Source organism: Artemia sp. Qi Xiang Cuo, chromosome 15, assembly GCF_049724085.1.
Source record: "Artemia sp. Qi Xiang Cuo chromosome 15, ASM4972408v1, whole genome shotgun sequence".
In the NCBI taxonomy this organism is placed as follows: domain Eukaryota; kingdom Metazoa; phylum Arthropoda; class Branchiopoda; order Anostraca; family Artemiidae; genus Artemia; species Artemia sp. Qi Xiang Cuo.
In genome coordinates this window covers 64392420-64453367 of record NC_142808.1, presented here as the reverse complement: position 1 = coordinate 64453367, position 60948 = coordinate 64392420, and the positions used below count along the sequence as shown (strand labels likewise).

The 60948-nt window shown below is 35.6% G+C and overlaps 1 protein-coding gene across 1 annotated transcript; it reads left to right on the top strand.

Annotated features, from left to right (window-relative positions):
• Positions 1 to 1399: 1399 nt before the first annotated feature.
• LOC148943986 (huntingtin-interacting protein K) lies at positions 1400 to 35162 on the top strand. The gene is made up of 4 exons (XM_089101686.1): positions 1400 to 1446; positions 16657 to 16803; positions 25524 to 25631; positions 35007 to 35162. Exons 2-4 carry the CDS (start codon positions 16669 to 16671, stop codon positions 35100 to 35102), a joined length of 339 nt encoding a protein of 112 aa, XP_088957812.1. The 5' UTR covers positions 1400 to 1446; positions 16657 to 16668; the 3' UTR covers positions 35103 to 35162.
• The last annotated feature ends 25786 nt before the right edge of the window (positions 35163 to 60948 follow it).

Sequence of the window (60948 nt, the reverse complement as noted above, 5' to 3'; positions counted from 1 at the left end):
CAGTAAAATTATGTCATCTGCGAAAAGCAACATTGAAAGATTCAAATTTCCAAGACGAAGTGTTGGTGCCCATTGGCGTTGGAAAAATTGCACTATATCATTAATAAATATACAAAATAATTTTGGAGATAAAGTACTTCCCTGTTAAACTCCCTTACTTACAGGAAAAATATATGATCTTTATATGATCTTTGGGCTATTTTTTTAATAAAAGGAGTGTCTCAAAATTTAAACTGGATGTATTTTGGGAGAACACGATGTAAGAGAGTGGTAACTGAACTGAGATCCCTTTGTTCTTAAAAAAGCCACTAGAACTTCTGATAACTAATCCAAAGAGTCCCCTCCTAAGTATATATTAGATGGAAATGTTTGGGAAAATGATGGCTGTTGAAGGGGGGGGGGGGCTGCTATCAAATCAGTCTTGACTCTTAAAACTGCGCTATAGCATCCAATTTCAAATCAAATGAACCCCATCTGAAGTTCATACAACCATCCATTTCGTTAAGACTTTATATGCCTCCAAGACGTAACTTACAACCTTATCACCAGGACAATGGGGGTTTTGTCAACCCTAGAGGCATTTTTATACGTACTTAGGACTATTTTGAACAAAATCATTATCTCACAATCTCAATCATATACGTTTTGTGAAAACCAGTGTGGTCAGGAGAAAGTTGCCCTCCATCACTTTTGACTCTTAAAAGAGAACTAGAAATTTTAATCTTCGACAATATGAGCCTTCTCTAAAGTTTAAGAATCGTCCCTTCCATAAAAATCTTAAATGCATCTGGGGCATAACTCACTATCCTTGCCCCTAAGCTCTGGGGGTTTGTTTCAGCCCCAAAAGCCTTGTTATATGTTATTTGGACTATTTTGAATAAATGGATGTCTCAAAATGTCTATTAGATGCAATTAATGGAAACACGATGTGTTTGTGTGTCTGTGTGTGGTAGGGGGGGGGGTAGCTGCCCTTTGACAACTTAGACTCTTAAAAAGGGCACTAGAACTTCTGATTACCAGTCCAATGACCCCTATTCAAAGTTCACACAACCAGAATTTATAAAAAAAACCTTATATGCCCCAGGAATGGAACTTACAACCCCTTGTCCTGATGGTTGTGGGGGGGGGGTGTCATCCTTAAATACATAATTTCCGGACCTTTCAACTACGCTGAACAAACAGGCTGTCTTAAAGTTTTGGTCAGAACTTCTTGCGGAAATGATGGTCGTGGGATGCTATTTACCCTCCAATCACTTTCGACTATTAAAAAGAGCAGTAGCCCTGTCAATTTATCATTGAATGAGTCCTTTTTGAAGTTTCTACGACAACTTCTTTTATACGAAGTGGGGTTTAACGCCGGCCATCGTTTATTTGTTTCATCATTTTGTTTTGTATAGGATTTGACCTTATGCGCGCCAATTTTAAATATTACAGTTCTTGAATTCAGTAACTTTTTTGTTATCTAACTGTTATTAAGTAAAGTAATAGACGAAGAGCTTAATGGCCTATTTTTGGATAAGTGGGAAATTTTTATGGAAATTAAACTTTTTCAACATGGGCAGCAAGCTCCTGATTTTAGGCACACTGTAGCTGATAGATAATTGGAATGGCTACTAGGCTAGTTAGGCTGCAGGTAGTAGAAATTAGGTTGATACTAGATTGGAAAACTTACTTTTTTCAATATTAATACCTTCATTAGAATCAGAATTAGCCTAGATCCTGAAATGAAATAATAACATTTGATTGCATCAGAAATGGATAGACATCCACCACATGGCTAATATAGGTGTAAAGTTCATTTTTGATGCAAATGGGTGTTTTATATTTAGATTGAGGATGCAATTCTAGATACATATTTGCACATTAGGGGAGTGGGGGTGCATAGTCTGTGAATTTATAGGCTAGGTTCTAACAAATTCATGAATTTTTTAGAAAAACAAGGAAAAAATTGAAGATAAAGGCTCTCCCCCTGCAAAATGTGTTAACTAAAACTATGTTCTTCATAGTTTGGAGTAAGAATTGTCTTCTTAATATGTTTCCTTATATCCAGCTGGACTCCTAGCCTATGCTTAAAATACTGGTTGGCCAGTTGGCTAATTTAAAGATTTGTATATATATATATATATATATATATATATATATATATATATATATATATATATATATATATATATATATATATATATATATATATATATATATATATATATATATATATATATATATATATATATATATATATATATATATATATATATATATATATATATAGTTTAAACTTACCTCTCATTTACATCAGAAATAAAATTACCCCCACCCCCTAATGTGCAAATATATACCCTATATTGGTATATATAGGGGCAGGGGCTAAAATTCAGTTCTGATAAAATGATTATTATATTTGTAAAGAGCATAAAAAAGGGCATTGAGTAGTATATTCACTTTAGTTGTAGCTCAATAATATGAATTGGTAAATATTTACCTTAAACTTACCACTAAATGCCTTTTTTTATGCTCTTTCCAAGTGTAATAATCATTTTTGTCAGAAATGAATTTTACCCCCACCTCTATATATACCAATTCAGGGTATATATTTGCACATTAGGGGGGCCATCCACATTTAAAATGTGGATAGTAGCATAATGAAACATCATAGCCTATTATGATTAATAGAATCAAGCTGCATTTTCTAAAATAAGAATTGGTAAATTTCTTGCAAATCATATTATTGACTTACAAATAAAGTAAAAATACCACTCAATGCCCTTTTTTGTGCTCTTTCCAAATATAATAGCCTAATCATTTTTGTTGGAAATGAATTTTACCCCCACCCCTATATATACCAATTCAGGGTATATATTTGCACATTGGGGGGGTTGGGGTAAAGTTTAAACTTACCTCTCATTTACATCAGAAATAAAATTTATTCTGTGAAAAATTTACCAATTTGTGTAGGATGTGCAATTGTTTTTCCACTATTTTGACAAACTATTTAATCAATTTGAAGAAAATTGACTTATGGGAAATTCAGTGCATAGGCCTATAAGGGCTTATACAATTTATTATGTATATTTTTTGCTTTAAGGGTTTGCAGGTTGGGTAAATAGTAAATAGCCAATTGAGCAGTTCTTATTATTAACCTAAAAATAAAGTGAACATACCACTAGATGCTTTTTTTGTGCTCTTTTTGAATATAATAATCCCTTTTCTTGCAAATTCAATTCTAAGCCTTTTATGACCCTTGAAAATAATAATTTCATTTTACATTTATTGCATATTAAAATGGGTTTAAACATTTGTTTCAAACTTAGTATTTTATTATAAATCCATTTTGTAAAAGTTGTATAATTTACAAACATTGATTTGTCCAGATTAAGTTGAGTAAAAAATGTTCCAAGCAAATCCACCATGTTTTCTTCTTATTTGGTTGTGATGCTTAAAAACTTTTGTTTCACCACAGTTGTTGGTGAAATTTTTCAACCTACACAACTGTTGTTGTGTATGTTGAAAAATATCAAAGCTAACAGATAAAACATGGCAAATAGAAAAATAGAGAAATTGTTTTGAATTTTTTATCCAGCTTAATTACAACAAATCAATGCTTACAGATTATATAACTTTAACAAAATGGAATTTATAATGAAATAGTAAGTTTGACACCAATGTTTTAACTCTTTTTATGCCAAAAAACATAGACAGAAATTATCATTTCACAGGTCCAAGAAAGGGCTTAAAACTGAATTTGCAAGAAAAGCAATTATTATATTCAGAAAGAGAATAAAACATTACATCTAGTGGTATGTTCTATTTATTTGTAGGTCAATAATATGAACTGCTCAATATTTACTGGGTAAATTTTATTTTCCATTGGTCTATGTCTATTTATTAGCTATCTCAGTATTATTTAAATTTGAAAATTTACCCAATATTTGTCCTTTGGCTACATCTCAACCTATTAAGGTTTAGTTATTTGCTTACATGATGTATCCTAGAATTAATTTGAGTAATGCTGCATTTATGCAACTCTTCTCAAGAAATTACTCCAATAATATAAAATTAGTTGGCTAGGACTAGCCTACCATCAGATTCCTTACCCTATTTTATCCTTTTTCAAATGTTTATATTATGGTCAATTTTCTGATAATATATAAAACTTGAAAACAATTTAATTCTTACCTTAAAATTCTTTACCTTAAAACTCTCCTAGACTTAGATTATGCTGATAATCTGAGTAACCTAAGTGAAAATGCTACCATTTTGAATGTTTTTAGAGGTTTGAGGGTTCAGTATGAAAGAATAGGCCTAGGGTTAAAAGTTAATGTCAAGTAGACTATGTTGCTTAGACTAGGAATAAATGAGGCTTAACAGAGGATGTTGGTTAACAAGAAGATTGATCAAATGGGCTACTTTACTTACCTGTTTAGTATCATAGGCAGCACTGCCTAAGTAAAGAATGATGTGGGCACAATGTGTTTTTTTTCTCCATACCCAGGCACTTTGTATCAAAGGAGTTGTCATAGAAACTTCAAAAGGGCTCATTCAATTGGAAAATGAAAGGGCTAGTGCCTTTTTTAATAGTTCAAAGTGATTGGATAATGACTAACACCCCTCTCACGCCCACCATTTTACCAAACACATCCGATCAAAATTTTGAGTTATCCATTTTGTTCAATGCAGTTGAATGTTCCGGAAATTAGGTCTTTTAAGATGATAACCCCCTCAGAGCCCTCACTGCAAGGGCTGTAAGTTATGCCCTGGGGGCCTATAAAGTTTATATAGAAAGTTGTTGTATAAATCATAGGCAGCACAATCACACTGCCTAAGTAAAAAACAGGGACACTCAAGAACAAGACAAGAAATGGGGACTAAGTAAAGAGGAGAACAATCCTCTACAAGCCTCAGGGCAAGGGTTTTAAGTTATGCCCTGGGGGAATATAAAAACAATGTTGGCACAATGTATTATTAAATATATTTTTCCTTTAGAGTTGGGCACTTCTTATCAAAGAAGCTGTTGTAGAAACTTCAAAAAGGGCTCATTCATTTGGAAATTGGAGTGGCTTTTGATGTTTTTAATAGTCGAAAGTGATTGGAAGGCAACTAACACCCCATCCACACCCACCATTTACCAAAACACATCCAATCAAAATTTTGAGATTGCCATTTTGTTCAGCTTAGTTGATTTCCAGATAGAAATTATGTTTTTGAGGACAATCCCCGAGAGCCCTTGCGGCAAGGGTAGTGAGTTATGCCCTGGGAGCATAAAAGGTTTTTTATAGAAGGTGTTGTTGTACGAAATTTAAAAATGGCTCATTCGATTGTAAATTCAAAAGGTCCTTTTTAATAGTCAAAAGTGATTGGAGGGCATCTAACCTGCCTCTCATGCCCACCTTTTCCCCAAACACATCCAATCAAAACTTTGAGATAGCCATTTTATTCAATGTAGTTTTATATTCTGGAAATTAGGTCTTTGAGGATGACAACCCCCCCCCCCACCGCCCTCAGGGAAAGGGTTGTAAATTATGTTGTTGTAGAAACTTCAAAAAGGGTTCATTTGATTGGAAATTGAAATGGCTAGTGCCCTTTTAATAGTCAAAAGTGATTGGAAAGCAACTAACACCGCTTCCACGCCCACCATTTCCCCAAACACATCCAATAAAGATTTTGAGATAACCATTTTGTTCCATGCAGTTCAAAGTTCAGGAAATTATAACTTTGAGCAGGAATCTCCCCCCACAGTCTTCAGGACAAGGGTTATAAGTTATGCCCTGGGGGCATTTAAGGTTTCTATTGAAATCTTTGTTGTAGAAACTTGAAAAAGGGCTCATTCAATTGGATATTCAAAGGGCTAAGCCCTTTTTAATAGTGGAAAGTGATTTGAGGGCAACTATACCCCCTCTCATGCCCATCTTTTCTCCAAACACATCCAATCAGTATTTTAGATAGCAATTTTATTCAACGTAGTTGAAAGTTTTGGAAATTAGGTCTTTAAGGAAGACAACCCTCAGGGCAAGGGTTGTAAGTTATGCCCTGGGGGCATACAAGGTTTTTATTGAAAGCATAGAAACTTCAAAAGGACTCATTCAATTAGAAATTGAAAGGGCTAGTGCCTTTTATAATAGTTGAAAGTGATTGGAGAGCAACTAATGCCCCTCTCATGCCTACCATTTTCCCAAACACATTTAATCAAAATTTTGACATAGCCATTTTGTTCAGCATAGTTGAAAGTTCTGGAAATTATGTATTTAAGGATGACAAACCACCCAGAGCCTCAAGGGCAAAGGTTATAAGTTCTGCCCTGGGGGCATATAAGTTTTTTATTGATAGAGTTGTCGTAGAACAACAAAAGGGGCTCATTCAATTCGAAATTGAGAGGGCTAGTGCCCTTTGTAATAGTCAAAAGTGATTGGAGGGTAACTAACCCCCCTCTCACCCACCACTCCTCCAAATACATCCAATCAAAATCTTCAGATACCCATTTTTTTTAACGGAGTAGAAAGTTCTGGAAATTAGGTATTTGAAAATGACACCCTCCCCCGGCACTCGGGACAAGGGTTGCAAGTTATGCCCTGTGGGCATATAAGATTTTCATTGAAAGTTTTGTTGTAGAAACTTCAAAAGAGCTCATTTCATTGTAAATCGAAAGGGCTAGGGCCATTTTTAATAGTGGAAAGTGATTGGAGAGCAACTACCGCCCCTCACGCCCACCATTTCCCCAAACACATCCAATCAAAATTTTGAGATAGCCATTTGTTTAACATAGTTGAAAGTTCTGGAAATTCGGTTTTAGAGGATGACAACCACCCTAACACCCCTTAGGGTAAGGGTTGTAATTTATGTCCTGAGGGCATATAAGGTGTTTATAGAAAGCGTTGTCGTTTCCAAAAGGGCTCATTCAATTGGAAGTAAAAAGGCCTAGTGCCCTTTTTAATAGTCAAAAGTGATTGGAAGGCTTGACATTTTTATAGTAAAGATTGATGTGGGTATAATGTATTATTTTTTGTTGTTGTTGTTGTTTAGACCAGGGCACTTTGTATCAAAGGAGTTGTCATGGGAACTTCAAAAAGGGCTCATTTGATTGAAAATAGAAAGGGCTGATGCCCTTTTTAATAGTCAAAAGTGATTGGAGAGCAACTAGTCCCCCTACCACGCCAATCCTCCCATTTGTCCATTATATTTAAAAACTAAATGTTGCCTTAAGATTAAATCAAAATGCACACTGATAATGCTAATTCCCAATAAGGCATCTCAGCAGTAGGCCTATCCCAAGAACGACTGAAGGTATTATGTTCAAACTTTTGGGGCTACTTCTGCTCTTAAAATTGAACCAAATCAAAATAGCGTAAGTGTATCCAAGCTATCAAAGAAAGCAAAAAGTTTTTTTTGCGAATGGTATCAAGTTTTCTATTTCAGGTCAACTTGAGGAGGTATGAAACTAAATTAAACAGTACTAATTGTGTCCAGATTTTTAAAAGGGTGTATGTTGTTAAAAATTGCTGAAAAAATTTCTCCAGCATACAAATAGTTGGCCAAACTATAAAGTCTTAAAAAAAGAAAAGATTTAAAGTATCATTTTCTTTTTCCCTGAAAAGACTATGTCAATATAAAACTAACAGAAGTTAATTAAAAAAACTTTTTCCACAAAATAAGTTTTTCAAAGAAAAGTAAAGAACTCCATTAAACAAAAAATGAGCAAAAATAATATCAAATAATATCAAATATTGATAAATAAATGAAACCCAAAACGAACAGAAATTACAATAAATAACTGAGTCAAACTCAAAACGAGCAGAAATTAACATAAGTTGGGTGCAAAACCCCTATGCGTTCCTAAGGCCAGAACACAATTTGCATTTTGCTGAAAAAATACAAATGAATGTGCATTGTCAGTTTTAATATACATATGCTGATATTTAGTAATCAAAATGTTAATATTATTTGATTTATTAAAGTTATAAAAGTAAAAACATTTATATTTTTTCAGTGAAGTGCAAATTTTGTTCTGGCCTTGGGAAGGCATAAGGGTTTTGAGCCCAACTTATGTTAATTTCTGCTCGTTTTGAGTTTCATTTATTTATTGATGCTGATTTGTGGTAGTTTCACGCTTGGTAGACTATTTGATTTTATTTTTGCTCATTTTTGGTTTAATAGAGTTCTTTACTTTTCTTTGAAAAACTTATTTTGTGGAAAAAGTTTTTTTGATTAAGCTAGCAAATGTTGGTGGATGCTCTGAAAATGTTAGCACTAGAATTGTCAAGGCACAATGTATTTTTTTTTCAAACAGTTTGTGTTAACAAACTGTAAGTAAGGAGTGACCCGGCTCAATGGTAATTGAAACTCTAAAAAAGGGAATTTTGATACCAATAGATACATCAAAAGAATCAGATTTTAATTCTGATTTAAAATATATAAGTTTCATCAAGTTTAGTTTTACCCGTCAAAAGTTACGCACCTGAGAAAATTTGCCTGATTTTAGAAAAAAGGAGGAAAGACCCCCTAAAAGTTATAGAACCTTAATGAAAATTACACCATCACATTCAGCGTATCAGAGAACCCTTCTGTAGAGGTTTCAAGCACCTATTTACGAAAATGTGGAATTTTGAATTTTTGGCCAAAAGGAAGATCATGGATGTGTGTTTATTTGTTTTTTTTTTCCCAGGGGTGATTGTATCGACCCATTGGTCCTAGAATATCGTGGAAGGGCTCATTGGAACGGAAATTAAAAGTTCTAGTGCTCTTTTTCAGTGACCCAAAAAATGGAGGGCAACTAGGCTCCCTCCCACGCTCATTTTTTTTGCAAAGTCACCTGATCAAAATTTTGAGATAGCCATTTTGTTCAGCATGGTGGAAAATATGATAACTATGTCTTTTAGGATGACTTAATCCCCCGAAGTCCCCAGGGAGAGGGCTGAAAGTTATGAACTTTACTCAATGTTAACATGTAGTATTCGTTATTGGAAAGTATACAGACGTTTTCAGGGGGGATTTTTTCTGGTAGGTGGGGGGGGGGGTCGGGGGTTATATGGCAGGATCTTTCCATGATGGAAGTTTTCATGGGGGAAGGGACATTGCTATGAAGGGGTTGAAGGATTTCCCAGCATTATTAAAGAAAGAGATCAGAAATTTAATAGAAAAAAAAAGTTTTTCAACTGAAAGTAAAGAGCAACATCAAAACTTAAAACGAACAGAAAATATTACATATATGATTGGGTTCACCCCCTAGTCAATACCTTGCTCTTTGAGCCAAAGATTTTTTAGTAATTTCATAAGAGCTATTTATTCTAATTAACGACCTTTGTGATAAAGGGGTCATTTTTAAAGAATTGGAACAAAATTCGAACTTTAGCTTAAAGATCAAGGTAAGACTAGGAGGCGAAACCTTTAATACATATATTAAAAATCTATAAACATTCAAATTCGATGCTTTATTTAACTCTCCAGTTACGTATATTTGTGACTAATAAAAGCGTCTGTAAATAAGATTTACCAAGTTCTACAGGAGCCATTATACTACATAGACATAGAATTAATAGGCAGCTTTTGTTATAATTATTCATGTACGGCGAGCCAAAATCAAAATCGGCATTAATTCAAAAACGTTCAAAAATTAAATAAAAAAAAAACAAACAAGTTTTTTTTAACTGAAAGTAAGGAACGACGTTAAAACTTAAAACGAACAGAAATTATTCCGTATATGAAAGGGGCTGTCCCCTCCTCAACGCCTCGCTCTTTACGCTAAAGTTTAACTTTCTCACCTCTACTTTTTTAAACAATAACAAACTTTAGCGTAAAGAGCAGTGCATTGAGGAGGCAACAGCCCCTTTCATATACAGAATAATTTCTGTTCGTTTTAAGTTTTAACGTCGTTCCTTACTTTCAGTTAAAAATACTTGTTTTTTGTTTATTTAATTAGTTTAAAAAATCAAGTATATACTCAAACTAAGATTTGAATGTTAGAAGCTAGGATATTTCTTAGACTAGGAATAAATAAAGGTAAAGAGGTGATGTTTAGTAATAAGAAGATTGACTAAGTAGATAACTTTAAATAGCTTTGAAGTCTTATTATTTAAAATGGTAGTAAATGTTCCTGGTGTTTGACTGACCATATTTCAAATATTAAGCTGTAAAAAAAGTTTTGGCTCTATCCTACTTTCTTGGGCTATAATGAGAGATGGGTTATCCTTTTTGGCTATCCATCTAGGACTAAACAAAAAGGAGGTTGTCCCCAAATGGGATGAGAAGAGGTTATAAGAAATTATTAAAAGGAACTTTTAACTTCTTAGGAGGGGTAAAGATGGAAGCTTTGAATGGATTGGAATGGAGAAGGAGCATGAATGGATTGGAATGGAGAAGGAGAAGGAGCTTTTTTGGCATCAGATGACTTGGTGCTGCATTGATCTGTTGGTAGTAGTAGCAGCAGCTGTAGGACTATAAGGCAATGCACCTCTTATAACTATTTTAGTTCTTTTGGCACTATTTTATCAGCATTCAATTAATCACTAGTATGTTAAGCCCTTTTGTTTAGGGTTTTGTCCTATTTCTGGTCAGTCTTACTTTTTTTCCAATTATTTCACTAGGTAGAATGAACCCACCACTTGATGCACTTTTTTCTTTTCTAAATGTGTGGTAATAAGTTCTGCCTTTGCAAATTCCATTTGGAGCCCTTAAATTGATATACCTGTTTATTTTTTCCCTTGAAATAAGATGCAAAAATACCATTACATTCTAAGTATTGTCACTCTGTAGTGGGGACTCAAAACTTCTTGGACTGCTTTGTCAATGAGCTGAGGCCTGGCTTCTTGAATTTGTCCAGTGCCATGCCTTTCATGTCAGCAAACAAATCCTTGTTACTCTTAATTTCCCTTAGGCTAATCAATCTTCTCTGTAAAGATTTTTTAGTCATCAGTGGCAATAAATTGAAACTCAGTACCCATGATGTCTGCTGCTGGTGCTAGTTCAACTCTGGGGCTGATTAAGCATATCCTTTCTACTTGTTCTGTCAAAGTCAGTCTTCTGTATAAAGGACTAGTTTATCCCAAGTTTGAAGTTGGAATGTCTCTAGCCTCTGTATTTAAAAAAAGAGATATAAAGATTTTGGAAGATGTGCCACCAAAGGGTTATCTGGCATTTAGCTTTCTTACCCTGCAAGACTATCTAAGCTGAAACTCCAAACTCTTGTATAGAGGAGAAATAGAGGTGATGCCATTCTAACCTATAAGTTAATGAAGGCTAACACTCTCCAGCATTATTTTCTATTGTTTGTCTTAATGCAAAAACCAGAGGTCATCTGCTGAAATTTGTTAAGCAGTCTACCCTAACCAGAGTCAGGGTGCCACTGAATTCTATTCCTCAAGAATTGTCAATGGTTGGAATAAACTCTCTGAAGACACAGTTCTTGCTGGATCTATTGACATTTTCAAAAAAAGCTAGATGGCGAGTGGCCCTCAAGGGAGTGTAAATTTGACTGGCAAGCAACTGGTCATCCAATTGCACTCGGTCACTAAACAATAATGAGAACAACTTCAATAATCAACTCTGGAGCTTCACAAAAAATCCTTAGATTGCTCCAAGCTGCAATTTGAGGTAAATGTAAAACCAAATTGATATTTTGTAGTTGTGCAATTCTCAGATGTGGATTTATTACAATCAATTCTGATAAACATAGCTATTTATTTCCATTATAATTATGTCAGTATATTAAGCACTTTGTTCTTGTTTGAAAATATATAGCAAATTGTTAAAATTGTAATATTTAAAAATTTGTGAATATTTTGTCAATTTTCCAAAATAAGTTTGGGAAGGCAGTAATTATTATATTTGAAAAGTTTCCCATCCATATATAGGCCAATAGCTGCTCTCTGGCTCAGTATGCACATCCTTCTTGCAACAATCTCAAGTAATGAGTTTATTAAACCCAGGCTCCTGCAACAAAAAACAATATAAGCACAAGCCCAGCACAAGCAATAACAATACTAAAGCAGAAGCAAAGCAATCATAATATAATATCAAACACTACATCTCCCTTCTTTCAACCTTGAACAACATGATTCATGGGTACAATATTTTTTTTTGCCATACCGTGGTAGAGCAAAAATCACTAACAATTTATTTACCACACGAGACGCTGCCAGGCTCCCTTCTCTAATGTGTACTCTAGATACATATAAAAGTTATGCACTAATTAATTCTACTCTCACACTTGCACTCATACTCTTCTTAACAAAATACAACAATGTACTAGGCTCACTTCCCTGGTGTATACTCTGGTATACACAGTGCCTACTTCCACTACACATAACTATTTACAGGTTCAATCTCTTTGGTGGGATGATCACTCTTCCAGATCATGTTCTGGCACCAGCTTGAGAACCAGATGCTGCTTCACACAGCTGAACTGGGGATTCCAATTGGGCGATCTCTGTCCTCAACTATTCTAGTGACAAAGAGCAGAGCAGGGATCTGCGGAGCTGATTAACCAGTGGTGGAGGTGATTTTTGAAGCAGAACAGCCTTGTTTGTGGTAACAAATGGGGTCAAAACCCTTCCAGTTTGACCACCCGTGTCTTTTGTCTCAGAGTAGTTTCCAAGGCGATTTGAGAGATGTATTCTCTTCTGTCTGATGACAGATCCATCCTTTGTCTGGAATATGTGAGACCGCGTTGACTCGGATTGGGCAATTACTCTTGCTGTGCTCCATTTCCCACCTGGAGCCTTCTGCACATAAACTGATTTCCCCACCTTTACTGATGGTAACAGCCTAGACGCTGTGTCGTAATCACGCTTCTGTTGTCTCTGAAGAAATGTATGTTTCTCCATGAACTTACAACTGCTGACCACCTTATTTTTTAAGTGGCCAGTGGTGCATGGGAGAAGAGATCTCAGTTGACGACTTATTAGAAGTTGGGACACTGAGGCTTGTCTGTCTGCAGGTATGTCCCTGTATTCAAGCAGTCCTAAGTATGGGTCTTCATTATTTTCGGAGGCCTTTGTCAAGAGATTCTTTGCTGTCTGGATAGTTTTTTCCACAAGGCTGTTTGACTGGGGGTATGTTTGACTTCATGTTCTGTGAGTGAATCCCCAAGTTTTGGCATAATCTTGAAATTCAATTGAGGAGTACTGTGGGCCATTGTTAGACATTAGTATAGATGGAATGCCATATCTGGCAAAGTGAGATTTGAGTTTAGAGATGATGAGTAGGTTGGATGCAACTTTTTGCCATGGCAAGATTAGTATCTTGTGATTGATCATAGGCTCTTTCTTGTTTGATGACATGTTTCTGGCCCAATTTTGGCAACTCTGGACATAATGCTCTATGTCTGTATTCAGCCCCGGCCAGTAAACCAGCATTTGAGCCCTTTGCTTGGTCTTTTCTATACCAAGGTGTGCAGTGTGGAGTTCTTTCAAGATGTCTGGCTGTAATGCTTTGGGTATGACCAATCTCTCACCTTTGAAAATATTGCCTCTGATTGATGACAGTTCTTGCTGGATATTCCAGAACAGATGTTCCTCTGCCAGGCTCATTTTACCTGCACTTTGGCCAGCCTTCGTGGATTGTTTTTGACAAAATCCTCAGTTGACTGTCTGACATTTTTCTTCCTGGATTTGTAGAATTTTATCATTGCTTATAGGTAGATGTGTAGATATCAGATGTACATACATGTCTATTTCCGTCTCTAGTTTCTCATCAATATCAGGAAGGTGTAGGCGAGAAAGGGCATTGGTGACTGGTATTTCCGAGCCTGGTCGGAACTGCAATGAAGATTGTATGGCTGGAGTTGTAGCATTAACCTTTGCACCCTTGGGGGGGGGGGGCTTGTGGATAGGGTTTCTGACTATTGTCTCAAGAGGGTGGTGATTGGTTATTACGCTTGTGTCTTTCATAGAGGTAGTGCTGGAAATGCTTGCATCTGTATACTATAGCGTGTAACTCCTTTTCAAGTTCAAAGTATTTTTGTTCAGTTTTACTGAGTGCACAGAATGCATAGGCTACTACCTCTCCATCAGAGCAGAGGTGTGCTCCCAAGCCATGGCTGGACGAGTTGACTTTCAGTTCCCCATTCGAGCTGCTGTAGTTGAAAAAGGAAATGCTTGACACAATAGACTGCTTGAGTTCCAACAGTGTTTGGTCATTTTCCGGACTCCAAGAGAACGGCTCCAATTTGAGTATGTCTTGCAGGCTTTTGTTTCTAGTAGATAGATCTGGTATGTATTTTAAAAGATAGTTCAACATTCCAAGGAGAGTAAGTAGCTCTTTGTGGCATTGAGGTCTGGGCATCTCTTTGATTTCTCTCTGTTTTTCTGGGTCTGGTTTGATTCCATTCCAAAATAGCATACACTGCTTTCACTAAAACTGCATTTGTCTTTGTTCAACTTCACACCTTTTTTTTAGTGCTCTTCCCATAACAGCTTTCATTATGTTCTTCTTGACTTGTTCCATATACAACAAAATCATGAATAATAATTGCTACTGCTTCCAGCCGCTCAAAAATTTCTTCCATGCAATGGTGGAATTCATCTTGTGCTGAAAGCAGGCCAAAGGGTTTTCTCAGGAACCGATAGCGCCCATATATCGTGCTGAAGATCGTCGTATCTGATGCAGTTTCGGAGAGCACTAATGACCAATACCCTTGTCAAGCATCCATTTTGCTCTACACAATTGCACCATGCAGCTTGGCTGTAACATCTTCTAAGGTAGGTATGCGGTAGCAAGGGTGCTTTATGCATTTGTATTTGTTGAGATCTACTGGATCTATACACAGTCTCACAGTTCCATTCTTCTTTTTGATCATAACCATTGAGTTGACCCACTCTGTGGGCTCAGTGACTTTTTCAAAAACTCCATCTCTTTCCATTCTGATAAGTTCTTTCTGGAGTTTGTCTTTAATGCCTCTGGTACCCTTCTAGATGGGTAAACGGTAGGTATGGACTCATCTTTTAGATGGATGTTGCATTTGCCCTCCAGTTGGCCAATAACTTCAGAGACGCTTTTGTACTCATCAACTACACTTGTTTCTTCAGAGTTGACATTTAGTACCAATTTGATGAGGTTCAAATCTATACTTGATCAATACCCCACAATTGGAGTTGAATCTGAATCCACCACGTAGAATATGTGAGCTGCCCTAGGATACTGTTTGTGGCTGCAGTTAAGATCACAACTGCCAATGACAGGGATCCTAGCTTCACAGTAGCTGGATAGCCGTTGGTTTGTTAATTGTAGATTTGGTCTTGGGGCCAGCTTGTCAAAAATATTCTTGGGAATAACATTGGCTTGAGCATCTTTGCCACCACCTTTTCCTTGGCATTCAGGAAAACTGTATCTTCATCATCAACTGCAACTCCATGCAACTCTGTTTCTTCATCAATGGTGCTCACGATTTTGTTACTACAACAGACCCTTGGAAAGTGGTTTGGCTTTCTGCATTGGGTCCAAATGTTCCCTTTTGCTGGGCATGCGTAATTTGTGGAGCATGGTCCACCACGAAAATAGCATTCTTTGCCCTTTGGGGGGTTATTGGTAGGAGCTTTCTGATTTCGGGCACTGCTCCAGCTTGTACCATGTATGATTGCATCAACTTCCTGCTTGATGGGTATTGGTTTGCTTCCATTAAATGATTTCAGCTGAGCCTGGTTGTTTCATGGGTTCTACACCTTGACATCTAGGGCTAATGAGTCCCCTTCTGCCAAAAACTTTTCTTGAATGGCTTGATTCCAAATTCCACAGACAATTTGGTCTCAAATGATTTCGTCTTGTTCTGTGTATAGACATGGTTTTGCCAATGTTTTTATTTGTGTGATATGTCTTTCAATAGCTTCGTTTTCTAGCTGGTCCCTCTTTTGAAAGATGTATCTTGCAAACACAGTGTACTTCTTTAGGCTTGCATAATCCTTAAAGTTGATAATGGGTTCAACTTTATTGAGTATATCCTTTTCTAATTCAAAGTATTAAAAATCTCTGTGCCCTTTTCTCCCATCCAAATGAGAAGGTATGCACACTGTGATTTTTCGGTTTTTTCTGCCAGTGGTCCTAAAAGTATCAACCGATTCTATAAGCATCAACCAACTATAAGCATCAAACAACTATAAGCATGGTGTTCAAACTGATTCCATTTGTCTTATAAGGAGGTGACATCCCAGTTGATGGATGACTGTTGGACTTCCATAATAGCATTAGATTACAATGTAAATCCCATTTCTGACACCATGCAACAACCTCAAGTAATGAGTTTATTAAACCCAGGCTCCTACTACAAAAAGTAATATAAGCGCACGCACAGCACAATCAATAACAATACTAAAGCATAACAAAGCAGTCATAATATAATAGCAAACATTACACTTCTCTCTTGTCTATGGCCACTACTTTTCTTAAGTAGCTAATTGCTTCCTTTCTTCACTTTTTTTTGTACATATTTTCTTTTGATAGAAAGAAAAAAAGCTGCACTGACATCTTGAAAACATGTGGCTCTAAGGTAGTGGCTGCTGTTTAGGGACTATGCCAATGTAGCTGCTGAAATCATTGTGATGGCTGTATAATTTTCCAAACACAAGACTGTTTTGTGCCTATATAGCCCACATAAGGTGACTCCCTATGGTTATGGAGGATATTGATCAACATCTCCAGTCCTGTTTAAAAGCATAAGTTACATTCTAATTTTAGATTTCCTAAATAATGTCCACTCCAGAAGAAGAAGCCCAAGACCCTAAGAATCTTAAGAAATCAGCAAAACATGACTCTGGTGCAGCTGATTTAGAAAAAGTTACAGATTATGCTGAAGAGAAAGAGATGGCAGGTGACATTAGAGAGGTTGTATCCTTTTTTTCCCTTTATTTATTTATTAGATAAAAGAACCTAAGTTCTAAATTGCTTTGTTTTCTACATGATCAAAAAAAATAAAAAAAATAATAATATGACACCTTAGGATTGCACTGAGAAACATTAGGGAAAAAAATAAAACAGGAAAAAACATGCATAAAGAAACTAAATTTTATCCCAACACTAAAATTCGATCAATTCAGTGAATACTACAAATTACAAAAAGTCAACCCAGGTGAAAAAACAAAAAACAAAAAGTTAACTAAAGAATTACAGGGTAAAAAGAACAAACATCTACACAATACATAGGCTAGTATAGAGATAAATATAATCTTACTGGTATTGCAGTAAGTACTACTGTTTCCTAAAACAATCATAATATTATACAAAACAGTTTAACAAACGTTGCTAGGTGTCCCCCAGTACAATCCCCCCCTCTTGCAGGAAATACCTCCTGAATAACCCCCCCCCCCCCATATCCTCCCTGGATAATTTTGCTTGCTCATTAGAAGGGAAATTGAAAGTTTTAATCCCCTGTTCAAGTCAGAGGCAATGCTGTAGTGTTCCCTGTAGTAAACAGTCATGAGGGTTCCAATGTTATGTATTATGCTTTTCAGAGGCACTTCATATGGAAATGGTTGTCATAGAAATTTCAGAAGGGGCTCTTTAGATTGGAAATTTAAAGTTCTAGTGTCCCTTTTAGGGATTAAAAATGATTGGAGGGCAACCAGAGCCCACCATGCTGTTTTTCCCCAAAAGTGTCCAATCAAAATTTTGAAATAGCAAAATTTTTGTTCAAAATTGACCAAACGTTGAATAAACTTGTTCCTTGGGTTGACAAGCCCCCTGACAATAGTCTCTGGAGCAATGGCTCTAAGTTGTGCAAGTTGCCCATTGTTAAAACAAGTTTTTTTATGGGAAGGGTGGCTGTATAAACTTGGGAAGGGGCTCATTCATTTGGAAATCAAAAGGAGATTGACATCCGATCAAAATTTTGAGACAGTCGTTTTTGTTCAAAATAGTCCTAAGGTCCAATAACTGTCGCTCCAGGGTTGACATCCCCTTCCCCTTCCACAGCCCCTGGTGCAAGGGCTGTAAGTTATGTAAGTTGCTCAATGTTAACATATTATGTTTTTATTAAGAAAGAGAGCGTGCTTGATCCTGTATCTCCAGAAAAGCTTACAGTATTAAAGTGAAACTTTAAGGAAATATTGAGAGGGAGGCCAAACACAATCAAATTACACTTTGTCCTTGCAGGTTGTGAAAAGGGAATTTCGGCAATGTCTAAGCAACTGATGGCGGTATTAGGTTTAAAGTTTTGATGTATGTTGAGGGGGTGTTGAAGACAGATTGGTGGGCAAGCAGCCCCCCTCTTGTCCTTTTTTGTGCCCTGTCCCCTTGACAATGGCCAACATTTTTTAATTGTTATTTTGTTTAAGCTAGTGAAAAGATCTAATAACTGTGCCTCCTGAGATGCCATGCCCCACCCCCTCCCCCACAGCCCCAGGCAAGGATTTTAAATTATGCAATTTATCCATTTTTTAGATGCAGGGTTTGGAATTAGTAACAGGGGAAAGTTTTACATCTGGGTGCATCCAAAAAGGCCGTGGATATTAAAGTGACACTTAGGAGAATTTTAAAGAGTATCTTCAACTAAAGCAAAAGGCACTATGTGCATCCAGTTTATCAAAAAAGTGAATCTGCAATATCTTAAGAATGGCTGAGAGTACTAGGCTGAAACTTTCAAAACATGAAGGGTATGTTTTAAAGGGGTTGGAGGGTTGCCAGTTTTCCTCCTATGCCCTCTTTAGCTGCCTTCTCTTCAAAAATGTTTGATAAAAATTTTGAAGTAGCCATCTTGTTCAAAGTAATCTAAAAGTCAAATAAATATCCCTGTAGGGATGGCATAACGTTCCACAGCTCTGGAGCGGAATGCCAAACACAATCAAAATATACTAGGTGCATGCTAGTTATCAAAAGGGAGGGTGTATCAGCAATATCTAAGGAATGGTTAAGGTATTAAGTTGAAATTTACACGCTGAGTCGTCAGATAAATATACAATTAGTTCTCAAAGATGGGTGGGGGATGGAGGTAGAAATTAATATGTAATCCCTATTGATTCCCGGGAATAATTCTGGTGTCTGCTGTTATTATGAAAGTGAAGAGTAACATTAAACCCCAAAATGAGCAGAATGTATTCTGTATAGGAGGCAGCTGCCCCTTCCTCATCCCAAGTCCCCTTCATGGTCGTAGAAACTTCAGAGAATACTCATTCGATCGGAAATTGTGAGTTCTAGTCCTTTTTTAAGTCGAAAGTGATTGGAGACCAAATAGCCCATGTCCTAGAACTGTTTTGATATCTGATTATTTTTTATGTCTATAAAGTCATCACACGTCCACGATCTTGTGCAATCCAAAAATATTTAGATTAGAGCTTTAAACCTCTACAGTAGGGTTATCTGATTGTTTTGTCGTTAGGGGGGGGGCAGATGCCTCAAAGGTTGCACTTTCATGACAAAACATTCTAACTCTCATTGAGCCTTCACATAAATACAGAATTAGTTTTGAGAAAGGGGCAGGTTGAGGTAGAAAGTAATATTTAATCCCTCTTTATTTCTGGGAATATTTTTGTTCTACACTGATATTCTGAAAGTAAAGAGTAACATAAAACCCCAGAATGAGCAGAATTTATTCTAAATCAAAGGGGGCTGCCCCTTCTTTATCACCAACAATATTATGATTTTAGAAACTTCGGAGGCTCCTCATTCGATCGAAAATTGAGAATTCTATTCTGTTTTAAAATTTAAAACAATTGGAGTGGGACCAGCCCCTGTCCTAAAATTGTTTTTGATATCTGGTCCTTTTGTCACCCCTAAGTGGATCGGATCGACATTTTAAGGTACCTATTTTGTAAATTCTTTATGGCTGCTCAATTTTGAGTATGGGGAATTTTTGGTATGGGGGAGACACCGGCTCCCTTAACAAACATAAAACACAAAGAGAAAAACAAGAAAAACTCAGGACAAAACAAACAAATTACGAAACCTGATATTAACCGATGATGCCTAAATTTAAGCATAATCTTACCAATAATGCATTAAGTGTTATTGTGCAGGCCAAGAAAAAACTTCAGTAAATAAAACAGTTTAATGTAAGTCAAAAGTTTAACAAAGGTAGTGAACAAAATAAAGTGTAGGTCACTGAAAAATTAAAACTTCAAAATAACTAAATTAATAAACGACTGAACAGTTTGTACAGATAAGCTGATGGTTTTATAGCGATGTCTTTCGAAACCATTTCGTTTTCATTCATCGTGTGTCTTTTATTTTCAAGTAATTGCTTACGTTGTTTCTGTTATTTCTGTCATTGGACAAAGTTCCATTGTTTTTTTTTCTTTTATAAGAAAAAATCTCATTGTTTTTTTTTCTGTCATTAAAAAAAGTGTCAGAATTTTTTCAAGCACTCTCCAAAACTGCCATTGTTTTTTTTTGTAATTGGGAAAACTGCCATTGTTTTGTAATTGAGAAAACTGCCATTGTTTTTTTTTTGTAATTGAAAAAACTGCCATTGTTTTTTCTGTCATTGTTTTTTTCTGTCGTGGGACAGGTCTAATTTTTTTTTCATTGGAAGTCATTGCCCTTTTTTTCTACATTCAGAGAACATTTTATGGTCTCAAAAGTATCTTTATTAATTGCAAATTTTTTCAATGATAGACATGACTGCATGGGATGATAGAAACCATACGGTTGGTTGTTGCAGCAAACACGAAAGTTTAAGTAGCGGAATGTTGAAAAGAAGCAGACAAATCACTGATAATAGGTATTAATAATCACCATATTGAATCATATAAAAGCAGCAATGAAACCACTAATAACTATGCGCCAAAGAATTACACCTAAGGAAGAACGCTGTCAATGAAATGTTCATCGAAACAGGGTAGTTTCAGCTGGGTATCAAAAGGTTGTATTTCCATTTTTGGTGAAACGACTTAGTCGGCTCATCAAATTCTCCTCTCTAAGAGGCATAAGTCAGTCTCATGACAAAAATTCGAGCTTGACTCGAAGAGTTGTCTAGTGACCAAGATCAGAATTACGTCTCTAACTTGGCCGTTTGATCGTGATTCAAGAAGTCATGTCTGGAGATAGGTCTTTTTGAACGGTAAAAAGTGTTCCAAGCACAGAAATACTGCTTTTTGAACCAATATCACTTTGACTTTTTTTCTAGCTGGAGTTTGTTATTTGATCCCTAAAGGCTGGTGTTCTGCATATATTTTGTTAGCAGCTTTTTACTCCATTGTTTAAGTTATATATTGGTAATGAAAAGCACTCAGCACTGATGTTGTTACGGAGGCCCTAGACGGTCAATCATTTTGATCAAAAGCTTCCGTCAGTCGATTGAGTCAAGCATGACTGACTGTCTAGGAACTTGTTTGACGCTTGAGACAAGCGTTCATGGTGGTTGATAGAAAGTTTGAATGACTCAATCATTTTTACCAAAAGCAGTGTGTTACATTAGCTTTGGTCGAGATTGAAGGGTTGGTTGAAGGGTCGATTGAAGGTTTATTGAAGCTTACGTCAATCAATTGACGAAAACTTTTGTTCAAAATGATTGACCGTCTAGGGCCTCCTTTAGATGTTAACATTTGCCTGTTTCAAACTGAAAATATGGAGCGAAATGAAGTATTTAGTCATTATGCCTTCAACTCCATCTTGAATGAATATCGCTTTGTCAAGTTTATTTGTACAGTTATTTTGTGAATGATAAGGGACAAATTATACCTGTAATGAAGGCCTTTGCTGTGAATTGAAGGCCACAGTTGGTAAGTGGAAACTGCCTGAGCGTGATGGAGCTAAACTGAAGCTGATATGTGGCTCGACTATATGTCTGAAGAGCACGATGTTTTACTGTAGAAAATTTAAATAGGAGGAGAGACAAAAACATGTGTAATGGATTTTAGACAATGGATTACAGCCATAAAAAAAGTTCGTTTTTATGGCTGTAATCATGGCTGTAATATGGCTGTAGCAAATTTAAAGAGGAGGAGAGACTAAAACATGTGTAATGGATTTTAGACAATGGATTACAGCCATAAAAAAGCTCGTTTTTATGGCTGTAATCATGGCTGTAATATGGCTGTAGCAAATTTAAAGAGGAGGAGAGACTAAAACATGTGTAATGGATTTTAGACAATGGATTACAGCCATAAAAAAAGTTCGTTTTTATGGCTGTAATCATGGCTGTAATATGGCTGTAGCAAATTTAAAGAGGAGGAGAGACTAAAACATGTGTAATGGATTTTAGACAATGGATTACAGCCATAAAAAAAGTTTACGTGGTCAGCCTTGCCGCTATGAGCAGCGCGAAACGACATTGAAGCCAGAAAGGCAGTTCAAGAAGAAGTTTAACCTTTGAGTAAAGTTTGAAAGATCAGACTGGTGCATTTTTTCGTGTTTGTAAAAAAAAAACTTTTTAAATGTGTATTCGCTCGGAGAGAAACAAATCTACAACTGGATAAAAAATGGACAGGCTGCTCGTGACACCCAGAGATCTCCGAATCTTTATCCAATAGTTTTGGGAAGCAATGGTGGAAAGGAGAAGCTCAACAGCTCTGACAAAGAGTTCCTTGGTACATTCCTTGACAGCTTGTCAAAGCTGCCCAGCCTTATTGCAGGACAAATACTTGAAAACTATATTTTGAACTCTGCTTTAAGTCCAAATCCTAATTATGTATTCTATAAGGAAAGTTGCGTCAAAGAGAAGTAGAAACCACTAAGTGTGAGGCTATTTGATGACATCTTTTATCTGAAAAAAATCTTAATTTTTTCACCCAAGAAGGATTGCTGTGCTACCTGTATTGCGCGCAAAAAAGGAAACTTTACCGACAAAATATAGAAAGAACATGTTACATTGAAAAACAAAGCACGTGATATAAAAAATAAAGACTACAGCTACCAATGTTATTGGTGTCTGCGCACAAATCCAGCAAACTCTGTTATAGCTTCCGAAGAGCAATGATGGAATGATTCACTACTGGAGTAAACTCGACGAGCACAGCTTTACATTCTATGATCTAGTGACGCAAAGCGGCTATTGTTATATTTGGGATGAAGCTCAAGGTGAAATAACTAGCTCCGAGTTTATGAGTATTATTTTGGATTTCATAGAACAAGAGATTCAGATAGGAAGGGAGGTTCTTATCTTGTGGTCCAATGACTGTGGCTTAAAAAATAGGAACTACGCTCTCTAACGCCCTGGCTATGCTTACTGTCAAATATGAAGTTACTATTATCACAAAGGGTATGATTGTGGGACACACACAGATGGAATTTAACTCCATGCTCGCCTTTATAGCCAGGAAAATCTGGAAAGAGGGGCTGTACCTCCTGTATAAGCTTGTGAACTACATCAGGAGAGCCAGGCAAGACAGACCATACGACTGCAAGGTCATTAACCATGAAATGTCAAGGATTACAAGACTCAATTTTATTCACTCGATCAAACCCGGAAGAAAAGTCGGTGAACCTGAGGCACGGGACCTAAGAGGCCTTGGTTATCATAGTGGAAACGTTCAATACATCCTCGACTACGACCATGGATGGCGCCATCTTCCTCAGAGAGTCAGAAAAGCTCAGCCACAAGCTGTTTGACGCATAGACAATGACTGACTGCAGCTGAATCCGCTCAAGAAGAAGGATTTTCTTGAAGTACTCCACAATACGCCTCCTGAGTCATGGTATTTCTATGAGCGCATAGCAGGTAAAGAAGCTGAGTAAATGTGGCGAGCACCAACTGCTTTTTTTCCCTTTTTTGAATATTCTTCTGCATTTATCAGTAAAATTAAATAAAAAACTAAGTTGTTTTTGACTGAAAGTAAGGAGCGACATTAAAACAAACAGAAACTATTTATGAAAGGGGCTGTCCCCTCCTCAAAGCCTTGCTCTTTACGCTAAATTTTGACTGTCTCAAAACTTTATTTTTTAAACAATAAAAAACTTTAGCGTAAAGAGCGAGGCTCTGAGGACGGTACAGCCCCTTTCATATACGGAATAATTTCTGTTCGTTTTAAGTTTTAATGTCGCGCCTTACTTTCAGTTAAAAAAACCTGTTTTTTTAATTTGATTTCTGAGTGTTTTTGAATTAATGCAGCTTTGATTTTGGCTCACCGTACATGAATAATTAAAAAAAATTTTGTATATTAAGTTTACTTTTTTTTGGCTAAATGGCTTTCTCGAAATTTTGTCCCTACGTAACTTACGAATTAACTTACGTAACGAATTTCTATATTCGTATGTTTTTATTACGTATATTAGGGAGTTTGCTCCCTAGTCAATACCTCCCTCTTTACACTAAAGTTCAAATTTTGTTCGAATCACAAGCCCCTGAATCACAAAGTCCAGTTAATTTGAATAGTTAGCTATTTTAAAAGTACTAAAAAAACTTTAGCGTGAAGAGCGAGATGTTGACTAGGGGACGAACCCCCTCATATACTGTCCGTTATAAGTTTTCTGTCCGCTATAAGTTTTAATGTTGCTCCTTACTTTCAGTTGAAAAAACTTATTTTATTTTTTATTTAATTTCTGGTCCATTTTTTAAACAATGCTGGGAAATCCGGCGCCTCTTCATAGAAATGTCACTTCCCCCAAAGAAACATCCTCCATGGAAAGATCGTCCCACGTAACCCCCTCCTCTGACCTTCGACCCACCAGAAAAAATCCCCCATAAAACGTCTGTATACTTCCCAATAATAAATACTATATAAATAATGGGCAAAGTTCATAGCTTGCAGCCCTTCCCCCGGAAATTTTGGGGGATTACGTCATCCTCAAAGACATATTTATTAGATTTTCGACTATGTTGAACAAAATGGCTATCTCAAAATTTTGATTAGGTGACTTTGGGAAAAAATGAGCGTGGGAGAAGGCCACGTTGCCCTCCAATTTTTTTGCTCACTTAAAAAGGGCACTAGAACTTTTAATTTCCTTTCGAATGAGCTCTCTCACGATACTCTAGGACTACTGGATCGATACAATCACCCCTAAAAAAAAACACGCATCCGTGATCTTTCTTCTGGCAAAAAAAGATCCACATTTTTGCAGATAGGAGCTTGAAACATTTACAGTAGGGTTTTCTATTACGCTGAATCTGATGGTTTGATTTTTCATTAAGATTCTATCACTTTTAGGGGAGTTTCCCCCTCTTTTTTGAAAATAAGGTAAATTTTTTCAGGCTCGTAACTTTTGATGGGTTAGACTAAATTATGAAATTATGAAACTTATATATTTGAAATCAGCATAAAAATCCGATTATTTTGATGTATCTACTGGTATGAAATTCCGTTTTTTAGAGTTTGGTTATTATTGAGCCAGGTCGCTCCTAATTTACAATTCGTTACCACTAACTGTTTGAAAACGCTGAAAAAGCAGAAGATCCATGGGTAAAAAGTGGACAGCGTGGTTCAAATTAGTTAATGTTTTACTTGACTGAAACCCATAGCGAATTGAATTTCAAATGCACTTGTTTAATCTGAAGCCGATTCATTGGAAGGCTGAAAATCATTCTATGCTAATAAACTCAATTGTTTGCTACAGAAAGATTTTACTAAGAATGATCTATATAGCAATCCTGTATAATGACGGGAATGACAAGGACTACTGAGTATTTCGTAATACTACGCTCCATCCTTTTTGTAATTCGTTTCTAATTGCTCTAGGCATTGTGTGCGATAGGAGTGAGACGAAACAAGGAAGCTGCCGAGAGACAAGCCAAGGAAAGAGAACTGGCAAAAGTTGGTATTAGAAAAGAAGATGTTGAATTGATTGTAAGTTTTTCATTCTTTTCTGTTTCCTCAGTTTTCTATAATGGATAATTATAAATCAAAGAACATTTAGTTGTATTAATTAGTTTACGGTAAATTATTTGAAAGATTGTTCAGTAGGCTTTTATAGTCTCCAGTTATTTCTTTTAAAGATTTTGCAACTCACCAGCTGTTTTTTGATATAATGGCGTTTAGAAAAATTTAGTGTAAGGTTTTGGGCGAATAAAACAAATTGTGTGTAGATGGGGGAAAGGACCTTTTGCTCTTTGTCTAATTTTAAGGTTTAAACTGCAGTGAAAAGAACGAGATGCTAGAAATCTTAACAAGTACACTTGGTAAGTCACAAGTATCACTTACCTATTTTAAAGTAGCATTTTGCAGTCTTTCAGTATTGTTTTCCCTAAAATAATTATTGACATCACCACTAGCAAAATACAAAAAAAATCTGTTGTATTTAGGACAATTTTGTTGCACATGGATTGTTTCAGGTAAGGGAGACGTCTCCAAAGGTCTCCAACCTTGCATGCCTACCATAATAGACATCATTAGCAAAATAGCAAGGGATTTTTTTGTATTTCAGGCCAATTTTGCATTACTTGTGTTGTTTCAGGAGGGTGCCCCCAAGGCTTCTTGCTTGTCCCTGTTCAGTAAGAATAAGCAATAAGGGGTTTAATCCTTAGGGGAATACTAGAGGTTTTTTGGTAGATGGGGTTGGGATAGACTCAAAATGGTTAGTTTATTTATATATAGATCAAATGTTTTAAAAAAAGTAAAATTAAATTTTTGTTTTGAAGTATGTGTCTGAACTCTTTTGCTGTAGATTCTTTTTTTTTAAGAAACCTTGCCCGTAAGAAAATGAAATGACATTCTGCTTAGATTTCTTTTTATTTCTTTTTTTTTTCAGTTCATTAGTAACGCATGGTATTATATTCTCTGATAAGGGAGCCTCCATTCTATTGCCCTTATTTTAGTAACTTTTTGCAAGAGGCGCTCAATATTCTTTGGACTCTATGTTTAAGCCCACCTAAATTCAAAGGTTGTCTATTCTTTTCTTTTTGACAACTCGCTCAAAGAACTTGCGTTATTTGAGGATGGATGGAAAGTTAATTAGTATTTTATAAAGCAGCTTTACTGATCAAATTAGTTTCTGGAACAACAGAATGAGATCTGAATGTCTTTGGGTCTAATGGCTCTAATTGGGTCTCAATTGGATAATCTATTATAGAAATCCATTATAGAAAAACAATCTAATAATCTAATTGGGTCTAATTTGGGATAAAATTAACAAACTGTGAATATCGATTTTTGTAGTTTGTAAGTAAAGCTCTACCTGCTTAGAACCTTTTCTTTTCATATGCTTAGAACCTATGCTTAGAAAATATGCTTAGAACCATATTTTTTATTTACTTAATTTATCACTGTCAGAGAATGATATTGCCCTTAACATTTCTCCAATATGAATTTGTTTTCCTTAAAAACAGTAAAGATCCCTAAAAATGCGGCAAAAGATCCATTTTTCTAGTGAAAATACGCCGAATGAACGATTTACCATGAATTTTCCAAAAAAAGCCCCAATTTGAAAAAAATTAATGCAAACCACCTCAAAAAACCCCAAAAAGCGCAAAAATGGCGGAAATGTGCCATAAAACTAACGTTTTTTGATTTAAACGTTTTTGATTTAAGCAAAGATTTTTGATTGATTTGAATATGGATAATTTGTGAAGTATCTAATTGTTTCCCTTCTATAAATGTTTGTTACCGCCCTGCTCTTAAATGTTTGGGGAAAGGTAAACAAACTATGCGATTCATCTCGTTTCGCCTCAAAGATTTTGACACACAATACATAAATCCGTTGGTAGTTTGTAAGTAAAGCTGTACAGCTTAGAACCATATATTTTTCATTCCATAAAACCTTAAATATTCTGGTTATTAGCTAACAAGTGGGTTTTTGAAGCACACACGCCTCAGATTAGGCTAAAATAGGATAGTATCGTAGTGTCACCGCTTGACAGGACAAACAGCTAATTAAAAAAAGCGTATTCCTATTTATATTTTTTGGTATTATATTGATGGTTATTTTAAACCTTTTGTCCGGTCTCTCTGTTTCCCATAAGGCTTATATTTTTTTTATAAGACTGCATCGAGAATGATAATTACTCCTTAAAGGGCGTCATTAAAAGTTTTCTTTCTATTACTTTGGAATTCCGAGAATAAATTTCAGTTTACAATTTTCAGATTGTGCAGAGGCAGTTCCTCAATGAAATATCGTTGTGAATTCGCTCTAGCTACTACTACTACTAACAACTCACCACAGCACCAAGCCCCATGAGGCCAACACAGCTACGCATGCTCCTCCTCTATTCCAATCTATTCGAAGCCTCCCTTTTTATACCCTCCCACGAAGTTCGGCCCTAGACGGTTGGCCGAAAAGAACAATCTTCGACAATCTGTCATCCTTCATTCGCAAAACGTGTCCTAGGCACCTCAATCTTTCTTTCATTATAGCCCTAGAGAGCGGTATTGAACCACATTTTTCGTACAGCCTATTGTTTGAAATACGGTCAGTCAGCCGGGTACCAGGACAATCCCTTAGCAATTTCTCTGGAAAACATTACCAAATCTTCATCCGCTTTTCAGAGCGTCCATGCTTCATAGCCTTATTTAACGACTGTCATCATTGTAGCATCTAATATTCTAATCTTGGTTTGCAGACTTATCTTCCTTTTCTTCCAAACTTCCAAACTGTGAAAAAACACCCCGACTTACTTTTAACATCTTTACTGCTCCCACCATCTTTACTAATAATACTACCAAGGTAAGTGAAGCTGCCCACCTGATCAATCTTTTCATTACCCAACGTCACCTTTTCATCTTCACTTATTCCTAGCCTTAGTGACTTAGTCTTCTTAACATTAATTCTCAAGCCTATCCTAGCACCCTGAACTCGCAAAACCTCTAGAAGTTCATTAATTTTACTCACACTTCCATCTAGTACGCTTAAATCATCATCATAATTCAAGTCCAGGAGACTTTTTCCTCCACATGTGATTCCGTGGTCTCCCATTGTTTTTCCTGTGCTCCTCAAGACAAAGTCCATCAAAATGATCCATATAAAGGGGGATAGAACACAGCCCTGCTTAACTCCTGATCTAATACAAAACCAGCTGCTAACCTCATTTCCTTCCTTAACCGCAGCAGTGTTACTCTCGTACATAGCACTAATCATTTTAATATATTTATCTGGTATACTATACAAGGATAAAACCTTTATTAAATCTCTTCCATCAACAGAATCGAACGCTTGCTCATAATCTATAAAACTGAAGACCAAAGATGTTTGACAACTCAGGCACTTCTGAATTATTAACCTAAGAGTGAAAATTTGGTCGACACATCCTCTACCTTTTCTAAAACCGCACTGTTTTTCCTATAAAACTTTGTCTACGGCATCTCTCAGTCTAAAAAGTATCATATTACTAAGTAATTTGCTACCTACAGAGACCTGACTAATGCCTCGATAATTACCACACTCACTTTTATCACCTTTCTTATAAAGTGGCTTAATTTAGGTTTTCCTAAAATTGTTAGGTACTTTCCCTTTTTCAAAAATCATATTCATAATCTTCAGAAACTTATTTCTAGCCTCAGAGCCACCATATTTAAGAAACTCATTTACCACCCTATCAGCACCTGGAGCCGTATTATTTTCTAATCCCTTTAGTACTGTCGCTAATTCTTCCTCACAAAACAAATCTTTCTTCACATCCAAGGTATCACAAACTTTTTCATTTTCCTCTATATCTTTTCCTGCAACTCTATCTCGGTTTAGCAAATTCTCAAAATGTTCTGCCCATCTCTCTTTAACTCTTTCCTAAATCGTTAATTGTGGCCCCATTCCTATCTTTAACTGGGCCAAGTCCGGAATGACTACTCCCTCTCAATTTATTAACACTCAATATTTTACTATTATGCCGTCTAGCTGCATCTTCCAGGTCCTCGACAATTTTGTCCATGGCCTCCACTTCACACATCCTTAGTTCATATTTTAATGCTTTCTACAGTTTTAATGTTTCTACTATTTTAATGCTTTCAAATTTTAACTCTCAAGTTTAGTATTCAACTGTTCCTGGAAAGTTTCTCTCAAATTCTCATCCTGGAGTCTACCAATTTCATAACTTCCCGGGAGGTAATTACCCTTCCGAAATTTCAGCTTTAAATTAACCCTTGACGCTACTAGATGATGGTCTTTACTGTTAACATCAGTAACAGCACTCCTGTATACCCTAGTATCTTGTATTGATCCTGTCAGTCTTTGGTTTACTATAATATAATCAATAAGGTTTGCTGTCTTACCATCACGTGAATACCATGTTAACTTATGAGCCATTTTATGACCAAACACCGTATTGGTTATAACTAGATTGTTATACCTACAAAATCTCAAAAGTCTGTATCCATTACTGTTTTCTTTTCCTACACTAAATTTACCTAGGCTAGGATACCATCTATCCCTATTTCTACCGGTCTGGACGTTAAAATCTCATAGTAAAAACATCATATTTTGCCTGGGACCCTGTCTATTTGCTCCTATAAGTGTAAGTAAAATTCATCTGAGTCACTCATATCTCCGTCAGTCGGTTGTACAGGGGCATATACTACTATAAATGATACCCTGAACTTCATAGTCGTAAAATGAACAAATAGTATTCTATTATTAATACCTTCCAAGCCTAAACACGAATTAGCAGCTTCCTTATTCATCATGAGCCCTACTTTCTGTCTATGTACCCCGTCCTTCCTGCCTGAGTAAGCAAAATTCTATATCACCTAATTTCATGCTTCCTACCCCTGGGATATAAGTTTCTGAAACTCCTAATAGGTCCAGTTTGAACCGTCTGAATTCATCAGACAAAATATAGATACGATGGTCATTTTTTAACGTCGTAACATTCCAAGTTCCAACTTTCATGTTCTTTAAATCATCGAAATTATTTTGGCCTCAGGAAAAGCAATGATCCCGGATAGCAGTGCAGGACGGGGATCACATATCATCTCAAGTCTACAGCAACGTGCTTAAACCGACTTAGAACCGGACAGCAAAAAGTCCCTGGGACCTCCATGAATGGAGGCTTTGCAATCCTGGGCCCATCTTGGTCACAACATGGTTTACAGCACTTGGAGATGCTCTTCTATCAACAAGAGTCGAATCCTGCACAGACAATCTCAAGCTCATTACCTCCGACTCATTATATATTCATGACTACAAATATTATGCTACTATTGGGATGCAGCCCATACTAGATAAATTACCTAGGAAGAGGTTCTTCAGCCCAAAGACGCCCGTCAAAACATACCAGCCCCAGTAGAATTGTCCATTATTCAGAATCCCGTGCGAATGCTGTGTCGTTAACTAGGCTATAATTTCCTCGAGGGGCGCAACTTCTCAAGTGGGAATAGAGTTGACCGCAAGGTCCCCAGTCTTTCAGGTACCCCGAAAGGGTCGAGGCAGCCCTTTGCAGAGGCCGTTTTCGATAGACCTTTATCTTACGCCCTGCCGCAGTTGTCCTCCTATAGAGGATCCTCCCGCGATGGTGTTCTGCATCATCATGCAATTCAACCAAAGCGATTTGCAATCGCTCTAGCCCTTCCGAGTATTTGGAAGGGATATTACGAATGTCCTTGTTTTCTTATTGTCAAAATGTTTCCACGATAAAAGAGGATCTCTCACCTCCTCATTAGCCGTATTCCGTCTTTAATCCACTTATACTCTTTCGATTCAAACCAGGGGGTAAATCTCCAATATGAAGTATAAAAATCCATTCACTAAACTTAGTTTTTGAACCTTCTTCGTTCCCCCCACGTTCTCTCCTCCCGTTCTCCCCATTCTGTTCTTCCGTTCGCATTGTATGCGAAAAAATATGAAATCGTAAATTATTAAATGTATAACCTTTGAACTTGGTCTATAGTGCTCTCAGATGTGTTGAAGTACATTATATGATTTTTTTTTCCGATGTTACTGTCTTGTAATTTTACCATGGGTTGCAGCCTATTTTGGGAAGTTATTCTTCTATTTCTAAATTGACGTAAACTGGCTTATATTAATTATGTTTGAAAATTAGCATTAAACTGAATGGTTTAAACATATTTTGAGTCAAAACGAAATTGAATTCTTCTTACGTATATATTATCATCAAAACATTAAACTTTAGGCTATTTTTACAGAAGTTGCTGTTAATTCTACTGAGGTCGCTCACTCTTAATTACCATTAAGATTTGTTTTACCTAACCAGAAATATGCGGCAAATCTGTAGCTGTAACTTGGGTCGAAAGGACAAAAGAATTATATCATTCGATTTGTTAGTTTCAGATCCACCCCGTCATCAAAAAAGGATTATGATATTAGAGAGCGTTCCTAACTTGCATAAAAAGGAATTTTTATATCCGTACATTTACTGGATTTTTCAAAGTATTTTTCAGTCAAAAAAGAACTCTAGGCAAATTTTCAAAATATAATTTGGTTGATGGATAAAGCTGAACTAATGATTAAAAATTACCGTCTTATATAGATACATCAAAACTTTAAGACTGCAGAAATGATATTGTCCTATAAACTTGCACCGTTATCAAAAGCCTCAACGTTGAAAACCGGACTTATTAGAACATAGTTTTTCAAATGCAATGCAGTATTGCCACCCTGGCCTGGAAGAATTTACTAAATCGCATCAGTTTTTACTAAATGCTAAAAAAAAAAAAATGTGTATCTAAAATTGCAAAAAAAATTGCACGCGCACCATTGAGCATCGATTTTTACTTTATGAGGATAATCAATAGGAATTTTCACAACCATTTTTCTTCTTTTTTTATCGCTTTCCCTCTTTTCTTTCGTTTTCGTAGTATAATTGAAAATTCCGGAATCCTATAAGGTCAAAAATCCAGAAAATTTTTTTTTGAATAAGTTCAAATTTTTTTTTTGGATTATTTGGATGTGCTACTAGATAGGCTTAATATTCCAGATGCGGTGTATCCAAGATGTCAAACAATAGTCTGGAATCTTGGATTCTGGAAATCCTGCAGGTGAAGCCCAGCTTTAAATTTATCAATGGTCTTCAGGTCATAAAATTCAGATATGTTGAAAAAGTAAAAAAACAATCAACGAAGAAAAACAGCTACAACTCATATTCACGAAGCAATTCAGGTGATGGAGTGCTTAGAATCTGAGGTGTGTTTGAAAGTGACGGCTTTTAAAATTTGTCCCCCAGTTTTCCAGTTTCCGTGCAATGAAATAAGTAATTCAAAATCCGACGCATATTTAAAACAGACAAAAAAATAAAGATTTTAAAACAGACAGAAAAAGAGATATGAGTGACTAATAAAATCATTCAACGATCTAATTCCGTAACAGATAAAAATTGTAAAATAGCAAGGAGAAGAGGAAATTATGAAAGGAAAGTAGAAAACGAAAAATTTAAATTGAAGAAAATTAAAGGCTCTGTAGTGGGTAGAATTAAAAACATTCAATAGAGTCATAAACTAAATCAAACTCAATAGGTGAGTAGAATTAAAAGTGACAAGACTATAAAATTTACTGTATAAAATTATCTTTAGCTTCCTTAAAAATATAATCAAAATTCAAGCTATTCTATTCTATCAGTGAGTATGGCATCTGAACGAAAGCCTATGTTTCTCAGTAACAAAAATGGGAGTCTATACTTGTTACGACTGCCAAAGGATTAGGCTGGGCTAAAATGGACTTAACACCAAATCAGTTATCTGGAGATTAACTGTTAAAATTGCGGAAGGCAAAGTAAAATTGTCTCACTGGATCCAGATTTATAAAATTAAAAACTTAGTTTTCTTCATCTATTTTAATTTCTTTTTTTTTTACTTCAGGTAATATTTAATCTCTGTTTCTCTTAAGATTTAAAATGACCCTTTTCTTTTATTTGAAAATCTCATCATGTTTTTGTAAATATTTGGTATAGAATGTCCTAATGTTTGTTTTATGTTATCTCATTGTACGGATGGAGCGGTGGTACTAACTTTTTTGTTATAAGCAGTGTCAACAAGTAAATCTTTTATTTTGGCTGGTCAAAAGTAGGTCTTGTTTCAGGGAACTGTTGGAATTCCTCGCATTATTTTATCGTTCCCCGCCATATAGGAGGAAATAGTTGTTAATGCAATATATATTTTTAGGACGTTTTTTTATTTAACTCCTTCTATACAATTTGTCCATTAACCTAAATTTCAAATTTGACGCCCAAAGATTAGGCAAACAATATTTGAAGAATGGAAGTTTTGTTGTTTCGTTTTCAAAGATAACTATTCAAATATTTAAGACCTCTGCTTTACTTTTTTCTTTCTTTATTTTTGGTTTATCTTTGCGTTGCTGGAGTCGTAATTTAGTTTTGTCGTGTTTTTTTTCCCTTTGTCGTCAATTTCAGTCAGTTGCAAGAAAGTTGAAAGGGTCCAAGCTCCGCGATTTCACGTAAACTAGGAACTTGATTTCGCTAGAATAGTAAAACATGTTGATTCTCACGGGGTATCTGATCACAAAAATTTACTATTGCTAGAATAGTAAAGCATGTTAATTTTCTCTTTTTCACAAGAATTTATTCATATTTTTACCTTTTATTCCTTCCCAACATAATGTAGAATAAGCAAATTATAGTTTATCCAATAGGTAACACTGGGATTATAAAAAAATATTGCCCCGCGAAGATTCATTTTAAGCTATTAGTAAAGTGGTTTTCTGACAATTAGTCGGCACTAGACCAAATACATTCGTTCTCACTTTGAAAATACTGGGAACAAATGAAAGGTGTTATGTGATGGGATGTTTTAGCATAGGCTTAGGTGGTTCATGCTACAAATTTAGAATGACAACTTAGATTACGTTAAAACTCATGATCAAGGAAAAAGCAACGCAGTATTACTTTGTATGCACGGTGTATTGAAAAACTAACAAGAATCACTGGTTATCAGGGAATGCAGAAAGTTTGTTTACACAAAAGCAGCGTAATTTGAGAAGGGTTTTAAGAAATGGGTCATTATTTTTAACGAAGATATTCTTCTTGGGGCTTATCATTTCAAAATGGTGAAGGCAAACAAAATTTAGTGCAACACTTCAAGCGTCACTAATCTATGCAACTTCTACCAGCTTTGTAAAGTGCTTTTGATTCTTCTTTTGTCTTCAGGTGTAGTAAATTGAAATTGTCCAGTTTCATTTTTATTGAATTTGATGTTTGATTTTAAAATTCATTCATTGCAAAACATACTAATGGTTTTGTATGTTAAGCATTAATTTCATGAAGCTTTTGTTTGAGTTTCTTTTTGTTTGTGTAAGTTTTATAACCGTTAATTTTTGGTTTTAATTTTCAGATGCGGGAACTAGAAATCTCTAAGCAAAGAGCAGAAAAAACGCTGCGAGAACACCATGGAGATGTTGTTCAAGCTCTTATTGAACTGACAAATTAAATTTTATACTTTTTCATGTCCAGTTTTATTATTTGAAAAATAGAAGAAAGAGATAGAGATCATGAGTCTACCGCTAGCTTTGGAAGTTCTTTCCTGATGAAATCAACTTTTAGGAACTAATCTACTGCCCAAGTTTGGACATGAAGGCTCTTTCAAAGTTTCCATGTTCACATCTTCTCCAATAAGGCTTGATAAGCATAATGGATCTTTGAATATAAAGTAATATTGGGAATTATCTGCTTTTCCGAGAAGCAACGTTAGTCTGTGTAGAAGCTTAAAAATACGATAAGAGGAACCAAATTTGGGCTCTAGATCCATTCCTCAAAGTTAAAAAAAGGTTCCCTAATTTTTGAAAATCCAACGTTCTTAGGCCTCTGATTCATTCAGACAGCACAGACATTTTCTTAGTTAGTTGGAAACCTCTGTTTAGGCTTAACTAAAGGCTGGACTATTCTTACAGTCAAAGCTCCAACATGTTTTTCTCATTTTTTGTTCTTTTATTATTCAGATTGCTCTACTGTTTTTCTTATAGGTTCCAGTATTTGTTTTTACTTTATTACTTAATTCGTCATTCACATGCTAGAAGATAGCTTGACTGCCGTTAAAGTTTAAGTTAAACTGGTTAAACTTAAAGTTAAATGGGTTAAAGTTATTCGGCCATTATAAATTTCTGTAAGATTGCGCAAAATGTCGAAAAGAGAAGATACAAAGAAAGGCTGATTCAGTAACAGATGAATGGAAAGATAATGTAGTTTTCAAAATGGAATTCATTAGTAAAAATTTCATAACAACCCTTATTCTTTGTCCAACACATTAAGTAACACAAAAAACATAATAAAAAACATGAATCTTGTTACAAGAAAATAGTAAATATTTGTAAATACACAACAAGATTCGCACAACTCAACAAGGTAATTCGTAGTTTTTCAAAGACAAATGTATTAGTAGCATGTAACACTTAAAATTATATAAATTGAGTCAAAGGGTGAAGAATTAAACTAAAAATAAAAGAGTATTTAAAACTAAAGAAGGTAAAACAACTTAACCTAGAACTAACTTTAAACGTTAGCTACAAAATAAGGTTTACTTGTCAGTCATGCAATAAACTGGAGTAATAATAAGGGATTTTTGGCTCCTCTCCTTGAAATTATGACTCCTTAATGGGTAGTGAGCTGTTTCCTTTTTTTCAATATCATGCTCAGTTTCCTAAATTAGACTTTATGGGCAGACAGAAAGTAGGAAGATCAATTTTACCATAAAAAAGAATAAGACAGAACAGAAAGAAACATTGTCTTTGAGTCATATTCGTGACCCAGAGACAGTGAAAATCCTTGTCAGGTTAGGTTAGGTTAACCTAAGTTAGGTTAGGTTAACCAGGTTAGGTTAGGCCTAACCTAACCTGGCGAGGACAGAGGTTTGAGTCCTGGTGTCGCTGGTTGTTTTGTTTAGAGCGGGGTCAGTGGCTTAGCTCTGTAAGCTCAGCCAGAATCGACCCAGCATTAATCAAAAATATATCAAGCAATATGAACAATATAACATAATTCAAATTCAAGCATTTTAATAACCTCCAAAATTGGAGAGTATAAAGAAAAAGAAAAAATTAACAAACTAACTATATAAATATAAAACAACAAACAAACATAAATGCAGGCCAATATACACTGATCTAAATTATACTGATAATTCTTAATTGCACATATTTGATAACATTGTAAATTTTAACACAAATAAGCAGCAAATATAAAGAAAATGGAAATATTAGAAATTATAAAAATAAGACCAACCTACTAAAAAAAAATATTAAATTTTCAATAATATAAATATTTCAGAGTCGGTCTATGGGAAATCGATGGCCCTAGCGAATTAAATTTGTGTTGCTTAAATTAAAAGTAATCATTTCTAAGTTATTATTAAAAGCAATTAAGCTTCCTTTTACACTAGTTACTTAAAACTTCCTTTTTAATTAACTAAGAAGTTTAACCAGTACAGCGTGACTTTCGTTACGTGGGAATCTAGTTGTCGGATTGAACATTTATATGCAATAACTCCGACTCTCAAAAAGGGCACTAAAACTTGTTTTTAACAGTCCAGTGAGCCCTCTCCGAAGTTCATACGACAACCCTTTCTATATAAACCTTAAATGCCCCAAGGGCAAAATTTACAACCCTTGATCAGAGTGCTGGGAGGGTTTCATCCTCAAAGGCATAATTTCCGGAGCTTTCAATTATGTTGAACAAAATAACTATCTCAAAATTTTGATTAATGTGTTTGGGGAAATGTTGGAAGTGGGGGGGGGGGGTTTAGTTGCCCTCCAATCCCTTTCAACTATTAAAAAGGGCACTAGCCCTTTAAATTTCCAATCGAACGAGTCCTTTTTGAAGTTTCTATGACAACATCTTCAATAGGAAGTGCCCTGGTCTAAATAAAAAATAAATAAGCAAATAAATAATACATTTTGACTTAGGCGGCGCTCTTTACATAGGCAGCGCTGTTGCGCTCCCTATGATTTCTTTTCGTTTTGGATTTGATTAGTCTACTGATGGTGATTAATCTAAGAAAAAACAAAGTTATTCCAAGGGAAGTAAAGAGTGAAGTTGAAACTTAAAAAAGACAGAAATTATTGCTTCAGAACCTATCTAATATATATCAATCAAACTAGTACAAATAAACCAACTAATTACGTTTCCCTGTGTTTCTAGGTTTATAGAAATCTAGCGCTTTACTGAGAACACAAAAATCAAGTATTAAAAATAGGAATATTGATTTTGGAGTGAGAAGTGAGTAGGCAGCCTGACGAAAATAATCTAATCTATAAAGCTTTTCATAGTCTTACACCAGTTGTGACATCAGTAACTTTCCATATACAATTAAAATTATCTTAAAAACTTAAGTGTAAAATTAAATATTTTTTTAATAACTGCAAAGTAATTGAACAGCATACAGAAATATTAGATTGATTTATCAGGTAGTTTTTTGGTATAATATTCAATAGTGCTATAAGCTGTAATATCAATAACAATCTTCAAATGTAGGAAATATGCTTTAGTATTACTTGAAATGAAGATTAAATAAGACATAATATGAACTTTGAAAATATGGCTATTTGTCTCTATACAACAGTGAATTTCAAGCTATGATACAAATTCTAAAGCAAGTCGATAGTCTTAATCCCAGTGATATCAAGATGGCTTTAATTCAAACTTGTCTACAAATCAGGACATGTCGTTTTTAAAACCAAAGCAACAGCCAGGCCTTGAAATGAGCCATCGTGCAGAAGTGAATTTCTATCTATTATCATCATCACTGTCTATTAAAAGGATTTCTATCCCTATTTGAACTTTTATTTTTCGAAATCACCTAAAATTTCTTTTTGCAATAAACTTTTACTTTTAAGACAAACCGAAAAATAGTAAATAATAATAATAATTTATTTATAACCAACTGCACAAACAATGTGAAAAATGGTGGAGTAAAGAGAAAAAGGAAAGTAAAGAGAAAATTTATGACCGACTGCACAAAAGTAGAGGAGCCTCTCTGATTTCTAACGGGGCTGACGTCAGACACATACTTCCAAGAATTTTAGTCTAGATTTATGCAAAAGTCAATAATAAAAATATTTTTACGCAATTCTACTTTAATAGGGCTTCACCTTGGAGCAATTGTATAAGTGTATTGTACACCCTGCTTACTATAACAGTTCATTTTAAGCTTTTGAAGAATAAGCACTATGGAGAATCTTGATGATATTGTTAAGCAATTAAATGCTGTAAGTTTATTTTATAAATAATCAATTGAGATATTTTTTTTATTTGTGGCACTCATGCTTTATAGGGAGACTTCTTAAAAGTCAAGTTTGGTTAATAAAATGAAAATGAATGAATAATAGTTTAGAAACAAATTTGGGGTATATATATTTGCACACTGGCAGATGGGAGGTAAAGCATAGTATATATTAAATTTAACCCAGGTAGCATTTTTGATCATATTAATTTATTGGGGCCTAGACTAGCCTAGCTAGCTAGCAATGAAAATGTTGCTTGATGTAAATTTTAAGCCTATAAGCTGAGGATATATGCCGAGACTGTGTTATCGAACCTTTATAACTTCATAGCCCTTGTTTCTAGAGTTTATAGCATTTTGAAGGTTATATGATGGAGTCTGTAGCCTAGACTAGCCTAGCTAACAATGAAATTTATCCCCTTTAATTCTAGGCTAAAGCCTTAATTCTGTTTTTAGAAACATAATTTCTTTAATATCTACAAGATTGTAATGTTTTTTTTTGTATCATTCTCTTCTAAAGGGTTCTTCCAAAAGAAATTTTGTACAAATGCATTATATGCGACACATGAAAGAAGTCAAGTTTGCGAAATGAAATAAATAAGGGTGAAAATATAGTAGTTGAGAAAGAAATTTGGGCTTTATATATGCATAATGTGGGGTAGAAGGTAAAGCGTAGTTAACAATTAAGTCTGTAGGTATTTAAATTGTATTGTTTCTAGAGCGTGTAACATTTTGAAGGTTATATGATGGGGTTGTGGCCTACCAAGCTATCTAAATTTGACAATTCATCATTCTTAATTCTGAATTTAGCCTTTTTTTTTTTATTGTCCCAGGTTTTTAGAAACATATTTGTTTGTTTTTTTCAATTGTTTTCACTTTTGTTTGTTTGTGCATTTTACTCTACATGAAAAAAAAATTATAATTTAATTTATTCTTAAGGTCAATTTTGAAGACTGCACCCCTCCTCCAAAAAAGAAGGAACGGATTGAGGATGCAAACAGGACACGAACTACTGTTATTGTATATGCCCCACCATCCATTAAGGGCTAGAATGCCACTACCCCCAGTGCACGACCCTGCATTCAGGAATGTGAAGTAGCAATGAAATTTATGGCCCTGCAAGATGATATTAATGTAAGTTTAAATTTATTGTTATTTCTCGAAAACAGGCTAGCAGTCGCTAACGGTTAATTCTTCCAAAGGAAATAAATCCTTTTGACACTAATTGTATTTTAGAGTGATTTAATCTCCCCGATAAACAGGTGTAATTATTGAATCCTTTGAAGTACATCCGGCTTTTGCTAAATTCTTATGAATGAGGTTAGCAAAGGTTCCACTGAAAAAGATGCTTTATATTTCAGTCATATTTTCTGCAGTAAATCATATGAATTGTGAGATGGGAAATGCGAAAGTTTTCGCAGAAAAAATAATGTTGATCAGAGTAAAACTGTTTTATACATTTTTCGACTCTTATAAAAATAGGCTACTTTATTTAGGCACTTTGAAAATAAGCTATTTTCTTTATAGGTTAGAACGGACGAAGTATCGTAACTACCTTCTCCTCCTACACCACAAGAATTACATAATCTCATTGAGGAGACAACGTTGAGGAGGAAAGGGATAAGGGAAAAAGGACTAGGGGGGGGAGTCTGTGACCATGATCATTTATGGTGGGAAATATCACCAGGGGTAGTAACTTTCATGGGGTGGCATATCAATCGTGCAATGTAAACGTAAGTCAACAGTACTTTATACGGGTTTTCATCCACAATTCAAATTATGACTTGAAAATTATTTTACCGGCATTGGCAGGTATGCACAAGGGGGAGTTGTAGATAGCGCCTGGGTAGATAACTCTTTTACGCATAATATTATACACTGTTTTAAAAAATTAAAAAAAAAAAAATATTATTTTGCTGTATTGATTGAGTTCATATTTAGTCAATTGCAAAGTACCTAATCCTTAGCCAAGATTTTTTTTTTCTCGTATCATGTCAGTGTTTTAATTGTTTTCAGTACTTTCATTGTATCCCATAGAGTCATCATTTATCGCAATGCTTAGTTTCGTAATCTTTTTATTTCGTAATAGACTCACATCTCACATGATTTAATTTCAACAGGCTTCACACAAATCTATCTTTTTCAGATGTTCACTGGTCATTTGCCAAGATGAATATCAAAGTATCATTTTAATAGGGGTATGGCTAATCACCTTTTACTCTATGTATGATACATATTTGTTAACATAAGTAAGTTACTAATATTTTTTTTAATTATTATATTTTTTATGTTTTTTGTTGCATATTGTGGATTTCAATTGTAAATTTGACGCAAAATTTGATTTCATCAAGTGAATTATGATTAAATTTCCGGTGTCATTATATTTTTATTTTTCATGTTTTTCTTTTAAACAAATTTTTCGATTATGTTCTGTGATATTAAAGTAAAATTTAATTAATTATAATTGCAATATAATTGCAATCTCTTCCCTCCCCCCACGTTCTATCCCCTCTTGTCTCGTGTATTATTAATGAAAAAAAATATTTTGTGTTTTTATAAAAGAATTTTGTTCCCCGTTCTCAACGACACATTGGTCGTTGAAGAATTTCTTAATATGTTGGAAATATTTGCGCATCTTTAGGAAAGGAAAGGGATACGGAAGGTGTTGCATGGTTAGAAAAGTCGTGTGGGCTAAGCGACTAAATCAAAAGCAAAGTATTGTTCTGTTAATAATATCGAAGTTAAGTTTGAGTTTCTTTTTCTTAGTTCATGAAGTAGTTAGACGATTGATATGTGTATTTAACCTCAGTGTTTATCTGTGTCAAAGAGTTCTTCTGAAACATGTTCTAAAATTCCGGATATATCACTCACTGTTCCAGACTCCCACCCAGGATATTTTGTGAGTTGAGTTTAATTAAAAGTAATTCAACTCGGTGGCAGGGAATGGAGAGGTTTGTTTCTCTTCAGAATAGCCCATATGACCTTAATGATTTTTTTCTAATTCGTCTTCTGAAACAGAATACCTGGATTTGGAAGTAATTAATTCACCAAGTAACAAGTATATTTCCCCCAATGATTTGTCTAGTACACATTATTTTCCGGATGATTTTCGGCTGGCGTTCCTGAACTGCCGTGGTCTCGTTAGTAAATTGAATAAAAATTTTCTTTTATTTCATCTAGTGAATTGGACGTATTCGGTTTTTGTGAAACATTCTTAAATTCTATAACTGAAACGCTATTTAATCTTTCCGGTTATAAGTTCGTGTCTAAGAACCACCAGAATAATAAGCAAGTTTTGTCAAGTCATCAAATGTTAAAATTATAAGTGATATTGAACATTTGAACTTAGAGATGCTACTTGAAATATTAGCGGTAGAAATTGGGTTAACCATGAGCCAATTGTTTGTTGTGTGTTTTATCGTCCTCCAAGTGGAAGACTGAAATTTTACAGGAATGTCTTGATATATTGTCGCGTAAATACCGTAAAGACAATCATTATGGGTGATTTTAATGTTGAAGTATCTTTACTACGTAACCGTAGTACGAGTAATCTACACACTTATGACGTAGCATCGGAAATGTTGTCTACTTTCTTAGCCACCGGATGTCTCCCTGCATGTCATATACCGACTAGAGTTACTGAAACTTCCTAGTCTCTTATTGAAAATATTTGTAAAAATATTCAAGTTCGAACAGGTAAGGTCGTCGTAGACGACACATCAGATCATTTTATGGTGGTTAGTGATCTAATTATTGGTATTATGCCAACTATTACCAGGCAGCAGCGAAAATCAAGAGTTACGGATACCGCTAAACTAAAAGAATTACTGAGGGACGCCGAGTTTTTACCCTATTATGAGTCCGAAAACCCAGATGAGGCTGCGAGGAGATTATTAGAAATCTTAAAAAATGCGCTTGACCAGGCGTACCCTTACCGTTGTATTACAAACAGAAGACTTACACAGCCTAATATTTCTTGGATTACGTCAAGTATACTCAAGTCTATAAATGTGAAGAATAAGCTGTATTGGAAATACTTATCAAATTTGACTGAAAAAAAATGCAAAATTTTAAGAATTATAAAAATACATTAACGAAATTAATTTCGGCATCGAAGCAGAGTTATTGCAAAAAACATTCCTGGAGGTGGAAGGGTCGCCGAGAAAGACGTGGAAATTAATTAATGATTGTCTGAATCGCACAAAACAAAATTAAATCCCCAATAAATGACTAATAGCTGGGACAACTGTGAAAGAGAAAAAAGAAGTGATTACAATACTTAACCGCCATTTTGCTACTATCGGTGAAATGACTGCAGCACAAACAGCTGTTATTGCAGTCAGCTGTGGATACTGATTTCAAGTATTTGCTTCCATCGAATGATCTAGAAATATTTCTTTCTCCTGTATTGGCTTCAGAATTATTGGCAATTTACAGGCTTTTTAAAAACGGAAAGTCAGAAGGGCCGGATGGATCTAGCACAAATTTACTGAAAATTATTATCCCGGAAACTGCGGAGCGCTTAGCTTATACTATTAACCTTTGTTTTAATTACGGCAAATTCCCTTACTGCTGTAAAGCTTCTAGGATAGTTGTGTTACCTAAGGGAGGTGATTCAAAAGATCCAAATAATTATCATCCAATTTAGATTTCATCGGCTTTTTCTAAACTTATTTAACGTTGTTTATATAATAGTCTGGTTTCGTTTCTAGGGAAGATTAATTTTATTCTTAAGTCACAATTTGGTTTAAGGAGAAACCATTCTGCCCAACATGCAGTTTTAGTTGTTACTCACTTTATTCAAGACGTTTTAGATAAAGGTGATATTCCGGAAACTAAGTTTTTTTTACATCAAAAAGCATTCGACACGATTTCCCTTCGTATTTTGGAACATAAACTGCATCATTATGGGATAAGAGGGCCAGCCTGCTCTTTAATTATGTCGCCTTTGCATGACCTGACACAAGTCGTTGTCGACGGTGACTCCACATCAATAACAGTGTAGCAATCGAACAACAACGTTGGGGTCCTTCAAGGATCTATAGTTACCGCTTTTGGTGAGTCGTCAAAGGATCTCAGACTTACTGTGTTTTTGCTGATAATACGGGATGTAGTGTCTCTGGACCCAATGATCTGATACTTTGGCAAAATATATGTCTGTCAATTGATAGAATTCTATTGTGGTTTAAGTCTAATTGTCTGAGAGTAAATTATAAGAAGACAAAATTTATTATTTACTCTTGGACTTCAACTTCTTGTCCTGGTCTCCAGTCAGTTGAGGCTTCAAACAACGTGCGTATTGAGCGTGTCAGCTTTGTAAGTTACTTAGGAATTATCATTGATGAAAACCTGTCATACAAGCACCATATTAGCAATCTTCAGTTGAAATTAAGCAGAAATGTTGGAATGATGCGTCACCTGAAGTTTATTTTACCTTATAATGCATTGAGGTCCGTTTATTTTAGCTTAGCACATTCTTACCATTGTTATTGCCCACTTGTTTATTCCAATACACTTAGTAGCCACCTACTGCCACTCCAGAGACAATAGAATAAAGGCAACAGAAAGAATATGTTCCATCTCCTGTTTTGTTACCAAACAAATCAAGTACTCAGAGTATGTATGTTATAATTAATATCCTTCCAGTTAACCAGTTTGTAATTTTTCAGTAATTTATGTCTATTGTTCAGTATCGTAAGATTCAGTATCGTATTGTTCAGTATAGTAAGGGCATTGCTTGCGAATTTTTATAAATCTGAGTTGTTACAGGTATTGGATGAGGTGGATTCATTTCGACAGTCCAGGAGGTAGTGGATGGTCCATCAGGCGCTAATTAAATCCGAGAGATTGCGGCCAGCCTGCTCTTTAATTATGTCGCCTTTGCATGACCAGACACAAGTCGTTGCCGACGGTGACTCCATATCAATAACAGTGCAGCAATCGAACAACAATGTTGGGGTCCTTCAAGGATCTATAGTTACCCCTTTGCTTTTCTTGATTTATATCAATGACTTGGGTGAATCGTCAAAGGATCTCAGACTTACTGTGTTTTTGCTGATAATACGGGATGTAGTGTCTCTGGACCCGATGATCTGATACTTTGGCAAAATATATGTCAGTCAATTGATAGAATTCTATTGTGGTTTAAGTCTAATTGTCTGAGAGCAAACTATAAGAAGACAAAATTTATTATTTACTCTTGGACTTCAACTTCTTGTCTTGGGCTCCAGTCAGTTGAGGCTTCAAACAACGGGCGTATTGAGCGTTTTAGCTTTGTACGTTATTTAGGAATTATCATTGGTGAAAACCTGTCATACAAGCACCATATTAGCTATCTTCAGTTGAAAGTAAGCAGAAATGTTGGAATTATGTGTCACCTGAAGTTTATTTTACCTTACAATGCATTGATGGCCGTTTATTTTAGCTTAGTACATTCTTACCTTTGTTATTACCCACTTGTTTATTCCAATACACTTAGGAGCCACCTACTGCCACTCCAGAGACAATAGAATAAAGGCAACAGAAAGAATATGTTCCATCTCCTGTTTTGTTACCAAACAAATCAAGTACTCAGAGTATGTATGTTATAATTAATATCCTTCCAGTTAACCAGTTTGTAATTTTTCAGTAATTTATGTCTATTGTTCAGTATCGTAAGATTCAGTATCGTATTGTTCAGTATAGTAAGGGCATTGCTTGCGAATTTTATTAATCTAAGCTGTTACAGGTATTGGATGAGGTGGATTCATTTCGACAGTCCAGGAGGTAGTGGATGGTCCGTCAGGCGCTAATTAAATCCGAGAGATTGCGTTTTCACTTAGAAATAATTTAGTTACAGTATGGAATAAGTTTAGCAAAAATTGTAATCTATCTCTTCCCCTATCAACACTAAAAAATAAAATTAAGGAATGCTTAATAAGGATGTAATTGGTTAATTTGTTTGTGTAGGTGCACATATATGTATGTGTATATTAGTATATATGTGTGTATGTGCTTGTACATACATCTGTACGCCTCCTTTTGTATGGCGTGTTTGGGGAGGAGTTGGTCCCTGTTCACCTGTTGATGAGTTGAATAAGGTTAGTATTTTTTTTTTAATGTTTTTATTCATTTTTTTTGATGGGTTGAGGAGTCTGGAAAGGTGAATTATCTATTGGTTTGTTGTTTTATTTTTAAGGGTAGTTGCAAACAGAAAATTGAAGATTTTGGGTTTAAATCCATACAACTAGAATATTAGTAGAGGTACAATTAATTTAAATCTTTGTGTTAAATTTTTTTTGTTCCCGACTCCGTCGAGTTTTCTCTCTGTCGGGAATTTAATATGTTCTGTAAATATGGTATTAATAATAAAACCTTGTAACCTTGAACCTACACGCAAGTCATAAGAAAACATCACACCCTCAGGTCACACATACACTTCATACACAAACGTCGTGCCTACACGTCATATATAAACGTACACTCACACGACATACACACAGAAAGCACATACTCGTTATACACACACGTAAAACATAAACGTCATACACTTGTATACTCACACATACACACCCAAACAAACACAAACATACACACACAATCTGCTTGTATGTGTGTATCTCTCTCTCTGTACCTGTGTGTCTGCCCATCTGTCTGTCAGTGTGTACTCTGTGTGTGTTTCTTTGTGTGTATGGTTTTATTTGTATGTCTCTCTGTCTGTGTACCTGTGTGTCTGTCCATCTGCAATCGTTCTGTGCGTGTTTTTCCATCAGGTTGTGCTACTGTGTGTATTTGTGTGTGCGCTTGCGTACCTGCGCGTCTTTCCGCCTGTCTGTCTGTATGTGTATATCACTCTATGTTTATCTTCGAGTGTGTGTGTGTTTGTGTCTGCCCGTCTGTTTGATTGTGTGTTTGTCTCTCTCTCTGTGCATTTGGGTCTGTGTGTGTGTTTGTCCGTGTTTCTTTCTATCTGTCTTTCTGCGTACGTTTGTCTCTCTCTTTGCGTGTGAGTCTGTGTTTGAACCTGTATGTCTTTTCTTCTGTTTCTCTCTTTGTGTGTGTGTCTCTCTCTGTGGGTGTGATTCTCTGTGTATATGTCTGAGGGTGTGCCTGAGTTTGCATCTCTCTCTCTCTCTCTCTCTCTCTCTCTCTCTCTCTCTCTCTCTCTCTGTGTATCTGTCCTTCTGTCTGTGTGTTTGTTCGTCTGTGCGTGTTTGTGTGTGTATGTGTGCGTTTGCAAGATTGTATCTCTTTCTGTGTGACAGTATGTATGTCAGTCGGTTTATTTGCGTGTCTCTCTGGGCATGTGCGTGTGTCTGTGCGTCCCTTTTTCTCCATGTATGCCTGCTTGTTTGTGTCTGTATTTGCCTCTTTTTACGTGTGTGTGCCTCTCGCTCTCTCTTTACGTTTGAGTGTGTATGTGTGTTTGTGTCTATCCATCTCTCTCTCTGTGCCTGTTTGTATGTCCGTGTATCTCTCTGAGCCTTTGTGTCTGCGTGTATAGTGTTGTGTGTTTGTGTGTTTTTGTCTGCAAGTGTGTCTCTTTCTGTGTACATTTGTATCTGTCTTTCTGCCTGTCTGTCTGTGTTTTCTCTATCTAGGCGTGTGCCTGTGTTTTTGTTTCTTTGCTTGTTTGTGTGTGTGCTTGTTTGCCTGCTTATCTTTCCGTCTGACTGAGTCTGTTTGTGCTTCTCTGTGTTTGTGTTTTCTCGTTGTGTGTTTGTCCTTCCGTCTTGTTTTCTGTGTGTGTCTCTCCCTTTATCTTTTTGCTTTTGAGTCTGTATGTGTATCTGTTTGTGTTCCTTTGTGTCTTTCGGTCTGTCTATCTTTATGTGTGTGTTTGTCTCGCTTTGCGTGTGAGTCTATATGTGGGTGTGTGTGTATGTCTGTTTGTGTGCCTTTGTGTCTTGTGTGTCTGTATCTGTGTGTTTGTTCTTCTGTGTGTGTGTATTTGTATGTGTGTGTGCGTTTGCAATTTTGCAAGTATGTGCGTGTGTGTGTGTATACACACACAACCACACATTTACATACGTACAAAGAGACACACAAACAGACAGACAAGCTGACAGACAAACTTGTACAGAGAGAGAGAGAGAGAGATGCGCACACACACACACACACACACAGACACCCATACACACAAACGCACAAAACAAAGGAACAAACCCAAAGAGAGACGGACCCAGAAAGACAGACAGACCGACACGCAAACAGACAAACAGAGAGAGGCAAAAAAGCGCAGAGAGACAAATGTGCATACATACAGACCGACAGAAAAACACACAGGCGCACGAGGGGAGATAGACACAAGCACAAACGCACACACACATTGACACAGACAGAGAGAAAGAGACACACACACAGACGGAAAAACAGACAAACGGACAGACACAGAGGCACACAGACCAATACAAACACCAGGAAAAACACAAAGACAAACGAAAAGAGAGACACACGCACCGAGAGACACACACTGTGTTTGTGTGTGTGTGTATGTGTTTATGCATGTATATTAAGTGTATGTAAAACGTGTGTATGTGACGTGTGTTTATGACGTGTGTATGTGTGATGTGTCTGTATAATCGTTGTGTCTGACGTGCGTGTATGACGTGTGTTTATGACGTGTTTTTGACACTTGTGTATGTTGTGTTTGTATGATGTGGAAGTATGACGTTTGCATATGACGTGTGTTTTCGAAGAGTTTGTATGAAGTTTTCGTATGACGTGTATGTATGAAGTTTGTACTTTAAGTGTCTGTATGACTTGTGTTTATGACGTGTGTGTATATAGTGTGTGTAAGACGTGTTTGTGTGTATTTTTGTGTGTGTATGTGTGTGTGCATGTGTTTGTGTATGCGTCTGTTTGTGTATGTATGTGAATGTGTGTTTGTGTGTGTATATATTTGTGTTTGCATGGTGTATGTGTCTGTGTGTGTGTTTGTGTGTATATGTGTGTGTTTTTTATGTGTGTATGTGTATATGTGTGTTTGTGTGTATGTTTTTGTGTGTAACTTTATATTTGTTTGTATATAAGTGTGTGTTTGCATATGTATGTCCGTATATGTGTTTGTTCTGTGAGTGTGTGTGTGTGTGTGTATGTGTATGGGCGTGCGTGCATTTGTATTTGTGTGTTTGTGTATGTCTGTTGGTGCATGTGTGTATTTCTCTGCACGACGTGTGAATATCAGTTTGTATGAATTTTGTGTATGACGTGCTTGTATGACTTGTGTTTGTATGTTTGTTTGTAAGTGTGAGTGTGCATATATGTGTTTGTGTGTGTGCAAATTTGTGTGTTTATATGTGTGTGTATTTGTGTGTATATAAGTTTGTGTTTATGTTTGTATATGCATGCGTTTGGTTGTAACTGTGTTTATTTGTTTGTGCATGACGTTTTGTATGAAGTCTGTATGTAAGGGTGTGTTTATGACGTTCGTGTATGTCTGTGTATGACGTATGTGTATATTGAGTTTGTATAACGTGTGTGTATGACAAAGCTTTAAGAGAAGAGCAGTGCGGTTTTAGAAAAGGTAGAGGATGTGTCGACCAAAATTTCACTCTTAGGTTAATAATTGAGAAGTGCCTGAGTTTTCAAACACCTTTGGTCCTTAGTTTTATAGATTATGAGCAAGCGTTTGATTCTATTGATAGAAGAGCTTTAGTAAAGGTTTTATCCTTGCATGGTATACTAGACGAATACATTAAAGTGATTAGTGCTATTTACGAGAATAAGACTGCTGTGGTTAAGGTAGGAAATGAGGTTAGCAGCTGGTTTTGTATTAAGTCAGGAGTTAAGCAGGGTTGTGTTCTATCCCCCTTTATGTGGATTATTTTGATGGACTTTTTTTAAGGAGCACTGTAAAGGCAATAGGAGACCACGGAGTCAAATGGGGAGGTTTAAGCCGATGTTATAAGCATCCTAGATGAAAGTGTGAGCAAAATGAATGAAGTTGTAAAGGTTTGCGAGTTCAGGGTGCTAGAATAGGTTTGAAAATTAATGTTAAGAAGACTAAGTCACTAAGGCTAGGAATAAGTGAAGGTGAAAAGGTGAAGTTAGATAATGAAAAGATTGATCAGGTGGACAGCTTCACTTACCTTGGTAGTATTATTAGTAAAGAAGATGGGAGCAGTGAAGATGTCAAAAGTAGAATAGTCAAGGCTCAGGGTGTTTTTTCACAGTTAAAAAAGTTGGAAGAATAGGAAGATAAGTTTCCAAACCAAAATTAGAATATTAGAAGCTACAATGATGACAGTGGTCAAATATGGCTCTGAAGCATGGACGCTCCAAAAAGTGGATGAAGATTTGCTAGATGTTTTCAGGAGAAATTTCTTAAGGATTGTTCTGTGCACCCGGCTGAGTGACAGTATTTCAAACAATACGCTATGCGAAAAATGTGGTTCAATACTGCTCTCTAGGGCTATAATGAAAGAAAGGTTGAGGTGGCTAGGGCACGTTGTGCGATGAACGATGAACCGAAGATTGTCCTTTTGGCCAACCGCCTAGGGCTAAACGGAAGGCAGGTGGTTCTCGTCTGGGGTTGGAGGACTTCATAAAGGAAAAATGAAAGGAAATGGGAACTTCATGGGCGGGTGTAAAAAGGGAGGCTTTGAATAGATTGGGATAATGGAGGAGCGTGCGTAGCTGTGTTGGCCTCAGGCGGCTTGGTGCTGTGGTGAGTTGTTAGTAGTAGTAGTAGTAGTAGTAGTAGTAGTAGTAGTAGTAGTAGTAGTAGTAGTAGTAGTAGTGTGTATAACGTTTGTGTATGACGCGTTTTTATGGCGTGTGTGTATGAACTTTTTCTATGACGTGTTTGTACGACGTGTGTTTATGACATTTCTTATGACTTTTGTGTATGACGTTTTTGTATGACGTGTTTGTATGGTATGTATGTAAGACGTGTTTGTATAATGTGTGTGTATATTACGTTTTTGTATGGGGTTTGTGTATGGCGTTCCTTATTACGTTTGTGTATGATATTTGTGTATAACGTGTGTGTGTGTGTGAAATTTTTATATGACCTGTTTGTATGACATGTATGTATGAAGTGTGTTTATGACTTGTGTATATGACGTGTGTGTATGCAGTTTGTGTATGACGTGTGTGTATGATGCGCGTGTATGACGTGTGTTTTTATTGAAATCTTTGCCGTAGAAACTTGAAAAAGGGATTATTCGATTTGAAATTCAAAGGTCTAGTGCTCTTTATAATAGTCGAAAGGGATTTGAGGGCAACTAGCCCCCCTCTCTCACCCACCTTTCCCCCAAACACATCCAATCAAAATTTTTAAATAGCAATTTTGTTCATTGTTGTGGATTTTCAGATAGAAATTATATTTTTGAGGAGGACACTCTCCACCAGCCCTTAGGGTAAGGGTTGTAAGTTATGCCCTGGGGGCATATAAGTTTTTTTTAGAACGTGTCCTCGTAGAAACTTCAAAAAGGGCTCATTCGAATGGAAATTGAAATGGCTAGTGCCCTTTTTAATAGTCGAAAGTGATTGGAAGGCAACTAACACCCCTTTCACGCCACCCATTTCCCCAAACATATCAAATAAAAATTTTTAGATAGCCAGTTTTTTTCACGTAGCTTAAAGTTCAGGAAATTATACCTTTGAGCAGGACACTCCCCCCACAGTTTTCAGGGCAAGGATTATAAGTTATGCCCTGGGGTCACATAAGGTTTTAATTGAAAACTTTGTCATAGAAACTTGAAAAGGGCTCATTCGATTGGAAATTCAAAGGGTTAGTGCCCTTTTTAATAGTCGAAAGTGATTTGAGGGCAACGAACCCCCCTCTCACGTCTACCTTTTCCCCAAACACATGCGATCAAAATTTTTAGATAGCCATTTTATTTCAACGCAGTTAAAAGTTCTGGAAATTAGGTCTTTAAGGATGACAACCCATCCCCCCTCCCACAACCCTCAGGGTAATTGTTGTAAGTTATGCCCTTGGAGCATATAAGGTTTTTATAGAGACTTATGTTGTAGATTCATCAAACAGGTCTCATTAAATTGAAAATTGAAAGGGCTTAATAGTTGAAAGTGATTGAAGGGCAACTAACCCCCCTCTCACGCCCACCATTTCCCCAAAGACATCCAATCAAAATTTTGAAATATCCATTTTGTTCAACGTAGCCTAAAGTTCTTGACACTAGGTCTTTTAGGATGATAACCCCATCAGAGCCCTTAGTGCAAGGGTTGTAAGTTATGCCCTGGGGGCATATAAGGTTTATATAGAAAGTTGTTTTAGAAATCTCATAAGGGGCTCATTTGATTGGAAATTGCTCTTTTTAATAGTCGAAAGTTAGAGGAGAGTTATTAACGCCCTTCTCACAATCATCTTTTCCCCAAACAAATTCAATCAAAGTTTAGAGATAGCCGTTTTTTTTCAACGTAGTTGAAAGTTCTGGAAATTATGTATTTTAGGATGATAAACCCCCCAGAGTCCCCAGGGCAAAGGTTGTAAGTTATGCCCTGGGGGCATAAGGTTTTTAATGATACAGTTGTCGTAAAAACTTCGAAAGGGGCTCATTCAATTGGAAAATGAGAGGGCCAGTGCCCTTTTTCATAGTTGAAAGTTATTGGAGGGTAACTAGCCCCCCTCTTACGCCCAGCATTCCCCCAACCACATCCAATCAAAATTTTCAGATAGTCATTTTGTTAAGAGCAGTGGAACGTTCTGGAAATTAGGTCTTTGAGGATGACACCCCCCCAGCCCTCAGGGTGAGGGTTGTAAGTAATCCCCTGGGAGCATATAAGGTTTTTTATTGAAAGTGTTGTCGTAGAAACTTCAAAAGGGCTCATTTGATTGGAAATTGAAAGGGCTAGTGCCGTTTTTTATAGTTGAAAATAACTGGAGAATGACTAACGCCTCTCTCACGCCCACCATTTTCCCAGACACATCCAATCACAATTTTGAGATAGCCATCTTGTTTAACGTAGTTGAAAGTTCTGGGAATTAGGTCTTAGAAGATGACAACCACTCTTACAGCCCTTAGGGTAAGGGTTGTAATTTATGCCCTTGGAGCATATAAGGTGTTTATAGAAAGTCTTGTCGTAGAAGCTCAAAAAGGGCTCATTTGATTGGAAATCGAAAGACCTAGTTCCCTTGTTAATAGTCGAAAGTGATTGGAAGGCTTTTACATTTTTATAGTAAAGATTGATGTGGGTATAATGTATTATTTTTTGTTGTTGTTGTTGTTTAGACCAGGGCAATTTGTATCGAAGAAGTTGTCGTAGGAACTTAGAAAAGGGCTCATTCGATTTAAAGTAGAAAGGGCTGATGCCCTTTATAATATTCGAAAGTGATTGGAGGCAAACTAATCCCCCTCCCATGCCCACCCTCCCATTTGACTTTATGTTTAAAAACTAAATGTTGCCAAGATTAAATAAAAATGCACTGTTTTAATGCTAATTCCCAATAAAGCATTTCAGCTGTATCCAAAAAACGACTGAGGGTATTATGTTCAAACTTTTGGGGCTGCTTCTGCTCTTAAAATTTAACCAAATCAAAATAGCGTAAGTATATCCAAGCTATCAAAGAAAGTAAAAAGATTTTTTTGTGAATGGTATCAAGTTTTCCATTTCAGGTCAACTAGAGGAGGTATGAAACTAAATTAAACATTACTATTTGTGTCCAGATTTTTAAGAGGGTGTATGTTGTTAAATATTGCTGATAATTTTTCTCCAGCATACAAATAGCAGGCCAAACTATAAATTCTTAAAAAAACTAAAAGATTTAAAGTATTATTTTCTTTTTTTTCTGAAAAGACTTTGTCAATATAAAACGAACAGAAATTAATTTAAAAGACTTTTTCCACAAAATAAGTTTTTCAAAGAAAAGTAAAGAACTCCATTAAACAAAAAATGACCAAAAATGAAGTCAAATAATCTACCAACCGTGAAACTTCCACAAATCAGCATCGATAAATAAATGAAACCAAAATGAAGAGATATTTCAATAAATAACCGAGTCAAACTCAAAACGAGCAGAAATTAACATGATATGGGCTCTAAACCCCTATGCCTTTCCAAGGCCAGAACATAATTTGCACTTTACTGAAAAAAGTACAAGTGAATGTGCATTGTCAGTCTAATATACATATACTGATATTTAGTAATCAAAGTGTTAATTTTATTTGATTTATTAAAGTTATAAAAGTAAAAACATTTATAATTTTTTCAGTAAAGTGCAAATTATATTCTGGCCCTGGGAAGGCATAGGAATTTTGAGCCCAGCTTATGTTAATTTCTGCTAGTTTTGAGTTTGACTCGGTTATTTATTATAATTTCTGTTCGTTTTGGGTTTCGTTTATTTATCGATGCTGATTTGTGGTGGTTTCACGATTGGTAGATTATTTGATTCTATTTTTGCTCATTTTTTGTTTAATGGAGTTCTTTACATTTCTTTTAAAAACTTATTTTGTGGAAAAAGTTTTTTTTTAATTAATTACAAGTGAAAGACTATTTGGCTATGGTTTCAGCAAAAAGAGTAGATTCCTTTGATTTTACTACGCTGTATATAAATTTGTCAATTAATTTAGTATTCGAAAAACTGAAAACGGTTATTAAGGAATCTTTGCTTTTGTCTAATATGGGATTTTTGAAAATTGAAACTTTTGATAAAAAAAAGCCAGATCTACTAATTTATTTAATAGTAATATTAGTTCAAGATGTTATAGCTTGGACATGATATATGATTTAATTGAATTTGTTTCGTTCAATATTTTTATAAGGTTTAATGGTAATTTATATAAAAAAATTATAGGAATCCCAATGGGCTGTAATGCCAGTCCGTTTATAGCTAACCTATTTTTAAGTCAACTATAATATGAATATATGATAAATAAAAACAGCCCAAGTAATGTATAATATTCTCTCTCAAATAATAAAAGATATCTGGATGACCTTCTGGTCATAAATTGCGTGGTATTTATGGAGATTTTGAAAAATATTTATCCACTAGACTTAAATCTGGAACCTAGCTATGGGACAGGACAAAATGACCATTTTGTAGATTTAAATATTAATATTTAGGACAACAATGAATAAGTTTTTAAAATATATAATAAAACTGAGGATTTTAATTTTGAAGTTATTAATTTCCCATTCCTCGAAAGTATATTCATTTAAATATTACTTATTCAGCTTTTTATTGCCAACTATTTAGGTATGCAAGAATATGCAGTAACTACACAGATTTTAAAAATTGATGTCAAACGCTTAGCCAAAAATTAATATTAAGAAGTTTTTCTACCAATAAAGTTAGTGGGCAGTCTAAAAAAATAGTTTTCTGTATAACGAACTTTTAGGTAAATATACAAATAATTATCAAGAAATATTGAAGGATATTTTAATGTAATTGCTCCTTCATTTTTCATTTGAGATTTTTGCATATATACAGAGTTTCTGGACTAATTAGAAGGGATTTAAATGTATAATTGGTTCCAAGAACCAATAAACCGCTTTGTTTTATAACCCAGCTCAAGCCCGTAATGTCTGTCTTTGTTCCAGGTTAGAATTTAGGTTCACAAAGCATCGAAACCCATTAAGGCAGGTGGTATTCCACTGAGGATCCCTAATGGGAGTTAAACACTTGGAAATGTTTCGTTAGACTTAAGGTCCTTTTGCTTGTAAATTTACAGCAGCTTACATATATTAATGACGACTTTGCATGGATTGGGAGTTTTCAATTTGGTTGACGATTCGGCTATACTGTTTTTTCCTAGGTAATTGGATAGATAAGTAAGGTCAAGACCTCCTTTATGTGCTCATTTATCTCAATTGCTGGATTAAGAAGACAGTTTTTTTTCTTTTTTTAAACCAAGTAATTACCTCTGTTACATAATACACCTAAACACATCCATACACACTTGCACACATACATACACACACAGACAAATTTACACACACATAGACACATATATACACTTACGCACGATAATGCACACACATACACCATACAAAACACACGCACACACACACACACACACACACACACACATATATATATATATATATATATATATATATATATATATATATATATATATATATATATATATATATATATATATATATATAAACAAACACACAATCAATCAATCAGTCAATCAATTTATTTAAAAGAAACACAGAAAAAATCACACTAAATAACAGCCCTAAATCAATCAGAAGGACAAGAAGAATAAAAAAATAAAAAAACTAAACAACAAAAAAAAACTACCATGCCAGTCAAAATAAATGAAATAAACAAATTGAAAAAGGAAAGATGGGGGGGAAATGGAGGAGATAACTAACTGTCTAGGCATAAGAGGTGGCTGGTTAGCTGTTTTTAAAATTTTCCATAAGAATGACATAGCCAAATTTTAATTGGTAGGGAATTTAAGATGGAGGTACAACATAAAACTGGATTGAAATCTGGTGTTATGGTTTTGGTTTTAGGACTGAAAATATTCATATCATTTCTGACGAAAAAGAAAAAGAAGATTCAATGTGTAATTCAGAATTTAAGAGATATAAATGTTTAAAGAAATTAGGGAAGAGTTCATAAAAATACTTAAATAAGAAACAAGAGGAAAGAAAGATGTAAATGGATTGACCATCCAATAAATTCATTTTGTGCTGGTCTGTCACCTCAGACACTAATTGAATTGCATTGTTATATATTTTGAAAACATGAAAGGTAAAAGAAGAGAATGCTGATAGCCATACTCTTGGACAGTAGTATATATAAGGTTGAATGAGAGAGTGAAAGAGGATCTTTATTATTGAAGCAGGGAAACAATAACAAAGCTTCAGAAAAACTCTTAGGCTCCTGCATTGCTTATGTTTTACAAGAGCAAATAATGTTTGAAAGAAAGATTTTCGTCCAATAAAATAACTAGGAATTGAAAATGTCTATCAGGGGGACGAGTTGTATCGCCATGAGTGGTAGAAATAAATTGCACCAAAGGACAAGAAGTACCAGATACGTAAAAAATAAGTAGACTAGATTTAGCTAGATTTAGGGCAAGACGATTTGCATCAAACCAAGCAAAGGTTCTTTCTAGAAGAGAATACACTTTCATGATAAGGGAAAAATCTTTAATTTCTGAACACCTAAGACACTATCATGTGCAAATGCAAATAGCACTGAATCTAGAGCTGCGTCACTAGGTGGAACAAAATTGTGATCACAAATTCTGCAGCATCTTTGTTTAGTTTGTTCAGATATAGCAATAAAAAGATCATTGATGAATATTAGGAATAAAACAGGTCCTAGGATAGAACCTTGAGGGACACCAAAATCAACATGGAAATGACCTTGAAGATTGGGGTCAATACTGATAGACCTTCCAGACAAATAAGTTTCAAACCAATGATAAATGATTCCCCATATCCCTATGTGCTCCATTTTGGAGAATAGAATAGTATGTGATATTCTGTCAAATGTTTTTATGACACCAAGGAAAATTGCAGCTCGAATTCTACCCTCATCAAGTGCCTTGTGAATGAACTTCAGCAAGGCCATGCAAGCATGTTCTTTTTTGTGATTAGGGCGAAAACCAAACTGATTGTAAAGAAAAAATTGTCTTTTGTCAAGAAACGACAAGTCTAGAATACATACATTTTCAAAAATTTTACTAAAGGCTGATAAAAGAGAAATTGGTCGATAATTAGAAGGATCTTCTCTAGAACTACCCTTATAGAAAACAACTAATCTGGCAGATTTAAGGGCACTAGGAAAGTTCCATTCAAAAATGACAAGTTAACAAGAATGGTGAGAGGAAAGAGAATAGAGGGTAGAATAAATTTTAAAGCCTTGGCAGGAATTTGGTCAGGTCCACAAGAGGAAGATCCTGTTAGTTCAGAGACGATTCTCCGGACTTCAAAGTTGGAAACCGGATTGAAAGCCATCGATTTTTGAAAAGAAGGACTAAGGTACTTTTTAAAGTCACTGGTAGAAGAAGTACTAGCTAAAGTATCTTACGAAATTAATTTCCCAATGAATGCAAAGTAAAAGCAATACTCATCCATTATGACATTACTATTAGAGATCTCTACTCCTTAGAAATCAATTTATTTGGAAAGTCATTTCTTTTGGATTTGGGATGAAGAGCTGTGTTTATAAGTTGCCAGGTTTTTCTCATATTCTTGCCAAATTTAGAGAACATCTGGGAGTAATAAATATACTTGGCTTTACGAATTAAGGAATTCAATAAGCTTCTATATTTTTTTATACCTTTAAAGTTGATTATGAGAGTTAGAGGATTTGAATGTCTTCTACAAGTAAGTCTTTCTTTTAGTACTCTTAAGAAGAGCTAAAGTAATCCAAGGGGCACGAGGAACTGAACGCTTGGAGCTTTTAGCAGCTGAAATTACACAGCAACTATCAACAAAGGCCTGTTTGACCAAATCATAGAATTGATTGAAAAGACTATCAACAGACCGACTTGAATTGGTGAGAAACTCCCAGGAGGTGTCAGACAATCAAAATTTCAACTGTTCAAGTTGATGCTGTTGGTAACAGACTGGTAAATTAAAAGGAGTGGAAGAAACTGAAGGTGGGCCAGAGATTGAATAATTCGTAATGCATGGAAAATGGTCAGAGGTGTCAAATATGATAATAAAGCTCGATTAAAGTTGAAAAATATTGTCAATTAATGTGATAGATATGTCAGTAACTCTAGTAGGAATGGTGATGCAAGGAAATACATCAAAGGATAAAGTAGAGGATAAAAATTTGTAAGTGAAGTTTTTAACAGGTCAATTTTGAAGTCTCCTAAAAGGATTATTTCATAATTACTTCTGCATAGTTCAGACATAACCTTGTCAAAAATTCCTAGGAAAAAAGGTATTAACCCACTTGGTGGGCGGTATATTTCTCCAATGATAGTTTTCTTGTTGTCAATCAAAATTTCAATTAGAACAGACTCAAAAACTCCATCCAAATGTTAAGACAGATCATTACGCAAAGTATAATCCAGGTAATCAGCAATATAAAATTCTAAGCCACCTTTTTTTCTCTCCTACCTATTTACGAACTCCAAGTTATACCCGGAAATATCTAAAAGCATATCATTGCCCTTGTGGAGAAATGTTTCACCGAGTCCAATGATCGGAGGAGAAGAAAGACTTCAAATTATTTAGAGAAGAACAGAGTCCTTGAATGTTTAAAAAAAGAACTGAGAAATTAATACCAGAATTTACATTTTTGGTCATATCATATCCATAGACATAATTAGCAGTATAATTACTAGTCAAAAAAGAGATATTAGGCGGGGTCCCAGATGAATCATCAATTAATTTTAAAACATTTAGAGGAGTCATCTCAAGCAATTTAAATTGAATAGGAATAGAGTCATCTTAACTAGAGCGATCATCATCAACAGCTGTCATTTATAAAAAGCGGATGTACTAAAAATCTAGACATAGTTAAAGAGGAATGCACAGAAAAAGAAAGAATTAACAGGTAATTAATAGAAAAATTCCTTGTGCAATGATTTAAAAGTAGAATCCTTGTATGAAAGAAAAACAAAAAATCATTAGCAATGTAAAACACAGTGTCGTAGCACATAGCTATCAAGCCACGAAGTTTAAAAGAAAAATATAGAAATTGAAAAGATAAAAAGAAAGAGAGAGAATTTAGTAGCCTATTGTTGGTCCATTGTATACAGAAAAAAATTCAAACAGAAGATGAAAAAAGAAAATAGGTTGGGAGGCTGGTAGAAGGGAAAATAGATAAATTTTTGGGAAACGCTGAAAAGAAAGAGACAATGAAGTAAAAGAAAGATTAAACATTTGACTAGCATTTAAAGAACATATAGCAAACATGGAAAGAGCACACAGAAAGCATTCAAAAGATAGTGCCAAAACTGACCGATTAAAGAATTGGGCAGAAAAATAGCCATAAATATACTAATGATACAACGTAACTGCGTGAACGAAATAAAATACGGAAAGACAAATGACGAGCAAACAACAAGAAGAATGAAAAATCAAGCACTGAGAACTACACTAAGCATGATTAGCGTTCAGACTGGCAGGAACGATCAATATCACCTTTAGTCTCTATCTTACGGCGACCGGTATGATCAGTTTTGATAAATATGTTGCCGTCTCCTTTCCAAGCATTTCTTAAGCCTAGCTTACTCTTAGCATAGGAAAAGAAGGGTGAGTCTATTCTTAGTCAAGGATTCATTCACTGAAATTCGCGTACCCTTCAAGTCCTTTCTGTTTTTCAAAATGGTTGATCGAAACTTCAGTTTGGAGAAATAATGACGATTGGACGAACGATAGTGTTAGTTTTGAAGACAGATAGATTCAGATGTTGATGACAGATAGACTGTTTGAAGACAGATTCAAATACGTGGACGATATCTCCCTACTTCTGAAATATCTTGCTGAAAAGTCAGACGTGTATCCCAAGTTCAGCAGTGAGATCAGTAAATACTGTCTCGAGCAGTGTAGCATTAATGACCTCGAGCTTAATGTGAATAAAACAAAAGTCATGAGGTTTAATCCGCTTAAGCGTGACCTCTCATGCCTGGATCCGTGGTTCTCTACCGCCTCAACCTCAGTGATTCTCGGGGTTACTTTCAGTGTCGTTTAGCGCGCACATCGCCCGTCTGGTGAAAAAGGTAGTTGTGCACTACGGTCACTAATTACCTTGCGCCGACTGGGTTTCTCACAAAGTCAGATGAAGACGGTTTACGTCATATATGTTTGCCCTATCCTAGAATATGCGTGTCCTGTGTGGGGCCCTCAGGCTCATAATATTGACCACCTAAGTGAAGATCTGGAGGCCATTCAAAAACGGGCAGTGAAAGTGATACTAGGCCTGAAATACAGCTCTTATGAGGCTGCCCTTAGTACCTTACGACTGCCAACGTTAGGTGATAGGCGCTTGCAGTTGATGTTCAATTTTGGATAGTCCCCTCTTTCGTCCCAGAAAAACCGTTCGTTTCTTTCCCCACCTGCGCCTATCACCGCCAGCACCCGCCATAAGAACCAACTGGTGCCGCCAAAGTGTCGAACAACCCGTCACAGAAATTCATTCGTGCTTTTTTCGTCAGTTTTTTAAACCGTCAGTAACCAGTTTTATGCAATGTAC

Coding starts and splice junctions, on each gene's coding strand:
- LOC148943986 (XM_089101686.1), top strand. CDS start 16,669: ATGTCCACTCCAGAAGAAGAAGCCCAAGACCCTAAGAATCTTAAGAAA. Junction 16,804..25,523: donor TGGCAGGTGACATTAGAGAG/GTTGTATCCTTT, acceptor TAATTGCTCTAG/GCATTGTGTGCGATAGGAGT. Junction 25,632..35,006: donor AAGAAGATGTTGAATTGATT/GTAAGTTTTTCA, acceptor TTTAATTTTCAG/ATGCGGGAACTAGAAATCTC.